The following is a 72,089-nucleotide window of genomic DNA, read 5'->3' on the forward strand; positions in this document are numbered from 1 at the left end:
GACCAAATCCCTTGTGCAATGGGTTTCTCTGCTAAGTTCAACTTAGTCCTACTCAGGGTTAGATCTAGGGATGACATTGCTACTATAAACTTCTATTAGTAACTATGAATTTGCATGGATAACAACTACTAACCTTGGATTGTATAAGGAGATTCAAATTTGAATCTCCCTCTCGTTGCAATGGGTTGCTAGTGGAATGCACGACTCCTTCTCTCTCTTTTTCTTCCTTCTTTCTTTTCTTCTTTTCTTTCTCTCTCTCTTTCTACTCGTGGGCCTTCTACCTCCACGCGACATTACTCCGTCAGGCTTTCGCCCATTGTGGAAAATTCCCCACTACTGCCTCCCGTAGGAGTCTGGGTCGTGTCTCAGTCACAATGTGGCTGATCATTCTCTCGGACGATCATCGCTTAGGTAAGCTATTAACTCACCAACTAGCTGATCAAACGCGAGCCCCACCTCGGGCGGATTCCTCCTTTTGCTCCTCAGCCTCTGGGGTATTAGCAACCATTTCCAGTTGTTGTTCCCCTCCCAAGGGCTTCTCTTCTCTTTTCTTTCTTTTCCTTTCTCTTTCCTTCTTCTCTCCTTGCTGGACAGCACAAGCCTGGGCGAACGAAATCTCTCTTTCTACTGCTGCTCGGCCGAAGTTTGTCTATCTGTCTCTCTCCCTCTTTTCTTTGCTATGCTTTCACGACTGCGAGGAGGGGTTTATTTTTATAGGGATGGGAAGGCTGGAACTCCTATGCGTATTCCCCATGCAAGGCGCTACTTGCGTGATCGTTTTACGCAGCACTTCTTTCCGCGTAAAGAGTCGGTCGCGGGTTTGCGCCTGAAGAAACGATTCTTCTAGTGACTCTGGTGCAAAATCTATTCCGAATGGCCTTCTTGGGAATGGTCAGTTTTGATCCGTGTCCACCATGGACGGTTCAGATAGTCCGGAGTGATGATAATGGTGGGCCAAAGCGTCTCCAAATAGAAGTTGTCTATTAACGTTACGGTGTAGAGATCCTTCCTTTGCTGGGAATCATGTGCACACACGTGTACGGTCTCATGTGAGACTACCTAGGGTTGGGATAGAGGTGGCCCTCGAACTTGATGAATGATTTGGATCACCTCAAGGAACGACTATGATGGGCCATGACACATCTTAAATGGACGTGGTCCGTCCGGTTACAGCTTCCTGAAAGTTTGGCTTTTCGGACGGGAGATTGATTCTTGACTTTCATTGCGAGTGGAGGTACTGATTGGTTTGCCATTCTAGTGGGGCCCACTATGATGTGTTTTTAGAAGATCCACACAGTCTATAGGTTTTCTGGGGTCATGTTAGGCATTGGCACAAAAGATGAAGTAATTTCAAGTCTCTGGTGGGCCCAAGAAACGTGTGATCGAAATCTACTGTGAAAACTTCCTTCCGTCTCACGTCTATTAAGTTTCCATTCACATGACATTGACTTATTTACAAATTTATCCTTTATGTTTGTCTTACTTCCATCACGCATAACATCTTAATATACCATCTGAATGCGTTGTAATTTTTGGGGCATTCGTCGTTTTTCATGCTTTTTTGATGGCTAACTTACTCTGAAATTCACAATAACATTTGTACACCTCTGATTGATGCTTTGGACCTAGACCCTAAGATCTTCATGATGATCGGTTTAACATGATGTTCGGGTGGCCCATTTGGCGGATCCGAACTTGATGGCTGGTCATATGACTTGCTAAAAATAAGGGGACTTGATCTTTAGCACTCTGATCATATATGTGGGTGGATGTATGGTCAGTTTCGTAAATGGATGGACTTAAAGCGGGTTTCTAGAGTAATTAGGGGTAGAACACATATACCGTTAGATTTGAGTGACTTATTCACATATGTAAATTCCTCAGATTTCATTTCTAATAGTGGATTAAGCATATTCATATGGGGTGAACAAGATGAATGGATCGGAATCTTGATCTGATAAGTGTATGGATGGATGTAGAGGTCAAGTAGCTAGTTTACTGTGATCTAAGGGTTGAAATTCAACGTGTACCATTAATTTATGATAATTAGACATGGTATAAAATTTCACATGAAACAAATCATGAGAACCATCTGATTTGGAATTCAGCGGTAAGGTTGATGGCATTTTCATAATTATTGTTGATTTAAGAGCTTTGTCAAATCTAATGGTTCTACATGCTTATATGCCCTTTTCTAAACAATTCTTACAAAAGGACTTATATTTAAATCATTGTAGGTAAAGAGTTATTCACTGATTTAGTCAAAGGAATGTACATATATCAAACTACGTGAGTAACGGTCGGATGACTTGATTTATTGATGAAGATTATTCTTAACGGTTAGATTTGTGTTGGAGAATAAATATAGGGTTAAGATAGTTAGATTGGCATCATACTCATGTACTTATTAAGTTAGATTTCATGGTAACACTCGAGAACTTTCAATACTTGGGTATTGAAAAGTTCGGGGTGTTACACGCACACACTTTGTTAAGCATGTATTCACACACACACACACACATATATATATTGGTTGCGCATATTGATACCACTCGTTGTGGTGGAGTACGAGATATATCAGAACCCTCACATTATTCTTATGAATATCTTAAATTATTGTTAGTCTTAAAGGACAACCATCACTACGAGTAGGGCATTGACTCTCTCCAACCATATAGATGATGCAGGTGATGTACAAATTGAAGATACGGATGACGATCTCCCTATGAAAGATTATTCTAAATAAATGAGGAGATAGCTTTATGTTTAGTTTTATTTATTTTTCACTGTACACTTTGAGTAATGTCTTCAGCTTCCATTGAGAGAGCATTTAAAGATTTATTGAACTCTTTTTACTCTAATGGAATAATAAATACAATTGACGCTATTCGTGTGGATGGTTACCTTCGTGAATGTAACTTAATACGATCTAAATGGGAAAAAAGGTGTGATTTTGAAGCATCCAATTTTTATATTATTAACACTTAGAATTCTCGGGCACCAGTATATACTCGGGCCTCGAAAACTTAGGATGTTACACTTCATTTCCTGGTGGGAAAATCCGTCGAATGGGCAAATCTATGCACAACACCTCTCTTCGGTCGTTGAGGAGCTCCTTGGTTGTGATCGATAGCAGTCGACCACACGATGTGCACAAATGTCAGAGTCGACCTCATATCTCTGACTAGTTCTGTAGCGCCCTGAAATTTGAGGACCGAGTAGCTACTCGACTCTCGAATTCCCGAGTGCCACGTGTGCAATAATGAGTCACAAATGAATGCATTTAGCATGAATCAATAAGCAATGATGAATTAATCTAAGCATATTCGAATTCTAATCAGGTACTTAAGATCCAAGTGCTACTAACCAATTAGTTTCATAAAAAGTTCTCATCCACCATGTTAACTTAATAAATTTAGTTTAACAGTAATCCATGGATTAAACTCAAACACCCATCAATCCCCAAAATGACCTGGGCTCTGGCCCAGTCCGTTGACATCCACTGTGCTAACAAGGATCGCCAAACTCCTAGTAGTATGCCCACTCCTCATCGTCATCAGCATCGACATTGTCCAATGCGTGCTTCTCCAGGGTACCTGCATCTATATCGGGTTCTGGTTGGTGTTTTAGAACACCGTCCCAGAGTGGGAGTGAGTGATCAACTCAGTGGTACCATTAACAATAGGCATCGAATTATCATGCATATAATACATTTAATGAACAACAAACAACATAGATTCCTAAACACTGTTGTTAATGCAAATGCATGGCTATGATATGATGCATGCTCCTCACAAAAAACCCAGCAATCCCTCAAGAGACGACATCTTACGTTCGTAATGAAATAACACTCTCTCAAAAGCGACCTCGACTGCATAATCACCAACAATATAAATGTAATGCCATGGAACATGTTAGCTGGGTTGGTTAGTTAAGTTCATTCGTCCAACAGGTTGGGGAAAGCAGAATACCCTTAGTGAAGTTATTGCCCTAACCTGATTGCATGACTTAAGGGCCATGGTTATGTGGTTCTCGCGATCTGTAACCCTAAATTGGGGTCGTCAATCCCAAACAAAATATAACATGGATGAAATCAAAATTGGAATTTAGATATCCCACACGCGGTCACTGTAGGGAGGTCGTCACCCCAAAACAGGCCGACCGCATAGGTACAGTGTCCCATACCACTGTTCCTGGCTCACGAGTCCAAATGCTCAATGGACACTACAGGGAGGCTCATCACCTTAGCGTAGGCCGACAGCACGGGCATAGTGTCCCATACCACCATCCCCGGCTCATGAGACTTTGTGGGCCATAAATCATATTTTAAAATGGGCGCAATGGTCTTAGGGTACTTCGGGTTCATACATGCGTGATCAAACAAGGTTAATGTACAAGGATGGTCGATTAATAGTCAATGTGCCCCAACAGGCTGAACTATAACTAATTAGCCTGAGAACATGATCTCGTGTAGTCCAACTATGGCTAACAACCTATAATTCAACTGTCGGGCCAGATTCACTTAGGGACAAGGACCGTCAAGAACTTCCAGGTAATCGGCCGATCCGTAAGAGAAATATGCAACAATGCACCACAAACATAGATTTCTTGAATACAATTCAAGTATGGAAGGCAAGATTTTAGTGTGATCATTACAAGGATAACAACATACAATATTCCACCCGAATTCACAGATTCAACATGACATATTTCAGCTTATACGATCACATGGATAGCCATACAACTATATACCGAGATAAATCTCCTATAGGCCAATCATACATCACATTATTCAACCATAACTTGAAAATTCAGACAAGTGACTTATCCAATCGACAACTTACAATGTTTCAAACTTTCACCTAAGTAGGATTAATCATAAAATCATGAAGTCAACCACAAATTCCATTCTACAACAATCCATGTTATCATGTCAAGCATAGTTAACACCAAATTAGGAAAACAAGAATCAACTAGTAGCAAATTTGGGAAAATTTAGATACTTGTACCCTACATGAGCATGCAAATGCACAAGTCACAATTTGGGATATGAGGGCTAAATCCCTTCCCAATAATTTGGTAATTCCTAGTCCATTAACTTATATATGCAGTCTAAATGAAAATTCAGCCACATGCACTAACAATACACCAACCACGTTCATTAAACTTACTCTAGGCGCGATAACCGGCCACCTAAAGGTAATGGTCCTCACCTAAACTTGGTTGGAGGTTGCTAAGATGATTCTATCGACGCCACGTCCGCAAGCTCGAGGTGTCGGGGCCCTACATTGCATTGGATGGACAAGAATTACATGAATGTTGTAGAATCAAGGAAATGAGGTAAAAAAAAATCCTAAATTACCTTAGATGGGTTGGAATTTCTTCTTCTAACGGCGGAGAACGACGAAATTCATCAGTAGAGGAGAGGTGAGGATGCCGAGATCTTCAAAATCCAAGCACCAAGCTCAAATGCACATCAAGGTGGGGCCTTCTCTCTCTTCCCACTCTCTCTCTCAACTGCTGAAAAATGGGTTTGAGAGAGAGGGCTGAGTTTATATATACCTAGAATTATTTCCTTTGACCCTAACATTTAAGAAAATTCCCTAATTAGCCATGTGGGGTCCATTTTATGTTATTAGAGCTGCTCTGATGGACCCCTGGCCCATCTGACACATGAAATAGGTGATTCATTACCCGATGAAGGGTTGGGTAAAGTTTGATCGCAAACGGATGCAGGGTTTTGCTGTAGTGACCGATTCGCAATTAACGGTCAACGTTCCATGATCAACGGCCAGATTTTGTTGGCAAAGGCCGAGAATTATTTCTAACCTTCGGTGTGAATTTAGAAGAGATCTGATGGTTGGAACGTCCAGATTTGCTGACTCAAGCAGCAGGGCTAATTGATTAAATTTTGGGATTTCCTTTCTTAAAGCCTAACGACTCATGGTTTGCAAGTGCCAGCGGGGCAGCACTGTTCGACTATTTTTGGGCATCAACGGGGCCTGACGTCTCCGTGGGACCACAAGCCCAGTGGACCCAAGAATCTAACAAAGTTTTAAAATTTTTGGACCTTCCTCAGGCGATACACAGCCTGTACAGACAGTCGCTTAGTATGACTCAGCCGACTAGCTTTACGGCCTATGCTCGGCCCGATCTTAATTTAATTTAAATTGTACGGAAGGGTGATCTGGGGTTAATTAACCGCGTCTCGAGCGCCAATGCGATGCCTAACTAGGAGATTTGACCTACGCATAATCCCGGCCATAGACTGCATGTTGCAGGAGCCAAAAGATTCCAGGAAAACAAAAAGGAATCTCTATCATGATGATGACATCACCCTAGCCTACCTAGCCTAGGATGAAATCACCCCTATCCACCCATGCTTACAAGTCATGAGTACTAGCATGCCCATGCCTTCTTACAAAGACATGATTACATCTTACACCTCATAATTACTTTCCTATACCCATCTCTCTCCCTCCCATCTTCCTCATTTGCAAGCAAAGAGAGACCCTGGACTGCAAGCAAGGAGAGAAAGAACCCATCACACCAGCACTCTTTTTAGCAAATCCCACCCAATCCAACCATTGAAGCATCATCTCCACCATTAAAGAAGCACCTTAGGAGCTTTGGAATACTAGGGAGCAAGAAGAAGAAGAGGTGGGTGCTTCTTAGGTTAGTTTTCTTCATTTCATGCATGGGACAAGTGCGACCTACCAATTAATGGTAGAGATCCCATCTTGGACCCTAGGTGTGGCTAATGGCCCACCATGATTTACATGCATGTATCCATGATGGGGCCATTATCCATGGACCCCATCATGACCTTTATTGATGTGATATTTGTTTAAGGCATTTATGACCTAATTTGTGTAGTGGGAATAAGGTTTCCCACCTGATTTCCTGATGTATGGCCAACCATGATGAACATCATATCCACACCCTTCACCTGTAATCCTGTTTTTATATTTGGACAACAGGTGTTAAAAATCATATAAAATTAATCATGATAATATTGGGGTTTAAACTTGGGGATATTATGAACCACAATATGATCTAACTCTGGGCCAAATTTCGTAGCCATCCAATGGTCCAATCATCCGTAGCATTAAGTTTACTTGGCTGTTGTCCAGCAGCACATGTAGGATTCTGATTTGTCAACAACAGACCCATTTTTAATTCTTTTAATGAATGCATTAAAAATATATGTTCCATTGGATTTGTAGAAAATCGAACTAGCTTTCCAATGGTATATAATAACCCCCAATCAGAGTTCGAATGGTTGAGATCTTGGCCTTATGCGAAAGATGTATTTGAGAGCTTGTTATGACCATTCTTATGTAGGCCATATCCGAGATTGCAACTGTTAGATGTATTTGATATTTGTTCTTAACTTACTTAAGATAGCAAATAATCATATGTATAGTCCCTATGGTCAGATTCTTTCATGATAAAATTTAGAGAATTCTGGACCGATAAATACTTCAGTAAGGATAAACCTTAAATTGTTTTGTATGATCCAGATGGATCCCAGGTTCTGTATGGTTGGAAACCTATATACAACCTGAATGACATATTCACAAACCATTCATTGGCTCAGATTTTCTAAGATAGAATCTGATCATAGATATTTGATCAAGACATTACATGTGCCACTTGTATATTGTATGTATGTTGACCACAATATTCATCCTCTTATTATGGACCCACTTGTTAATGAGGCCACTTTTGATTTATGTGCTTTATTAGTTCATTTAATCTGGGCAGCCATGCATATGTATGTGTGTCTTATCTATGCTTTGCTAGCATGTGGGTCCCACTTGTCATTGGATCTATTTCATTTCCTTTACACTTTCTGTTTGTTGAAATTTTCTAAGTACTTAACTGGATTGCATGTAGGCCTCTTTGACACCTTGTAGTGGGCCTCACACTCTGTAGTTAAGGGTCCCACTTTGGAGGATGTTTAATCCTTATATAAATGAGCTGGGATGTCCCACCTTTTTGTCAAGAATGATCCCTAAGTGTTTGGAAATTGGGCCCTAAGTTGTGAAAGACCCAATTGCTGAAAATTGTCGGATTATTTGTGTTTTGTACCAACTTTAGGCCTCTGTAGTGGACCACAGGCTGGAGATATGAGTAGGCCACCACTTGGAACCTTTAACCTATACCAATGAATAGATAAATAATATTTTACTCGGGCTAAATCAGACCCCACATGATCAGGGAGTGGATCCCAAAATGTGGTCAGGCATGGTTGTGTAGAAAATCAAAGTACCTATGTTTGACCCCATACCAAATATTACGTGTGCACAACTAGTTGGTCCCAACTTATAGTTTTTGAAGTACATATATAGTACAACCAAGAGAAACTGATGGGACACTGAAAGGTGGTCCCCTGTAATCATGGGATGTACTCAAGATCGGGCCAAAACTAATTCTGTATTGTGTTTCCTGCACATTTCCTCCAAGTAACTATATTTGGGACATCATCGTAAATTGTATACACCAAACCAATGAGGATTGCCCTATATCTTTTAAAGCCCATACATAGAGCTACTAGATGGATCCTTCCTTTCACCAGATGTGGGTCAAACATGATCATAAATTTGAATTGAAGATGGCTAGAAACCAACATTGTACAAAAATTTGTTTGACGTAAAATTTATGTGAGGCCACGTCAATGGGGTCCACCACTTTCCCAAAGCATTTAGTGCAGTATCCAAACTCTGAAAAATAACTCTCACATATTGTTGGGCTTAAAAACCTTAAGTGGGCCATCTAGTATGGGATATCTTGTATGGGTCTTACCTTTCATGTAATGAGGTCCACTCGACATGTTTTGTAAATAGGTGTTGTATAACTTGTAAAATATTTACTGGAGAGATCTTACTGTCTAAATGTTCTCTTAAGATATAGGTGGCCTTAGGCTCATCTAAATGATGCAAACCTAAGGCTCAAGCGGGCCCAACAATTTGAAAAATCGTTTGGGGTATGTGAAACCCACAATGGTAACCTTCCTTGAGCCTGTTGGGCAAACCCATTACCAACTGGGCAACGTGCCTTTCACTGTACCTCTAGTCAAGTGGACCACACTTAGAGAGACCTATTTTACAATGCATAAACTGGATAATTAAGCTTTTTCTTAGTTTATTGTGTATGTGGCTAGTGGGCCCAATATGATATATGACATGAAAGATGTTAGCATGTTATCATTTATGTTTGAGATTGTGCATTATTTCTAGTTGGTGGAATGTGTAGGGGTCCACTTAGTTGTGGAATTAGATCCACATCATTGAAAGTGTTGTGGTTGGACATTTATGCCCTTGGATTGGCCTATTGGTTCACCAAGTGGGACTCACACTTGACCTATACAACCCCGTCAGGCTTCTACCCGTGGGCCTTCTACCTCCACGCGGTATTGCTCCGTCAGGCTTTCGCCCATTGCGAAAAATTCCCCACTGCTGCCTCCCATAGGAGTCTGGGCCGTGTCTTAGTCCCAGTGTGGCTGATCATTCTCTCGGACCAATAACTGATCATCGCCTTAGTAAGCTATTGCCTCACCAACTTGCTAATCAGACGCGAGCCTTTCCTCGAGCGGATTCCTCCTTTTTCTCCTCAGCCTACGGGGTATTAACAGCCATTTCCAGCTGTTGTTCCCCACCCAAGGGCTTCTCTTTTCTTTTCTTTCTTTTCCTTTCTCTTTCCTTCTTCTCTCCTTGTTGGACAATAGCAAGCCTGGGCGAACGGAACCTCTCTTTCTGCTGCCGCTTGGCTGAAGTCTCTCTCTCTCTCTCTCTCTCTCTCTCTCTCTCTCTCTCCCTATCCCTCTTTTCTTTGCTATGCTCTCATGACTGCGAGGAGTGGTTTGTTTTTATAGGCATGGGAAGGTCGGAACTCCCGTGCGTATTCCCCACGCAAGGCGTTACCTGCGCGATCGTTTTATGCAGCTCTTCTTTCCGTGTAAAGAGTCGGTCGAGGGTTTGCACTTGAAGAAACGATTCTTCTAGTGACTCAGGTGCAAAATCTGTTCTAAATGGCCTTCATGGGAGTGGTCAGTTTTGATCTGTGTCCACCATGGACGGTTCAGATAGTCCGGAGTGATGATAATGGTGGTTCAAGTGTCTCCAAACAGACATTGTCTGTTAACATTGCAGCGCAGAGATCCCTCCTTTACTGGGAATCATGTGCACAAATGTGTACGGTCTCATATGAGACTACTTACGGTTGGGACAGAGGTGACCCTGAACTTGATGAACGGTTTGGATCACCTCAAGGAACGACTATGATGGGCCAAGACACGTCTCAAATGGACGTGGTCCGTCTGGTTACAGCTTCCTGAAAGTTTGCCTTTGCAGATGAGAGATTGATTCACAACTTTGATTGCGAGTGGAGGCACTGATTGGTTTGCGATTCTAGTGGGGCCCACTATGATGTGTTTTTAGAAGATCCACATCTTCCATAGGTTTTGTGGGGTCATGTTAGGCATCGGCCCAAAAGATGAAGTAATTCCAAGTCTCTCGTGGGCCACACATTACAAGAAACGTGTGAGTGAAATCTACTGTAAAAACTTCCTTTCGTCTCACATCTGTTGAGTTGCCATTCACATGACATTGACTTATTTATAAATCTATCCTTTATGTTTGTCTTACTTCCATCATGCATAACATCTTAATACACCGTCCGAATGCGTTGTAATTTTTGGGGCATTCATTGTTTTTCATGCTTTTTCAATCACCCCAGTTTGGGTCCTGATCTCTCTAGAATAACCAAGATGTTTTTTCGATGGCTAACTTACTCCGAAATTCACAATAACATTTGTACACCTCTGATTGATAAGTTACTGGGTACTTTAGACCTAGACCCTAAGATCTTCATGATGATCGGTTTACCATGATGTTCGTGTGGCCCGTTTGGCGGATCCGAACATGACGGATGGTCATATGACTTGCCAAAAATAAGGGGAGTTGATCTTTAGCACTCTGATCATATATGTAGGTGGATGCACGGTCAGTTTTGTAAATGGATGGACATAAAGCGAATTTCTAGAGTAATTAGGGGTAGAACATGTATACTGTTAGATTTGAGTGACTTATTCACATATGTAAATTCCTCAGATTTTAGTTCTAATAGTGGATTATGCATATTCATATAGGGTGAACAAGATGAATGGATCGGAATCTTGATCTGATAAGTGTACGGACGGATGTAGAGGTCAAGTAGCTAGTTTACTATGATTTAAGGGTTGAAATTCGATGTGTATTATTAATTTATGATAATTAGGCATGGTATAAAATTTCACATGAAACGGATCATGAGAACCATGCGATTTGGAATTTTTCGGTAAGGTTGATAGCATTTTCGTAATTATTGCTGATTTAAGAGTTTTGTGAAATCTAATAGTTCTACATGCTTGAATGCCCTTTTCTAAATAATTCTTATAAAAAGGACTTACATTTAAATCATTGTAGGTAAAGAGTTATTCACTGATTTAATCAAAGGAAGGTACATATATCAAACTACATGAGCAACGGTCGGATGACTTGATTTATGGATGAAGATCATTCTTAACGGTCAGATTTGTGTTAGAGAATAAATATGGGGTTAAGATAGTTATATTGACATCGTACTCATGTACTTATTAAGTTAGATTTCATGGTAACACTCGAGAACTTTCAATACTTGGGTATTGAAAGTTCGGGGTGTTACACGCACACACTTTGTTAGGCATGCACACACACACACACACACACACACACACACACACACATATATATATATATATATTGGTTGTGCATATTGATACCACTCGTAGTGGTGGAGTACGAGATATATCAGAACTCTCACATTATTCTTATGAATATCTTGAATTATTATTAATCTTAAAGAGTAGGGCATTGACTCTCTCCAACCATATAGATGATGTAGGTGATGTACAAATTAAAGATACGGATGATGATCTCCCTATGGAAGATTATTCTAAATAAGTGAGGAGATAGCTTTATGTTTTGCATTTTCACTGCACACTTTGAATAATGTAATAAGCTTCCATTGAGAGAGAATTTAAATATTTGTTGAACTCTTTTTACTCTAATGGAATAATAAATATAGTCGATGTTATTCTTGTGGATGGTTACCTTCGTGCATGTAACTTGATACGATCTCAATGGAAAAAAAAAGGTGCGATCTTGAAGCATCCAATGTTTATATTATTAACACCTAGAATTCTCGGGCACAAGTATATACTCGGGCCTTGAAAACTCGGGATGTTACACTTCATTTCATAGTGGGAAGATTTGTCGAATGGGCAAATCTTCGCACAATGGAGCACCGCTTTCTAGTCGTTGAGGAGCTCCTTGGTCATGATCGGTAGCAGTTGACCACATGATGTGCACAAATGTCAGAGCCGACCTTATATCTTTGAACAGTTTTGTATTGGCCCAAAATTTGAGGGCTGAGTAGCTACTCGACTCTCGAATTCCCGAGTGCCACGTGTGCAATAATGAGACACAAATGCTTGCATTTAGTAGCTATTAATAAGCAATGATGAATTAATCTAAGCATATATTCGATTTCTAATCAGGTACTTAAGATCCAAGTGCTACTAACCAATTAGTTTCATAAAAAGTTCTCATCCACCATGTTAACTTAATAAATTTAGTTTAATAGTAATCCATGGACTAAACTCAAACACCCATTAATCCCCACAATAACCTAGGCTCTGACCCAGTCCCGCTTACATCCACTGTGCTAACGAGGATCGCCAAACTCCTCGTAGTACGCTCGTTCCTCGTCGTCATCAGCACCAACGTCGTCCAGTGCGTGCTGCTCTAGGGTACCTGCATCTATATCGGGTTCTAGTTGGTGTTTTAGAACAGTCCCAGAGTGGGAGTGAGTGATCAACTCAGTGATACCATTAGCAATAGGTATCGAATTATCATGCATAGAATACATTTAATGAATAGCAAACAACATAGATTCCTAAACACTGTTGTTAATACAAATGCATGGTTATGATATGATGCATGCTCCTCACAAAAAACCTAGCACTCCCTCAAGCGATGACGTCTTTCATTCGCAATGAAACAGCACTCCCTCAAAAGTAACCTCGACTGCATAATCGCCAACAATATAAATGCAATGCCATGGAACATGTTAGCATGGTTAGTTAGTTAAGTTCATTCGTCCAATAGGTTGGGGAAAGCGGAATACCCTAAGCAAAGTTATTGCCCTAATCCAATTACGCGGCTCAAGGGCCGTGATCATGTGGCTCTCGCGATCCTTAGCCCTGAATTGGGGTTGTCAATCCTGAGCAAAATATAAGATGGACGAAATCAAAATTGGAACTTAGATGTCCCATCGCGGTCACTGTAGGGAGGTCGTCATCCTAACACAGGCCGACAACGAGGGTATAGTGTCCCATATCACCGTTCCCGGCTCACGAGTCCAAATGCTCAATGGACACTATGGGGAGGCTCATTACCTCAGCATAGGCCGACAACATGGGCATAGTATTCCATACCTCCATCCTCAGCTCATGAGACTTTGTGGGCCGAAAATCATATTTTAAAATGGGCGCAATGGTCTTAGGGTACTTCGGGTTCATATAGGCATGATCAAATAAGGTTAACGTACAAGGATGGTCGACTAATAATCAATGTGCCCCGATAGGCTGAACTATAACAGATCGGCCTGAGAACATGATCTCGTGTAGTCCAACTATGGCTAACAACCTACGGTTCAATTGTCGAGCCAGATTCACCTAGGGACAAAGACTGCCCAAGAACTTCCAGGTAATCGGTCGATCCGTAAGGGAAATATGCAACAATGCACCGCAAACATAGATTTCTTAAATATAATTCAAGTATGGAAGGCAAGATTTTAGTGTGATCATTACAAGGACCACAACATACAACATTCCACCCAAATTTACAGATTCAACTTGACATATTTCAGCTTATACGATCACATGGATAGCCATACAACTATATACCGAGATAAATCTCCTATAGGCCAATCATACATCACATTATTCAGCCATAACTTGAAAATTCAGACAAGTGACTCATCCAATCAGCAACTTACAATGTTTCAAGCTTTCACCCAAGTAGGATTAATCATAAAATCAGGAAGTCAACCACAAATTACCATTCTACAACAATCCATGTCATCATGTTAAGCATCGTTAACACTAAACCAGGAATACAAGAATCAACTACCAACAAATTTGGGGAAATTTAGATACTTGTACCCTTCATGAGCATGCAAATGCACAAGTCGCAATTTGGGATATTAGGGCCAAATCCCTTCCCAATAATTTGGTATTCCTAGTCCATTAACCTATATATGCAGTCTAAATGAAAATTCAGCCACATACACTAACAATACACCAACCACGTTCATTAAACCTACTCTAGGTGCGATAACCAGCCACCTAAAGGTAATGGTCCTCACCTAAACTTGGTTGGAGGTTGCTGAGATGATTCTATCGATGCTGGGTCCGCAAGCTTGAGGTGTCGGCCCTGCATTGCATTGGATGGACAAGAATTACATGAATGTTGTAAAATCAGGGAAATGAGGTGAAAAAATCCTAAATTACCTTAGATGGGTTGGAATTTCTTCTTCCAAGAGGTGAGGATGCCAGGATCTTCAAAATCCAAGCACCAAGCTCACATGCACATCAAGGTGGGGCCTTCTCCCTCTTTCCACTCTCTCTCTCTCTCTCTCAGTTGTTGAAAAATGGGTTTGAGAGAGAGTGCTGAGTTTATATATGCCCAAAATTATTTCCTTTGACCCTAACATTTGAGGAAATTCCCTAATTAGCCATGTGGGGCCCATTTTATGTTATTAGAGCTGCTCTGATGGACCCCTGGCCCAGCTGACACATGAGATAGGTGCTTCATGACCCGATGAAGGTTGGCTGAAGTTTGATCGCAAAGGGATGCGGGGTTTTGATGTAGCGGCCTGATTCACGATCAATGGTCACCGTTCCATGATCAACGACCGGATTTTGTATGCAAAGGCTGGAACACTCGAATTTGTTGACTCAATCAGCAGGGCTAATTGATTAAATTTCAGGATTTCCTTTCTTAAGGCCTAGCGACTCGCCGTTTGCAAGTGCCAGCGGGGCAGCGCTGTTTGACTATTTCTGGGCATCAACGGGCTGGCGTCCCCGTGGGACCACAAGCCCAGTGGGCCTAAGAATCTAACAAAGTTTCAAAATTTGAACTAGCTTTCCAACATTATATAATAAGCCCCAATCGGAGTTCGGACGACTGAGGTCATGGCCTTATACGAAAGATGTATTTGGGAGCTTGTTATGACTATTCTTGTGTGGGCCATATCTGGGATTGCAACAGTCAAATGTATTTGATATTTGTTCTCAACTTACTTGAGATAGAAAATAATCATATGTATGGTCTCTATGGTCAGATTCTTTCATGATAAAATATAAAGAAATCAGGACTGATAGATACTTCAGTAAGGCTAAACCTTAAATTGTTTTATATGGTCCAGACGGATCCCATGTTCTGTATGGTTGGAAACCTATATACAACCTGAATGACATATTCCCAAACCATCCATTGGCTTGGATTTTACAACATAGAATTTGATCATAGATATTTGATCAAGACATTACATGTGTCACTTGTATGTTGTATGTATGTTGACCACAACATTCATCCTCTTATTATGGACCCACTTGTTAATGAGGCCACTTTTGATTTATGTGCTTTATTAGTTCATTTAATTTGGACATCCATGTGTAATGATATGTGTCTCTTATCTATGCTTTGCTAGCATGTGGGTCCCACTTATCATTGGATATATTTCATTTCATTTACACTTTCTGTTTGCTGAAATTTTCTAAGTACTTAACTGGATTGCATGTAGGCCTCTTTGACACCTTGTAATGGGCCCCACACTCTGTAGTTAAGGGTCCCACTTTGGGGGATGTTTAATCCTTATATCAATGAGCTGGGATGTCCCACCTTTTTGTTAGGAATGATCCCTAAGTGTTTGGAAATTGGGCCCTAAGTTGTGACAGACCCAATTGCTGAAAATTGTCTGATTATTTGTGTTTTGTACCAACTTTGGGCCTCTGTAGTGGACCACGTGTTGGAGATCTGAGTAGGCCACCACTTGGAACTTTTAACCTTTACCAATAAATACATAAATAATATTTTACTCGGGCTAAATCAGACCCCACATGATCAGGGAGTGGATCCCAAAATGTGGTCACGCATGGTTGTGCAGAAAATCAAAGTACCTATGTTAGGCCCTATACCAAATATTACGTGTGCACAACTAGTTGGTCCTAACTTATAGTTTTTGAAGTACATGTATAGTACAACCAAGAGTACCTGATGGGACACTGAAAGGTGGTCCCCTGTAATCATGGGATGTACTCAAGATCAAGCCAAAACTAATTCTGCATTGTGTTTCCTGCAGATTTCCTCCAAGTACCTATATTTGGGACATCACCGTAAATTGTATACACCAAACTAATGAGGATTGCCTTATACCTTTTAAAGCCCATACATAGAGCTACCAGATGTATCCTTCCTTTCACCAGATGTGGGTCCCACATGATCATAAATCTAAATTGAAGATGGCCAGAAACTAACATTGCACTAAAATCTGTTTGATGTAAAATTTATGTGGGGCCACGTTAGTGGGGTCCACCACTTTTCCAAAGCATTTAGTGCAATATCTAAACTCTGAAAAATAACTCTCACATATTGTTGGGCTTAAAAACCTTAAGTGGGCCATCTAGTATGGGATATCTTGTATGGGTCTTACCTTTCATGTAATGAGGTCCACTTAACCTGTTTTGTAAATATGTGTTGTATAACTTGTAAAATATTTAATAGATAGATCTTGTTGTCCAAATGTTCTCTTAAGATATAGGTGACCTTGGGCCCATCTAAATGATGCAAACCTAAGGCCCAAGCGGGCCCAACAGTAAGAGAAATCGTTGGGGGAATGAGAACCATATAATGGTAAGCTTCCTAGAGCCTGTTAGGCAAGCCCATTGCCTACTAGGCAACGTGCCTTTCACACTACATCTAGTCAAGTGGACCACGCTCAAAGAGACCTATTTTACAATGCATAAACTGGATAATTGAGTTTTTCTTAGTTTGTCGTGTATGTGGCTAGTAGGCCCAATATGATATATGACATGAAAGATGTTAGCATGTTATCGTTTATGTTTGAGATTGTGCATTATTTATAGTTGGTGGAATGTGTGGGGGTCTATTTAGTTGTGGAATTAGATCCATACCATTGAAAGCATTGTGGTTGGACATTTATGCTCTTGGGTTGGCCTATTGGTTCACCAAGTGGGACTCACACTTGATTTATATGACCCCATGCCTTGCATGTAGTTCAAGTCCAGTGTAGAAGTCGTACTAGGTAGGACGCACCTAGTGATGGGTGAGATGATAATACATGTATGGTAACGTGATAATAATGATTGTGAGTTGTTGGTTGAAATGATATGTATGATTTAATGGATGATGAATTATAGAATATGCATTGATGATGGATGAGTAATTATTTATAGTACTTATGACATTGTTTATGTTAATCATGAAGTAAAAATGATCCTCATGGTAATGATGATGATATTATATATATATATGCATGATGACAAAACATACTTAGTATAACATCATGATACATGCTCATACACATCATTGGTATGCCTATTATGAGGGATGATTGATTATAGCATATGCCATTGGGTTGAGATGTTTATGGGACTCCTTGTGAGATGGAGTGGTCCCACATGATCGCATGGTACGCGCAGGTTTGATGCATGACTGGATGATATGACTTATGCATCTCGCATTTTGTGACATGAACATTTGGTGCTCTAGTGACATCAAGGCTGTGACATCCATAGGCTTATCATGGATGGTCAGATGGGACACCGAAAATGTTTGGAATTCAGCATATAGGCACTTTGAATGTCCGTGGTAATAATGATGATATTATATATATATATATGCATGATGACAAAACATGTTTAGTATAACATCATGATACATGCTCATACGCATCATTGTTATGCCTATTATGAGGGATGATTGATTATAGCATATGCTATTGGGTTGAGATGTTTATGGGACTCCTTGTGAGACGGAGTGGCCCCACATGATCTTACGGTACACATAAGTTTGATGCATGACTGGATGATATGACTCATGCATCTCACATTTTGTGACATGATCATTTGGTGCCCTAGCGACATCAGGGCTGTGGCATCCACAGGCTTATCGTGGATGATCAGATGGGACATCAGAAATGTTTGAGATTCAGTATATGGGCACTTTGGATGTTTTTGGGTGAAAGTCCCTAAACCCCTGTTGCTAGGGGATGCTCCAACGTCTATACTGAGTGGATACATGAGCGCCCAAGTGCTGAATACTAGTAGGCCACGTCTCCCACTGTGTCGAGGTCAGTTGAAAGGGGATGTGGCCTTATCTGCCCGAGGGAAGGGGGCAAGCTAGGCTGAGTTTGACCGGCTTGAAAATGGGTCCGCTATTGACAAGCCATGTAGATATTGGTAGACTACTGGCTAGGCGGATAGTGAGGTCTTTTCTACTCACTCGCCTGCGGGGCTGGGAGGGGTGACAGCCAGTTTAGAGTGTACTAGACCCCGCTGATAATCCCAGAGATGTACGGTACTGATATGTGGACTTACTGAGCAAGAATTGCGTAGTTAGCATTTGACTCATTCATTCATTATCCACTCGGGCTGGTGGTGCGCAACCACATCATTATGTGTACCTTCGCAATGGCTAGGATTTCGGTTGGGTGTGTGACCAACCTGAGATCAAGAGTTTACCACATTAAGTCTAGTTATCCAAATTTAGGTATGGGACTGGTTTGGATAAAAGTCTATTGTGATGAACCCCACAGCTTACAATACCACGTACTATCATCCCGACTACATACTCAAGCTTTGTCATTTCTTTTGCATTGCATATTGCCTTGCACCCTCAGCATATGACATTTGGTTTACTATGTTTCTGCATTGCATGGGCTAGATACAATTGACGGTATTCGTGGACTTGTCAGGATTTGCATATTGTATTGCATCCTCAGTATATGACATTTGGCTTACTATGTCTTCGCATTGCATAGCCAATCTACATTGCTTCCTCAGTATATGACATTGGCTTATTATGTCTTTGCATCGCATAGCCTGGATAAGGCTGATGGTATTTATGGACTTGCTAGTATTTTCGCTTACTCTGATATCTATTTGCTTGGCACATGCATTGCACACACATACACCACCCTCTAAGCTTCTTATAGGCTTATACACGACAGTTGCATGCAGGTGATATTAGGTCACGGTAGATTTGAAGCAGGAACGTGTGCTAGAGCTTTGGAGTTTTTGTTTCATATATGTATTTCCCTTTCAGCATTGTACTCAAATGATTTTATTAGTGGATATGGGGTAATGTTGTTGTTATAATTGGGTTATGCTTCTTTACGAAAAAAATTCATACTGAAAATCCTCTTTGTAGGATCCCATGATCGGAATCTGGCATGTGGGTGTCGAGAGTCGAGAATGGGATACTACGAAGGCTGTCAGCGCTGAATTCGGCAATCGAGAATTTTGTGAGCCTAGTTTCCGAGTTTGGGGGGTGACAGGCTGAATAGGCGACCGATCTTATTCAATCTCAGTGATCTTATTCGATTTTATCACATACTACATATCTACCTATCTTGGTGCTTGAGACATTGTTGTTTGGTTTGAATAGAGTCGCACATTCAATTCTAGGATGCTCACATTTATCACATGGTCAAATCTATAAATCGAACCACACCAAGCTAGTTTTTATGTTTTCCTTTCATCTAACTCAATGGACCTCGTGGATACATTAGATGGAAAATAAATATCAGGGTGTAACTTAGGAAGATTTCAAACGTAGGCATCCTTACACTACCAGAAAAAGGGGCAAAGGCTATGGATAAAATCTGTAGCCTTAGACCTATGGCTACGGTTATAGTCCGTAGCTAGTCCATAGCATGACCGTAGTCGTAAGTGCAGTAACAATAGGTCTGGAACCTATAGCTACAGATTTAATCCGTAGCTATAGGTTACAACAGCTACGGATATAATCCGTAGCAATTATATCTGTAGCGATAAGTATAAACAGCTACGGATATTATCTGTAGCTAAATGTCCGTAGCAATGTGCTAAATTTAATAATGGCTACAGCTGTTGAATTACCGGCTATGGTCAATATTCGTAGCTATTTTGTACATTAAATATATATATATATATATATAAAATCATTTGTTTATTCAATTACCACCTGCATAATCATTCATTCATTCATTCCATTACAAACAATTACAATCATTCATTCATTCAATTACAATCAGTTATAATCCTTCATTCAATCAATTATAATTACAATTACAATAGTACTGAAAATACAAATCTTTGGCTTCATTAGAGAAATTTGCTCGACTGAAATTTCAATGTTAAAGAATTGAAAGAGAAGATATATTTTGACGGTATGATATTTTTTTAGAAGTAAATAGGCCTTTTTCAGTCATCACCCACCTGAAGAATAAAAAACCGATTGTTATCCAAGTCCACTCCTTTTCATTTCAATTTCTTAGTGACCTTTGTAAAATTACTTCCACGGTTATTTATGTAGTACTTTGAAGAGTTGTCTCGAAATGCAACTCTAATAATGACAAAGTCACTTCCTGCAACAGCTTCGTATATTCCATCATCCTACAAATAGTCATGGCATTCATAAATCAGAATGACCATTGGGGGAAAGAAAAACAAAGTGAAAGAAGTGCATCATGTATAACCATTTTTTTCTTAATGAATTAATAAAAACTCAAAGAGGAATGAAATCGACATAAAAGGAATGGTCTCACCATATGGTTTGTAGGGCCAAAATAAACGTCTGGACGATTTCCGCAAGGAGGACCATTGGTAGCCACAAGTACCCACTTCCCAAGGAATGGTCTCACCATATGGTTTAGGTTATAAGTTTATGTTAATGTCGTAGGTTATAGGTTTAGGTTTAGGTTTAGGTTTAGGGATTTGAGAATACATTTACATTTTAGGTTTAGGTTTAGGTTTTACGTTTAGGTTAAGGTTACAGGTTTAGGTTTAGGTTATAAGTGTAGGTTATAGGTTTAGGTTTAGGTTAGGTTATATGTTAAGGTTTAGGGAATTGAGTTTAGGTTATAGGTTAAGGTTTAGGTTATAGGTTAAGGTTTAGGTTTAGGTTATAAGTTTAGGTTTAAGTTATAGTTTTGGGATTTGAGAATAGGTTTAGGTTATAAGTATAGGTTTAGGTTAATGTTGTAGGTTATAGGTTTAGGTTATAAGTTTATGTTAATGTTGTAGGTTATAGGTTTAAGTTTAGGTTTAGGGATTTGAGAATACATTTAGGTTTTAGGTTTAGGTTTAGGTTAAGGTTATAGGTTTAGGTTTAGGTTATAGGTTTAGGTTATAGGTTATAGCTTTAGGGAATTGAGAATAAGTTAAGGTTTAGGTTTAGGAAATCGGGTTCGAGTTCGGGATCGGGTTTAGGTTTGGGTTTTCAAGTTTAGGTTTAGGTTTAGGTTAGGGAGTTGAGATTAGGATTAGGTGTAGGTTTAGGTTTAGGGATTTGAGAATACATTTAGGTTTTAGGTTTAGGTTTAGGTTATAGGTTTAGGTTTAGGTTAATGTTAGGTTATAGGTTATAAGTTTAGGTTATAGGTTAAGGTTTAGGTTATAGGTTTTGGTTTAGGTTAAGGTTATAGGTTTATGTTTAGGTTAAGGTTTATGTTTAGGTTAAGGTTTAGGTTTAGGTTATAGGTTATATGTTATAGGTTATAGCTTTTGGGAATTGAGAATAGGTTAAGGTTTAGGTTTAGGAAATCGGGTTTGGGTTTAAGTTTGGGTTTTCAAGTTTAGGTTTAGGTTTAGGTTAGGGAGTTGAGATTAGGATTAGGTGTAGGTTTAGGTTTAGGGATTTGAGAATACATTTAGGTTTTAGGTTTAGGTTATAGGTTTAGGTTTAGGTTAAGGTTTGGTTGTAGGTTATAAGTTTAGGTTATAGGTTATAGGTTATAGGTTATATGTTAAGGTTTAGGTTATAGGTTTTGGTTTAGGTTAAGGTTATAGGTTTAGGTTTAGGTTTAGGTTTAGGTTATAGGTTTAGGTTAGGTTTAGGTTTAGGTTATAGGTTATAGGTTATATGTTTAGGTTAAGGTTTAGGGATTCAGGCTCGGGTTCGGGTTTGTGTTCGGGTTTAAGTTATAGGTTTTGGTTTAGGTTATAGGTTATAGGTTTAGGTTGTGGGTTTTGGGATTTGAGAATAGGATTAGGTTATAAGTATAGGTTTAGGTTGGGTTATAGGTTAAGGTTTAGATTTAGGCTATGGGTTTTGGGATTTGAGAATAGGTTTAGGTTATAAGTATAGGTTTGGGTTGGGTTATAGGTTAAGGTTTAGGTTTAGGTTTAGGTTATAGGTTTTCGGATTTGAGAATAGGTTTAGGTTATAAGTTTAGGTTTAGGTTGGGTTGTAGGTTAAGGTATAGGTTTAGGTTATAGGTTTTGGGATTTGAGAATAGGTTTAGGTTATAAGTTTAGGTTTAAGTTGGGTTATAGGTTAAGGTTTAGGTTTAGGTTATAGGTTTTGGGATTTGAGAATAGGTTTAGGTTATAAGTTTAGGTTTAGGTTTAGGTTATAGGTTATAGGTTATAGGTTTAAGTTTAAGTTATAGGTTTAGGTTTAGGTTTAGGTTTTAGGTTTAAGTATAGGCTTAGGTTATAACTTATAGGTTATATGTTTAGGTTAAGGTTTAGGGATTTGGGTTCGGGTTTGGATTTGGGTTCGGGTTTAAGTTATAGGTTTTGGTTTAGGTTGGGTTATAGGTTAAGGTTTAGGTTTAGGTTATAGGTTATAAGTATAGGTTTATGTTTAGGTTAAGGTCTAGGTTTAGGTTATAGGTATAGGTTTTGGGATTTGCGAAAAGGTTTAGGTTAAGGTTATAAGTATAGGTTATAGGTTAAGGTTTAGGTTTAGGAAATCGTGTTCTGGTTCGGGATCGGGTTTAGGTTTGGGTTTAAGTTTTAGGTTATAGGTTATAGGTTTAGTTTATAGGTTAAGGTTTAGGTTATAGGTTAAGGTTAAGGTTTGGGTTATAGGTTATAGGTTATAAGTATAGGTTTAGGTTTAGGTTAAGGTCTAGGTATAGGTTATAGGGTTCGGGTTCGGGATCGGGTTTAGGTTTGGGTTTAGGTTTTAGGTTATAGGTTATAGGTTTAGGTTTGGGTTATAGGTTAAGGTTTAGGTTAGGTTTTAGGTTAAGGTTATAAGTATAGGTTATAGGTTTAGGTTTAGGTTATAGGTTATAAGTATAGGTTTTAGTTTAGGTTAAGGTCTAGGTTTAGGTTATAGGTATAGGTTTTGGGATTTGAGAATAAGTTTAGGTTATAGGTTAAGGTTTAGGTTTAGGAAATCGGGTTTGGGTTCGGGATCAGGTTTAGGTTTGGGTTTAGGTTTTAGGTTATAGGTTTAGGTTTGGGTTATAGGTTAAGGTTAAGTATAGGTTTAGGTTATAGGTTATCGATTATAGGTTTAGTTTATAGGTTAAGGTTTGAGTTATAGATTAAGGTTTAGGTTATAGGTTATAGGTTATAAGTATAGGTTTAGGTTTAGGTTAAGGTCTAGGTTTAGGTTAGAAGTATAGGTTTTGGGATTTGAGAATAGATTTAGGTTAAGGTTATAAGTTTAGGTTAGGGTTATAAGTTTAGGTTATATGTTAAGGTTTTAGTTTAGGTTAAGGTTATAAGTATTGGTTATAGGTTTAGGTTTAGGTTTTGGTTTAGGGTTAGGTTTAGGTTATAGGTTATAGCTTTAGGGAATTGAGAATAGGTTTAGGTTATAGGTTAAGGGTGTAGTTTAGGTTAAGGGTGTGGTACCTGCAAATACAGATATAAACATGGCCTGTCCAAATGGCCAGGCCCCTCTAATGCTGTCCATAGGAAATAGACAGCTTCATCATGGTCATAACAGCGGTTCCCACCTTCCAGGGACCCCTGCTCATTCGGATAGGTCCGATGCACATTCAGGTCTACTCCATTACTTTCGAGTAAATACATAAACACGGCCGATCCAAATGGCCAGGCCCCTCCAATGCTGTCCATAGAAAATAAACAGTTTTATCATGGTCATAACAGCGGTTCCCACCTTCTAGGGACCCTCGCTCAACATCCGTATAGCTCCGATGCACATCCGGGTCTGCTCCATCAATTTTTACGGAATTATGCATGTCCTGCTCATGAGCATACCTAATATTGCCAATGCATGGGATTCAGCATAAATGCATGAGATTCAACACAAATACCTTTTCATGATTTAAAGAAGGGAACTCGAAGGTTTTCCTTACCTTCCATTGTATGCTTCCAAGGTGCAGATGGCCCCTAAAACTCACATACATCCTGGGAATCGCTTCTCAAAATCGTAGATTGTTTTGTTTTGAAACTCGTTCATCTCACCTGAAAACCTATCACATAATGAATAACTATAACCACAATGATAACTATTGTGAATGCACTATAATGAACAAATTATTATTATTATAGATAATTGTAATTACAACATAGTTATCATGCACACGATATCACATAATGTATTATTTGATGAACTACACATGTGCATTCTTGACAAGAGACGTACCATCCTTGTCTAGTTTGAGGGAATGACTGCTTCCAAATGATGCAAGATTTAGAGAAACACGTGGTTTTGCCTGGCACATTACTACATAGAGTCAGATGTTATCTAAAATGCCTCAGAAAACCTTTCTAGTCATTGTAATGAACAAGAATGGTGAGAGCATGGAAGAACCATAAAATATCTTACTTGAGAGCCTGTTGTAACAATTAAAGCATATGAGGAGCTTACCTGCTTAGGTAAACATTTGTTTCATCCAGCCTCCTGTCCCATCCATTAGGGGCATATCAGATCAGTGGTCTGTATCATCAAACCATGGGCCCTGGACCCAAGTAAAATGCATATCCTCATGTAGAAGATCATGACGTTCAAATTGGAAGGGGTTTTGTTTATTTGTATGAGAGATTCAATGCATACGTCTACAAGTTACCGCCAGTAAACATGTTCTCATAAGTAGTAATTGACAGAGGGCCAATGATAGAATGGAACTAGTTTCTATTAAGAGCTTAGCATGGCTTGCCTTTTTGTTTACCATGTCATGATACGGACTGTTCATCTAAAGGTACCACTGTAAATGGCCCAACATGGCAAAAATATCAAGAATCAGGGATCCAACCTCCATTAGAAGGTGAACTAGAAACTACCTTTCTGGAGCATCATTTCTAACAGAGTATGGACAATGTCATCTCTGCTGAGTAAGTTTTTTACGCAGCTTATCCACGGTGGAACCTAGATGAACAGTCTAGTTAATCATGTGGTGAGGTGGAATGTGCAAGCCTTCTGGCAATTTCTATTTTATAAGGCCATGTAGTTGAGAATGGATAATATATAGAGGAATTCTAGGATCCTCAAATTACAGAATTTACAATAAACTCACGTTTTCAGCATGTAGAAGTGGGTCCCATGGATTATTGATCCAGACCATCTGTGTGTTGGGCCCCACTGGAAAGAAAATGTCCTAAAATTCCTCGATAAGACAATCCTAAACTTTCAATTTCTGGCCTAAAAATGGACAGCTAAGAAGAGAAATATATCAACGGTCCACATTTGGCTCAGAAAATGCAAAAACTGATGGCTAAGATCTTACAATTCAGGCCTTCATGGTGGGGCTGAGCAGAGCAATTGTCCAAATAATTGAACCATGGGCTCAGAAAATGCAAAAACTGATGGCACATGCTTTGACTGCTATATACACCTGTCCTTTGTAGTATGTATAAGCAAAAGCAGAAAATATTGGTATTTTTATTAATCAGAGTGAGTGTAAACAATGGCTCCCTAAATAAAATGGAATATGTTATTTAAGGTATCAAAGACATTCCTCACATGTATAGACATGTATGGAAAATGGAGGTTGATAAAGTAGAAATCTAGAATGACAATGTAAAAACAAAGACAACAGAAGGCTGAACATAAAAGAAATAAAAATTTACATGTTATAGGCACCTAACAGATAGGAACAACCTATGAGAGGAAATTACCAACTCGAAGGATAAAAAAAGACTGTTCAACATCACATCTTCCTCTTGATATTACGTGCTTAAAGTTATAGTCAAGAAGAATTTCTGATCCTTGACCTGAAAATTTGTACAAGTGGGGCTATTTGGTAATCAGGAATGTTTATTCGAGGGATGTTATGAGGGCTAGTGTTATGGTTAAGAGGAAGGAGTATGCCATCATCTTAGCATTCGATGTCAAAGTAACACCTGAGGCTCGGGAGCTTGCAGATGAGACTGGTGTGAAGATATTCATTGCCGATATTATCTATCACTTGTTTGATCAGTTCAAGGCTTATATTGACAATCTTAAGGAAGAAAAGAAGAAGGAAGTTGCAGAAGATGCAGTCTTCCCCTGTGTTCTAAAGATTATGCCGAACTGCATTTTCAACAAAAAAGATCCAATTGTCTTGGGTGTTGATGTCCTTGAAGGGATTGTAAAGGTCGGCACTCCAATCTGTATTCCTTCGAGGGATTTTATCGATATTGGACGAATAGCTTCCATTGAGATTAACCACAAATAGGTTGATATAACAAAGAAAGGCCAAAAGGTGGCCATAAAGATTGCTAGCACCAACGCCGAAGAACAACAGAAGATGTATGGTAGGCATTTTGAGATTAATGATGAGCTTGTTAGCCACATCTCGAGGAAACCTATCGATACACTTAAATCAAATTATTGGGACGACTTGTCTATTGAAGAGTGGAAGCTGGTAGTGAAACTGAAGACTCTCTTCAAGATACAGTAAGCTAGAAAAGAAAAGAAAAAGAAAAAAGAAAAAGCAAGAAAAGGAAAGGAAAAAAAGTAGAAAGCAGAGTGAAGAATAATTACAATCTGAAGTATTGATGAATAGGACTTGTACAAGAAACAATATATTAAGCAATATAAGGAAAATAGAAGATATAACTTTGAAATGAGACCAAGAGACTAGTTAGGAATCACTGGTTCAAAGGAAAGCAGACACAACTCATCAACACGACCAAGAATTGAGGCCATAGTCGGGGAAACTCAACCTTTGAAGTGCATAAATTAAGAGATGATATGTGAATGTTGTTACAATATGCACCTCTACCATGGCCAATTCCAATGCCAGGTAAATAAGAGAGCATGTGGTTTGGTCAGCAGACATATCATAGGACTTCTGCCAACCATTTAGAAGCACAACCCAAATTGCTACAAGAAAGATTAAGATAATGATGATAGTTTAAATGGAAAGCCAACATTGAAGGTTAATACCAATACAAAAGCGACACTTGCTGGAATGTTTTCTTCACAGTACAAGAAAATATGCATGCAAGATCTTGCATGAGTCCTATCACATTTTGTTAATGTATATCACACCATTCAGTCTCTAAATGTAGAAACTGCAGAACAGAACTTTCAGCAAATGCATAACAATATGTAGCTAAAACATTAGAAAAGAAAGTGTGGCAGAAAAATTAGTCTGAAAAGCTCAAAGATATTTTGATATGTAACAACCACCATATACAGGCATATGATTGTGAACAGAAATTTAGAGGACTCCAGGCTCAATAAAATGGACCATCTTTAACATAGTCTGCTAGCTTCTACACACAGCTACTACATGGGTAATCAGTCACTAACCATTAGTGTGACTCACACCAAGAGCAAGAAGCCCTTCCAGGTTTGTTGGGCCTGCTTCATGTGCCCGCATCATTGATGCAATAGCCTGCAATACAAACAGATTTCTTAAGATGAATGCTTCCAAAACAATATCCTTGCTGAATGACAACAACATCAAAACTTCTTTTTTAATATTTCGTTTTATGAGAAGATAATAAAGAATGGAGAATACAAAAGTCTCCAAGGATTTCATTTCACCATTCCTATAAAGATGACCATGAATAATACACGCAACTATGAACAACTTTATGAATCTATAACCTATTTCATGACGGGAGGGCTTACAACTGCAAAAGACAAAAGAAGCATCTCAATAGACAATAGTTGCTCTTTTACTAAAATTCCTATAATTCTAGGACCACTGATAGTCTAAGAAAAACAACAACACAAGGGAAGGCAAAATAGGTAGACAAAAAAATGCACCCATTAGCAACTTTGAAGAATTAGAGGCTAGTTTAGTTCAACAAATCTGTGTCCCCGAATCAGACGCTAGTTTGGTCCATGCAGCCAGAGAATCAAATAACTCAGCTTTTTTACAAATCGATCCCAAATGGCAATGATGCCAAAACGGATCTTCTTTTTTTTTTTTCCTTCTTTCTTTTCCTTTTATTTATTTATATATTTTTATTGGTAGTATAAGCATCTCATTAGCACCAAACAAAAAGGAATTACACCACAAAGTATAACAAGAAAGGGATGCCCCTTCTTGAAATTAATAAACAACACAACTTGACCCCAATCTAGGAATTGAAAGTTAACAAGAAAATACAAAGGTAGACCACATTCAGTTGAAAAGAATCTAAAGTGTTAGTTGGGATCCTCTAATCTTAGAGGATCTCTAAATTTGTGCTAGCTAACTATTTGATTTTTCTTCCTGCCTTAGCCTCTGCTAATTTTCCCTTCCAGACCTTATTAAGACCTTTGTATTCATACCTTCTATCTCGGAAACTGAAATTACATAGCACAGTAAACCATACAATGTTTGATATGAACAACGAGTATCCAATCAAGTTTCTAGCCAACTTGGAGCAGTCCCCTTATCAGGTTTAAATTGGGGTTTAACCATAATCCTTCGCAAACTAAATGAACATAGTTGGATAAATGGTATGAAGATGACTGAAATAGTAAAACTTTTTGCTTTATATATTTTTTAAATCCTGTAAATATGCCGACTGAAAAGAACACCAACCTTCATGCTGGATCCATTTTCACTTGAAGGTGGGGTCATTTCTACACTTGTCCCATTAACAATACTTTTTGATGATTGGCTGGCAATAAGGGAATTGATGAGTGTGGAGCTGTGGCAATGAAAGGGGGAAAGTTTGTCATATTTCAATAAATGTGCATTCACACACCATGGACACAATATGTATTTATTCAGAGATTAACAATGCAATTAGATGCAATACCAAATTGAATTTAATTTATCAGTTCAATAAATTAGATATGACTTTTCTAATTGTTAGTGATTGGAGTTGAGTAGAATGTAATTGCAATTTGAAGGAATTACAATACCTTATATTGTAGGAAATCTATGAAAGAATAATACCTTCTATTTACTTTATAAATATAAAATGCAATCCACATCCATAAACAATATAACCCTGACAGTAGTTTTTTTAAAGGAAAATTAAACTAGCCAATAATAGCAAAATATGTGAAAGGAAAATCAAATAGTTCTCCTCTTGGATGCATTCCCACAGAGCATCATAGTTCGACTTCAGAACTTTCTCCATGCTCTGGCTGAAGGCCACCTCTACTATGCTACCTTCTTTGTTAATAGGAACAGCCACCAGAGCCGTCATTTGCTTCTGTATTTCCTTTTGAATTTTTTGTAGATATTTCTTTGTAGTATATCAGAAGATTTCATATTCTTAAAAAAAAAAAAAACCTAGCGCAAATTTCCACATGCTTCACAATAGAAAACTTGCTTTTAATCATCTCAGAAATGAATCACTCATTCAGACCAAGAGAAATGGACAAAATTTACAAATCCTCACAAGATCATGAAAAGAGAGCAGATAAATTCAGCAAAAACCTCATAAGATCAGAGACGAATCACAAGTGGAATTCAGAATCAGATCCCAAAATTTAAAATTCAAAAAACCAGAAAAAAAAGAAGAATGAAAAGTAGATGTTCAAACTCATAAGTCCCTTGCTCTCATAGTAATCGTTCAATGCCCATTGATACTTGGATTGATTCAAAACGAACCAGTCGGCCAAATACTCATCCACACTCGAATGCACTGCCGAAACCACATCAGAGCAAGGTCAAACCCCTAGAAACCTCCTCTGCCCAAAAACCTAACTAGCTATTATGCGGCTAGTGGAGAAGCCGAGGCGGTGACGAGGGTAGGATGAAAGGGTTTCGAAAACCCTAACACAGGGTGTGATCATAGATCAACGACGAGTTTGCAGCGAAAGGGGGTTTTGAAAACCCTAGAGAGAGAGAGAGAGAGAGAGAGAGAGAGAGAGAGATAGAGAGAGAGAGAGAGAGGTTAGGAAATAGAGGGGCCTTGGGTTTTAGGAGAGGCACGGGCGCGAGAGAGAGAGGGTTTGGGTTTTGGGAGAGGCGCGGGCGCGAGAAAGAGAGGTTTGGGTTTTGGGAGAGGAGCGGGCGTGCGAGGGAGATGTGAGGGATTTGGGTTGGGAGATGGGCGCGCGCGGGATTCTTTTGGGGGGAGGCGGGTGACGAACGACACTTTTATGTGCGTGGTTTTAGGTCTTGTGGGGCCCACCGTGATGTATGTTACTTATCTACTCCGTCCATTCATTTTAAAAGATCATTTTAAGGGTTGATCCAAAAAATGAGTTAGATTGAAGCTGTAAGTGGACCACATAAAATATTAACGATACAAATTTATTTTTAATTATTTCTTATGGTGTGGTCCACTTAGACCTTAAATCTACCTACTTTTTGGGCTCATCCAATGAAATTATATATCAAAATTTATGGACGGCTTAGATAAAACACATATATTCCAATGGGCCCTATGGAGCCCCTCAAACACCACCAACCTCTAATAAGATCAGGGTGGAAGGTACGTTTTAAGTACAACTTAAGGAGGTTTTAGCTACGGATTATATCCGTAGTAAATTAGCTACGGTTTATATCCGTAGCTAAAAGCTTCCATAGTCCGTAGCCATTACTCGATTTTTTGGTAGTGATTATCACCACTGTCCGCATGGTGCGGTCCACTTGAGCCTTGGATTAGCCCCCTGACAATGGGCCCACCTTGATGTATGTGTTGTATATTGTTGCCATCCATTTATTATTCCCCTCATTTTAGGCATGGGGCCAAAAATGAAGCAAGCCAAATATCAGGTGGTGCACCATTGAAAACAATCAGGTGATTGACTTAAAAACTCCATATGGGCTGCAAAAGTTTTGGATGAAGCTGATATCTATGTTTCCCTTCATCCACGTACGTGTGACCTTATCAACAGGTTGAATGGCAAATAAACATTACGGTGGGCCCTATGAAGTTTTTAATGGTGGGTTTTGGATCACTATTGTTTCCTATGGTGTGGTCCACCTGATATTTGGATCTGCTTCTTGTTTTGGTTGTTTCTTATGGCGTACTCCACCAATATTTGGATCTGCTTCATTTGTGGGCTGTCCAAAATTGAGCTACAATAACCGCTGAACCACGTGGACAAACAAGATGGGACGCGGATTGCGTCCAACCCCTGCCTGGACGGTAATCCGTCCGGGTGGGGCTCTGATAGGCCCAACGTCCACCATTAAAAACATCTTGGGAGCTGGAGAAGTTTCAGATCAAGCTGATATTTGTGTTTTCACTTCATCCACGTCTACATGATCTTATGTATAGGTTGGATGGTAAAAGAACAACACGGTGGCCCTTAGAAAGGTTTCAACGGTGGGTGTCATTATCACTGCAGCTTCCTTTGGTGTGGTCCACTGGAGCAGTGGACCTCTTTTAATTTTAGGATTATATCTTTAAATGATCTGAGAAAATTGATGAACGGCGTGGATAAAACACTTACATCACGGTGGACCCCTCAGAGCCCTGCCCGCTACAAGACGTACATGAAGATAGGCCAACGTTTAACGGACTCATCCAGCAAGTTGTTATCCCGAACTCACCTAATCCGCGCCGTGTGAAGAGATTCACATTTTATTTGAGAGCTGGTTTTTACTTAAAAAAAAGAAAAAAAAAAAAAAAACTGTTTAACCTTACCTCATTGTCGCGTTCATCGTCCATGCGCAAAATGTTATTTTCCACGTATTCTACTGCCACATATACATCATCTGTTTTGGAATCTTCCTTTCGGATTCCACCGATCCAAATAATCATAATAAGTACATTTGATGTTCGTTTTACTTTTGGCTTAACTCACGGTTCTCGTGAGATCTGGTGGTTATCGCTGCTCATAAGAGCTCACATGTTGAGTGGTCTTACGATCAGATCCGTGCATGCTGTGACTTTATGCTAAAATCCGCTGAAACAATGATTATGACCATCCCTGCTGTGTTCTGATGAATTCAGAATATAAAAATCACAATTTTCAATGGCTTGCATACAACTCTAAAACTCAAAGGATAGGATCATTTTTTACGCATGAGCATGGCATTCTTCACTGTTCAATCAAATAATCAAATATGAGACCGTTAACCCTTAACAAAGGCACGTATTTAGTCAAACGCGTGTGCTTAATATACTTTAGGGTTACAGAGTCGTATTCAACTAGAGAGCGATTGAACGCTGATGACCCTAAGTACTGAGATGGACCAATTATGACCGGATGTATGAAATCGGATATCTTCCTAGCCATTGATTACTATAGCGATTTAGGAGAACTAGAAGGGAAGGGGTTAATCTCCCAGAATAAGTACATTTTGTCTTACACTAAGAACTTTTCTTTCAACCATGATTGCAAGCCTTGTATTTCTCAATGATGCAATAATGGATGAGAAATATTAAAACCAAAGGCCAATAATACTAATTTTATTGATTTGTATTTGAAGCTAAATACAATCAACAAATAAATGAAATAAATAGATAAATAAATAAAAGTTAAATAAAAGATAAATAGCTATGATCACCTATAAGAACAAACAATCGAGGAAGACGGGTAGCAGGATGTGACTGTGTGTGATCTCCCAAATAAGGACTCAATTGATTGGGGATCCAACAACAATAAGTTGTAGATATTTATACTACTAGATATACTGCAATGATAATACTAGACAATAATGTGAAACTAACCTAAGCTCCATACGTTATGCAACATGGCTAGATTGAAATGGAGGACTCTAAAGCTAGACTATAATAAGAAGCTTTGGTCTGTGTAGAGAGATTGTGTTTGGTGTGAGCCTTGAGCTTTTCATCGCATGCTCCTTATATAGCTCGAGATATGGCAAATCCTTTTGGGTTTCCTAGCTAGTCGAGGATCCTTGGAGATTACCGGATCCTTGAAGGTTATGGTACGAAACCATTTTTCAATTTTTCCAGCCTGGCCAAAGAGATCTTCGAAGGTTATGAGATCAAATCATTTTAAAATCTCATTACTAGCATGACTGTAGAGATTCGTGGACATGTCACGCCTCAAATTTCAAGGATTGAGCACACGCTCGATCCCAATATCTCAGGTGTTAACTTTAGATTTGTGGAAGCATGATTTTTTCTTTTACAGTTATAATGGGATCAAATCAATCATAAAATCTAAACTAAATAGTGTATAAAAGTTTAAATATAAGTATAGTCAAGTTAGTAATTAAAAAATGTATAAATCCCTGCAATATACATGTACAAAAAAAATAATGTACAAAAAGAAGAATAATGTCATGTCACGATACAAAAACTCCAACAACAGAACCGCAGTGAAGCACTCTGCCTTCTCCTACCCGCCCGAGATATGAAGATCTGATACCCCATCTACAAGGTATAGATAAGTCTTTATAGTACCTGCATCGAGAACATCATCTAGTTCGTGTTTTAAAATACTTTCCCAGGTGGGAGTGAGTGATTAACTCAGGGTAGCATTTTTCTAAGTTACCCATATTATCAATACAATCAAGCACAGTTAATGATAACATATCAAAACAAATAATTTTGTAATATATTTCATTAAGTGCATGTATGGCATGATATGCAAATGCATGTCCCGGGAATAGCCATAATGGTAATACTTCTCCTCAACACCTCATTCACAAAAAATAAAATAAAATAAATAAATAAATAAAACTATCCTATTGTAATGTGGCCTGTCACCACCATTTCCAATAGATGCCATGTGCAGACACCCCACCTTAGGCCAATAAACTGATTAAGATTGGACAAAATCCTAATTCATACTGTAAACCCTAATCTAAACCCTGAACCCTACACCCTAACCCAAAATAAGCCTTGAACCCTAGAAACCATAAACCCTAAAATCCTAGGAATCAACCATAAACCCAATCAACCCAATCACATAAACCTGATAGAAACCTAACACTAAAAACCATGCCGTTGGAAAAAACACAACCCACTTACTCAACCCACTAAGTCAGCCCACATATCCTACCCAATTAACTCGCCTTGTCAAATTAGATCCAAAACCCATTTAGTCCAAGCCTACTTTCAATGCCTAATCAAAAGTACATAGGGAAAGAGCAAAACAGCCTTGCTTGTCCAAGCCTCCCCACGAGTGAGAGAACCAACCCCCTGAAGCTGAAGCTAGGGCCAAGGATGAGCAACCCTCAGGTGTCGCTCACTATGTGGCACTTTCCATACTTGTACAAGTTGTCCGTATGTGTGCAGCCTATTCCCTTACAAAATCTAAGCATATGCAAAAAGTTTGAAATTGCTCCGATACTCCTCTCTTGAGCAAAAATTACACCTTATGCCCTTGATCTAACACGAGATATTGGTACATGGAAATCTTAAATCTCAACCATCCACACCATTTTTAACCTCAAAATTCATAAGAATTACCAGAAAATTAGGTTGGGGAGCTATAAATACCCCCATTCCCTTCACATTTCATCCATCCACTCCCATTTCAAGCCTTCCTCACTCGCCCTTAAGCCTTAGCTTAGCCACTCCATCCCTCCACTAAGGAGAGGAAAGAGTCATGGGAAAGAGTCTAGCATAGGTTAAGCTTGGTCTAATCTAATTAGAGTAACCAAATCCATTTAGATCTCAATCTAAGCCTCTCAATCCAACTGTTGCAACACTATCGTCCATACAATTATTTAACCTTCAATAAAGCTTTGTCTAGTCCAATCATTTGTATTGTGCAGCACTAATCTCATTCATTCAATACATCTTTGCACCAAATCGGCTCGGGAGTATTATTTACAGCTTACCAATATAATCGGATCCTGCCCCCATCAGAAACCCTGCCAATTAATTCAAAAGCATAACATTTCATATACATCATGAACCATTTGCATATGAGAACTGTTTACAACCCCAAGTGTAGGGTCGCGATATAGTAATAATCTCGGTAAGACCGAGGTCGAATCCACAGGGACTGAACTTGTATGTTTCGAAAATTAAGTAGAACTAGAACTAGAAGAAGATGTGAATCTAATTTTGAAGTAATTGAGAGAGTAATTGTGATTAAAGTAATTAAAACTTGTAAATTTAAAGTTGGGAACTAGGGTTTCCAAGGATCCACTTGTAGTAATCAGGGTGATACTATGCTTGATTCAAGGACAATTAGAATCGGAGTCCTATCTTATCCAGTTTGAAGAAGAGACGGTCAGATCTCTGAACTTCTCATGAATCTAGTCATCAAAGAAGGAGAATTGGGAAGATTGGAAGGGATTCTGTCACCTAACCATGCCCATGGGATGATGACAAATAACAGGATTTACCAATCCATCAACTCAAAATAGGAAAGGACGATATTCAAAGCTATCACAGATCTATTGTAATTTGTCACAACAAACCATTAAAAACTGAAAATATTCCTTATAATCAAATTAGAATAAAAGAGAGTTCAACATAAACATGAATCAAAGAAATAGAAACATCCCATCACGCTACAAACTTCACCTCTTAGCCCTAGCTAAGAGGTTTAGCCAACCATAGACATGATTGAACCAATGTCTCTTAAATAAAACATGAAAACAATGGAGGAAGAAGAAAAACTCTTAGCGACGGCTTCTCCACCCTTTTGCTCCACTCCTCAAACCCTAGATGATTCCTAAGAACATCCTAGGGACTCCTATTTATAGTTTTGTAAATCCAACTTTCGCACGGATTTGAAAAAATTCAGAAACCACCTCAAATTTACACAGTCCGCGTAACATCTGTGTAACCCTCAACTATGCGAGGACAACCTTGTAAATGCTTATAGTTAAAGTTTGTCAAATTTCATAATCTGGTTACAATCACAAGCTCGACTAAAGATAAGCTATCAATTCGATTAAGTACCTGGAAAGATTCAACATGTCAATGCAAGATCATTCATGATTCGAAGTTCAACACAATTCATATGAGCCAATCTACAGGTGGTATAAACCTAGGTGGACCATAGGTTAGGTGTATTTCACTCATGCATATTTTGAATCACATTTTATGTTAAATACACACTAATTAGGCCAGCTCGATGTTTAGTTTGGCCAGCCTAACTGTAACGCCCTGAAATTTGGGGGTCGAGCAACACTTGACTTCCAAGTTCTCGAGTGTCACTTATATCCTAATTGTAGTGACTTGCATGTAATTCAATTTAACTAAGCAAAATGGAATCGACTGGAACATAAACCACAACCACCACTAATTTACTGAGATAAAGGTGGTTAAGATATACAAGTCTACAAGAAATATCAAATAGGTCGCACAAGGTGTCGCCCGACAAAATGCATGCATAAAATGTCCAAAAGAATAGTGCGTTAAATCCCCTACTCAACGGTCCATAGTCAGCCCGCTCATTCTACGGTGACCCGCCCATCAGCTGGAAGTAGGAAATCCTCTTCCTCGTTTATGCTCACCCTGCTCGGCTCGTCGACCTCCACCTCACCTGCATCTAATGAAGTGTCTGGTTGGTGTTTTAAAACACTGTCCCAGAGTGGGAGTGAGTGATCAACTCAGTGGGTGCCATTAGCCATAAGTTACATCAAATATCAATTCTATGATGAATTTAATGAAAATCATACATTCACACATCTTTAATTAATCTTGTTAATGCATAAGCATGAATTATGACATGATGTATGACCTCACAACAACACTCCCTCAAGTGAGTTCATCTAACGTTCGCGCATGACCAACACTCCCTCATCGTGACCTCAACTGTCGAGTCACCAATCTAAGTAATGTGATGTAATCATGAACGTGTCAGCCAAGTTTTTAATTAATTCGTTCATCCAACAGATTGGAAAAACTGGTACACCCCGATGAAATCAATGCCCTTATCCTTTTTACGAGGCCACGATTCTTCTACGTGTGAGGCCAGGGCCCCGCTATCTTTGATCCCATCGGGTTCCTCACCCCCGATTGCAAGCATGTGAGGAGTGCTGGAAAGCAGGATCACTCGCCAATCACTATGGGGAGGCTCATCACCCCAGCGTAGGCCGACAACTTAGACATAGTGTCACATTCTACCATGCCCGGCTCGCAAGACTGTGGATCAATTTTTAGCTGCTATCAGTGGGCGTCAGTAAGCGGGGGTGTTCCAGGTTCCAAACTGGCGGAGCAAACATGGTTAACAAACATGGTTGGTCAGTCGGGGGACTATACCTGCTTAGATTTAGGCGAGCGCGTAACGCACGACATTGGGTGTAAGTAACCCATGTAGTCCTACTACTATCACCCATTTACGTACACCCAAATCAGTTAGTCGAGTCACAGGACGGCCCAACCAATGGGACCACCCTCAGTAATCTCAGTTTCCTGACCAACCCAGAGAATGGGATATATTTAATAACACTTCTAAGCAGCTAAGAGTTCATCTTCAAGTACGGATGGAATTAAACATACAACACATCAAGCATAAAATTTCAGGATATAGAAATGAATGCAACTACTCTTAATAGCATAAGTTAGATGTGTGTGCATGTGGTACCGGATTACCTAAGAAACAAAAGACGACACTCATCTATGGTACAGGAAAATATAATCATGCATGCAACAGGGAAGAATATGCAAAAATTAGATTCAGGAATGAACATGCAGCAAAAATTTCATGCCCAAACGATTTGAAGACCAATCAAACATCATTTTATCATCGCATGCATGTTGGGTAGACTTATCATGTAGGTTTCTATCTAGTTTTTCTCTAAATTATGCATGCACATCAATGTGACATCCACAATCATTAAATTTATGCTAAAATTGGTAGTTGGCCACTTAAGGATAATGGTCCGTACCTGTGGATCATTGAGAGCTTGCAAAATTGACCTAGGGGTACCGAACTCGCGGGTCAATTTGTTGAGGTCCTGAGTCAAATGCATCTGTATGTTAGGGCATATGCTAGGGTCTAGCCTAATAAAATAATTTTTCTAGAGAAAATGGGTGATTACCTCCTAATCAGGTGGAATTTGCCTTTGTGGATGTGGATGTGAGATCCTTTGGGGATGAGGAAGGAGATTCTCCAAGGTTCCATGTCTCTTGGGCCCCAACTCCTACTACACTCTCCTTCTCTCTCTTCTTCCTCTCTTCATTTTCTCTTCTCTCTCTTCTCTCTCTTTTGTTGCTAGAACTTGCCGTGGGAATGAGTGAGAGAGAGAGAGTTAGAGGGTTTTATTCCCTGGATTTGGGCCAAATGGCCTTGAGTTATATTATTTCCCCTCAAATGGCCCTGTGGGGACCAATTTTGACTATTGGGGCAGCCCTGATGGCCCTCTGGCCATGAAATTTGTAGGATAGGTGCCCCATGACCCGATGAAGGGCTGTGTAAAGTTTGAAGGCAAATAGATGAGGAGTTTTATCGTACAGGTCGAACCTTCAAATGGCCCTGTAGGGTCCATTTTTGGCTGTTGGGGTTGCCCTAATGGCCCCCTGGTCATGAAATTTATAGGATAGGTGCCTTATGACCCGATGAAGGGCTATGCAAAGTTTGAAGGCAAATAGATGTGGAGTTTTATCGCAAGGGGCCGATTTGTGATCAACGGTTACCGTTCCACGATTAGGGTTTAGATTTTGTGGATGGGCACAGAGAAATGTTTTAAGCCTTCAGTGTAAATTTAGAAGAGATCCGATGGCTGAAATGCCACATTTCTTTGTTTGAAGCAAAAGGGCCATTGATTTAAAATTTAGACTTTAGGCTAAGGCTGGGACGAGTCGCACTTGGTAAGTGCCGACTAGGCGGTGCGGATATTTCATTTTCAGGCGTCCTCTGAGTCCGTAGTCTGTGACAGACCACAAGCCTAGTGAGGCCCACGACCTCCCCAAGTTTTAGATTTTTTTGCCCATTCTTGGGCATTGCATGGCCCGTACAGGCAGTTGCCAAGTACAATTAGGCGAACCAGCTTTATGGCCCGCACTTGGTCCAAACATAATCAAACTCAACCATATTAATGGGATAACCTGGGTTAATTCATTGGTGGTATCCCTCACATGAGTAGTTTGATCGAGCAGTCCTGTGGCAGTTCCCACGTGAACGCCCCATGACACTATTATGGTTGGGCTAGGTGTTACAATCTACCCCCCTTATAAATAAATTTCATCCTCAAAATTTGTACATGTTCATATTGCTGGAGCAGGTTTGGGTAATGCTTGCGGACTTCTGCTTCCATCTCTCAAGTGGCCTCCTCTTCATCGTGGTGTGTCCACAACACCTAACTAACGAGATGACTTTGTTCAGAGCACTTGTTCCTTCCTGTCAAGTATTTGAGTGGGTCGGAGGATACATGTGGCATTTTCCTTGAGCTCCACATGTTCCCACTTGATGATATGTGTAGGGTTGGGCGCTTACTTCTTTAACATTGAGACATGAAATACGTTGTGTACTCTGGCGAGCGGCGTAGGTAGAGTCAAACGATAAGCAACTGGGCCCACACGGTCTAGGATTTGAAAGGGCCTAATGAATTGTGGCGTGAGCTTTCCCTTCTTGCCGAAGTACACAACTCTCTTCATTGGCGAAATCTTGAGAAATACGTAGTCCCCTGCTTCAAATTTTAAGTCTCTCCGCCTCGTGTCGGCATAGCTTTTCTGTCTGCTTTGGGCCTTTAAGAGGCAGCGTCGAACAATCTCAATCTTCACAGTCATCATTTGTACTAGGTCCGGCCCTAGCAAGCTTTTCTCGCTAATTTCTACCCAACAATGTGGAGCTCGACACGGGCACCCATACAAAGCTTCATAAGGCGTCATGCCGATGCTAGCCTGGAAGCTATTATTATAGGTAAATTTGGCGTAGGGGAGGTAGTCTTCCCAGCTCTCCTGAAAATCCAACACACAAGCCCGCAATATATCTTCCAATATTTGGTTTACCCATTCGGTTTGCCCATCTACCTGTGGGTGGAAGGCGATACTAAATTTTAGCTTCACTCCCATGGCTTCTTGATGCGAGTTCAGAAAATCAACGTGAATCGGGTGTCTCGGTCAGATACAATTTCTAACGAGACGCCATGAAGTCATATTATCTCCTTGTGTATAACCTGGCCAAGTCATCGGTGGAGCTAGAGGCCCATATTGGAAGGAAGTGGGCTAATTTCGTTAACTGGTCCACAATCACCCATATTGAGTCAAATCCCTTCCTTGTCTTAGGTAATCCGGAGATAAAATCCATGCATATGAAATCCCACTTCCATTCGGCCAAGGGCATAGGTTGCAAAAGGTTAGCAGTTGGCGGTGTTCTGCCTTGACCTGTTGACAAGTGAGATATTGAGATGCATAATCCGCTATTTTCCCCTTCATGTTGTCCCAACTATAGTTTAGTTTTAGGTCCCGGTACATCTTAGTGCTTCCCGGGTGCATCGCTAGTTTGGAGTTGTAGGCGGCATTCAGGACTTCTTCTCGTAGTCCATGAAGATTTGGGACACAAAGACGGCCTCAATACCATAACCCTCCATCAGATCCGACTCTCCACTCGGATTCTGCATCATTTCCCACTTCGCCTTTCATCCTTTTTACCAACTCATCGCCTTCATCGGCTTCGATGATTTTATTATCAACTAGCGATTGAACCTGAATGTGGGCTATGGTCTCATATGGTTCTTCCATTGTTAGTGTCATGTCGAAGTCCAGTACAAATTCCACCATGTTCCATTCCTTCACCATCAATGGGGCTGCGAACTCAAGCGCTCTCTTGTGGCTCAAGGCGTCCGCCACCAAGTTGGCCTTACCTAGGTGGTAAGAGACCTTAAACTTAAAGTCCTTCAATGTCTCCATTTAGTGACGTTGTTTCATGTTCAGATCCCTTTGAGTGAAGATGTACTTGAGGCTCTTATGATCACAGAAGAGCTCAAACTCATCTCCATAAAGATAGTGTCTCCATATCTTCAAAGTAAAGACAACCGTTGCTGGTTTAAGGTCATGGGTAGGATAGTTTTCCTCATGCTTCCTTAGTTTTCGAGAGGCATATGCAATTGCTTATCCTTCTACATGAGTACATAACCCAAGCCCACTCGGGATGCGTTAGTATAAACGGTGTACTTGACTCCTTGCTCGGGTAACATGAGTATCGGTGATGATGTCAGTTTAACCTTCAACTCTTGGAAAGCCGCCTCTGCCTTCTTATTTCATGCGAACTTAAAGTCCTTTCGCGTAAGTTGGGCTAACAGCCAGACTATTTTTGAAAAGTCCTTAATGAACCTCCGATAGTAGCCTGTAAGGCCGAGAAAACTTCATGCTTCTGTAACCGAACCCGGTTGCTTCGAATCTTGTATGGTTGCTACCTTGGCCAGGTCCATGGATATGCCTTCTTTAGACACCACATGACCCAGAAATTTGACCTCTTCCTTTCAAAAGTCGCACTTTCGAAATTGCGTATACAATTAATTCTTCTTAAGGGTTTCGAGGACTGCTCGTAAGTGTTCTTCGTGTTTTTTGCGACTCTTCGAGTACACTAATATGTCATCAATGAATACGATGATGAATCTGTACATGAAAGGCCTGAAGACTCTGTTCATGAGATCCATGAATACCACTGGATCATTAGTGAGTCCAAATGGCATGACTAGGAACTCATAGTGCCTGAAGCAGATTCTAAAGGCCGTTTTTTACACATCCTCCTTCCTGACTCACAACTGGTGGTACCCCAATTATAAATTGACCTTTGAGAAGTATTGAGCACCTCTCAGCTAGTCCAACAAGTCGTTGATTCTAGGCAACGGGTATTTATTCTAGACCGTCACCTGGTTTAGCCTCCAGTAGTCTATGCACAATCGCAAAGTGTCATCCTTCTTCACAAATAGGACCGGGCTCCCCAAGGTGAGACACTGGGTCGGATAAAACCTAACTTTAATAAATTATAAATCTGAGTCCTAAGCACCTCCATCTCACACGAGGGCATGCGGTAAGTTGGCAAGGAGATGGGTGTGGCCCCCGAAGTCAGGTTGATTGTGAAATCTATCTCCCTTCAAGGAGGAAGTCCAAGTATAGGTTTGAACACCTCCACAAAGTCTTAGACCACGGGGGTGGATGTTAGCGAGGGTCCATCGTAACCCTCTTCCAATGAAGTGTAACATAAAACTCTATGTGAGTAGCTGACCTGGACCGAAAACATGAAGGTTGCGCCTTCACTCTCGTGTATCATTACCAATCGTGTATCACAATCGATCTATGCCTTTATTTCAACTAACCAATCCATGCCCAAGATAACATTGTAGAGGAAGACCTTTGTCGCAATTAGGTCTACGTTCACCGCCTTACCTCCCAAATCTATGGGGCATCCATGACAAATCTTTGTTGCCTCTGAGATGGTCCCTGCCACCGTAATGATTTTTACTCCTATAATGGGGGTGGTATGCAGCTCTAGACACTTGACAATTGCATTTGATATGAGAGGCATAGTGGATTCGGTGTCTATCAAGAGAAATATGGCGGTACCTTGTATCTGGGTGGTCACTTCAAAAGCTATGGGGACGGGAGCGACTGCTTCCAGGGCCTCTGTCGTTAAGGCATGGACCCGAGCTTGCTACGGGTGATTTGTTCGCTACATGGGCCGCTGTGGTGGCCTATTGATACGTTGAGGGGGCATGAAACTGTGGTCCCTCATTCTTCAAAAGCAAAATGGCTCGGAGTGGCCTACCCTCTTGCAGTAGCCGCATACATGGTTAGACTGTGTAAAAGGAGTCGGAGGGACTGCAAGCCTAGGAGGAGAGTTCGGCATGGCCTTTTCCCGGTGAAGGATGAGGATTGTCCTTCCGTCCTATTCTGCGAGCCTAGCTATAAACGAGCTCGTGAGACTCACTCTTCATCTTGTTTTGACCGAAGAGACATTTCTACAAGTTTAGCATATGACCTGATATTTGCGCAACACATCTTGGAGCGGATGCTGCTCATTAGGCCCTCAGTAAAACGCTACATCTTGGTCTCGGCCACTATCCGGGGAGCGTAGTGTGACAACTCAGTGAAACGGTTTTCATACTACGCCATGGACTTCCCTCCATGTTGGAAGTGAAGGAACTCATTCTCTCTCTCATTACGGTACATCTATGGGAAGTATTTCTGGTAAATGCGGGTCTCAAATGCTTCCCATGTCCATACGTAATCTGCAGGGATGATCCTAAGAATGCTCTCCCACCATGAATCGACCTCCTTTTCGAAGAGGTAAGAGATCAACTCAACTTTCTCAGCTTCAGGGTAATGGAGAGGCCTAAGTGTCATTGATTTCATGTTCATGTGCATGATAAGGTACATATTATCTATGCTAGTCTAGCTTATTGTAGTCTAACCCCCCTTAAAACTTTTTCACCCTGATGGTTTACTATAATTTTTATACATATATATTTGTAAGATTTGGATCTATGACAACGGTTCCCCTCTATCTAGTATTAAAATATATGTTTTCAATGTTTAGCCAACACGGAGAGACAATTGTAGTGGACTTTGAACTCGATACATCGATCATCTACCTGACCAGGGTAGAAGGCTCCTTATATGGGGGATGAATAAGACATTATAAAATTTTTATGATGATTTAAAATCTTATTATCATAACCCTGATTTAACAAACTCCTATCATGATATCCCCAATTTAACTTTAATGGCTTCCAAGCCAAATAGAGGATCCAATCATAAGACTGCCAAGTATTTGAACAGTATGTAGTCTTAACCTATGATGAATAATTGATACGACTATATGTGTGTGTGTCGAATGTGATTCTTATCAGTTCTAAATAATCATGTTAGCATGCTTTATGAAAATATTCAAAGAAAACATATAAGAGTAATGCGCAAATAACAATCCCAAACATAGTCATTTTATAGTGGTTCGGCTACGTGCCTACTCCACTTTCGGCAGACGCACTTAACCCTTGAGTGTACCGGATCTCACTAACGGAGGTTTTAAATCAGGTTCACCTCTAACTTTCACAACCTACACAAGGTTGACTCTAGGACTTACACAAGGAATCTAGACATATCTCCACGAGATACAAGTTTAGGCCCCACACAGGAGCAAGGGTCAGCACACAACACTCGGGTTTTGTGCTTTACACACGAGTAGAGAATCCATAGAAGGAACTTAGGGTTTTAGGCCACACAAGCTAAGGATCCACACAAGGAACCTAAAGTTTATGCCCTACATAAGAGCAAAGGTCTACATAACACCTAGAGTTTTAAGCCACACAAGCTAAGGACCTACACTAAGGACCTAAGTTTATGCTCACTAAGAGAAAAGCTCAACACACAACACTCACACGTATTCTCCCATTGGATGTCTCCTATGAGGACTTGAAAGGGGTGAGAATCACCTGTGATCCAATCCTACACAAAGGAATGATCAGCAGGGTCTCTGGACTCTAATGACTTACAGATAAGTACATGAGCCCCATTAAGCACGTTGATGAAGATCTCCTTCTTTGATGATAAAGAATCTTCAGCTCCCTTGATCCGTAACACTTTTGATGCTCCAATGTAAGGTGACAGGTTGGGTCAAAGTTATATTGGAATCCTACTCTATTAAATGTTTTCCTAGTTTAGAGATAGTGATTCTAAGTATTTAAGCATTTAAGGTATCCTAACTCAATGATTTGCCATTAAGGTGGTAGCTGGATGATCCTTGAATGCGAAAGTTCATTCCCTAATCCACTCAATTGAATATCAATGATAAGGGTGGATTGGAGGATGAACTCCCATGAGAAAAAGAGCTTAGGGTAAATATTATGCAGGATTCTCTCAAGTCTCTCTCTATTTTTCTCACTGCAACAACCAATAGCAAGCTCTCCTTAAATAGGCAAAGAGATCCAATGATAATAAAATAGTCAGATTTTTGACAGAGTTCGATATCATCGATCCATCTTCGATAGCATCGAACCTATACTTTCAAAGACATCAAGGGATAGATCGATGATATGAACTCTACTGACAATCACGGTTGAATCTCTTATACACAGCTCGATCATATTGAACATGCTTCGATGTCATCGGATTTCGAACTCCGATTTCATTGAACCACGGTTTGATTCCTCGACAATGAAGAACAAGAGAGCACGCTAAATATTAGACAACTGACTTCGATATTATCGATCCTCCCATGATGTCATCAGATTTCAAATGTTGATTATATCGATACTGAGTTCGATTCATCGATCTTATATAGAAGATTTTCCTATAAGCTTGTTGGATATTCCATTGTCCAAATTCGATGATATCGACCTAGATTCGATATGAACGATATTTGAATATCGATTTTATTGAAGGAGTCTTGATTCTTCAAATCATTTACAGAGGATTTTCCTATAAAGCTTGTTGGACAAATTTGGTCCGAAATCGATAACATCGAATCGATATCATCGGAGTTTGAATTCCGAGGATATCAAGGATTCCTTTCAGTCATTGATAAAATTATGATTTGCCTTAGAAGCTTGCTGGACACAAATAGACCACAATTTGATTATATCGAGCCATGATCTCGGAATTTGAATGTTGTTGATATTGATTGTTCTATCGATTCATCGATAATGTTGTCCAGAGATAAAGTTGGTTGCTAGACACAAGTGGTCCTCAATTCGATGATATCGATTACATTTTGAGGACATCGATAACTGGTGTCCGATCTCATCAAGCTTCTCTCGATATATCCACAAGAGCTGAAAACTTAGAAATTTTCCTGTTTTGCAAAATAGTTTTCATACTTTAACCCTGTGTTGTTCTATCCATTTTTTAAGGGTTTATATACTTGGGTGTTTTGGGACATGGGATGTAAGGCTAAGTTTACCTTTGATGAGCTAGGGGCACACATCCAGCTGAGGTAGACGCTTGAATGATCTTCCTATGAGGCTCCTTTGACTTGCTGACTCAACACTCACGTTAATTGACAAACTAGGGCACTTTTAATCTCCCCCTTTGTCAATTACGTGACAAAACACCTGAAATCCTAAACAACACCTAGACCAACACCTTAAATTGTGTGTACAAGAACTTTACACAATTTTACAAATACTCTATTTGAGTTCACACACAAGATTGTAACATTCAGCAGTAGTTGCTTCCCCTATCTTCTTGCAACTGCTCTCCCTAACACCTGCACCACCATACATACATAGATACACACAATTTTCTCCATGGTAGGATTTGTTCTCCCCCTTTTTGACAGTCATTGGCGAAGGGTAGTGTATCAATATTAGTTGACTGAAGTTGATGCAAAAAGACATGGGATAATCAAGGTTAAAGGAGAGCTGTGATTTTGTAAAAAAAAAAAAAAGAAAAAAGAAAAAAGAAAAAGAAGATAACAACATTATTAGAAATCACAATTTAGTTCACAACAGCTATGGACAGAGAATGATTTGTAGAAGAACAAACATCATTATCAAAAAATGTTGTAAACATTCTAACTTAGCAGAAGATAGGCATCAAATATGTGTGTGTGTGTGTGTGTGTGTGTGTGTGTGTCTATGTGTGTGTGTGTGTATTATCGATCAGCCATAAAAAAATCCAAAAAAAAAAAACTGCCCAAGCTTGGCAGTATTTCAACATCCATCCCAAACCAACCTAACCAAATATCTAGCCCAACCATGGGCATATCAAAATACAAGTATTTTCATCATTTAGAGGATATCCATAAACCACAACAACTAACAAAAAAAAAACTTCTTAGACTTTTCATGTTAGCTAGCCACCACATACACACACAAGAACATAGGGCATTCAAAAAGATACCTATGCCCATACTTGCAAATGAGTAATCGGTGTATGTGGTGGTAGGAGAGTTATCGACTCTATGGCGTTGGTGCCGATGAGGATAGCTTCGTGTCATCTCGACGGCACATCAACAGATCAACAAGCTGCTAGACCATGTGCTGCACTCCAGACACCATTTTCTCCAATGCCAAGAACCGCTCATCATGCTTTTCAAGCTTGTCCTCTATTTAAGCCAATTCATGCTGTGTCGCCCTGACCATATCTTGATGAAATTTGAATTGTTGGGTTTGAGCAGAATCATTCAGAGTTGAAACTGGCTGAGGCTCTTGTGGATCTTTGCATGTTGGCATTGCTCCTTCTCCCATCTCCCCTTCTCTTTGAATTTCTTCCAAAGGTTGGCTTTTCGTATATGGATGAAACTTAAGGTCCAGCTTTCGAACATTGACGCTGTTGAAATGCTGTAGTGGACGCTCAGGATCGTTTATCGTAGGAAGATCGAGTGTATCGCATATCACATGAATGATGTAATGAAAAGGTAGAAAGACTTCTCTGGAGGTGTGGATGACACTCGCCAACTAGTGAAGAATCAATGTGGGCAAACACAACTTGATACCAGTTGCAACACAGTACATAACCATGACCATACACCCGATAAAATCGGATCTATTCGTTCCTTTAAGGTATGCATTTATGAAGAATATTCCATGCAAGACTCGGTACTTAGGGCTCATATATTTGGCTTTTAATGCATTCCCTTGGTACCACGGAATGTCTCTGTCCTGGCATAGGAATTTTGTGATCTTGGAGCGAGTGATTGGGTTCTCAAGATTAAGATCAGACAAGCCAACTGGGGACAAGGTAAAACTGAAAATACTGGCAATGGATTCCATAGTAGTGTGAACGCTATCCTCCCCGACTGTGACAGTAATGGTTGGTGGATCTAAGACCAGAGAATGACACTATGCAAGAAAACGGTAGGTCCACTCATTATGACATGGACCCCCGAAATCAAGAAGGGGCAGCCAGTCGATCGCATCCAATAAAGGTTCAAGATTGTAGGGTTTGATGCACTCCCTGTCAATCCTGCGTTCGTACACCAGGTGCCTCCCTGTGTATTTTTTAAGAATATGAGGAGGAGGCCCTACAACAGCATGTGGGGATGCTAGTGTAGCAGCATGAGCCTCACCATGTGTCCTTTGTCTACTTCGTTGGCGTGTTGAGGGCTTCTAAACCGGTGCCCTAGCCCTATTCTTTGGGGCTAAAGTTTTCTTCTTGGTGGGTCTGGAGGATTCCCTAACAACAGGTGCTTTCCCTTTGTCTTTACTCATTTGGACAACTGATAATAAAAAAAGAAATGACAGAGGGAAGTATTTTGACAAAAGATTGAAAGCTATGAGCACCAAACAAGGGATTTCTCAACAGAAATCTGACAACCAATCTAGAATGACCCAAACTATTATCATTGACCTTGAAGGACTAAGAGGATTTGCAAGAAATTACCTGATTTGAACCACCCTAGATGGCTTGCGGTTGACAAAAGAGGGAAAATGGCCAAAGAAAATGAACAGTTAAGAGAGAAGAAGAAAAATAGATTTTTCCTGCTTGCCCACTTTTTATCAGGCTGTGACCTTCGATATCATCGAGTATTGTTTTGATGATATCGATATGCCTCATTCAATGTTATTGAAATAGGAGTTTGTTCATAGATCATTTAGTTCGACGTTTCTAATTCTGAGAAGCTGCCGATGATATCGATGTGTGGTCGATGATATTGACGGGTCATTCAATTTGACAACTCATTTAGCAAGAGAAGAATATGACATTTTATCTCCAAATTTCGATAGTCAGACATGCATATCACACAGTATATTCTTATCAGCTTATATACCTAGTAAAATTTGTACAAAAAGTTGTGACACCAAAACTATAAACAACAGTCATGCTTATACACGAAAAGAGTTTTTGAGGTGTAGGACCCTCAGATATATCATGATAATTATCAGGGATGCATCATTTCACACATCCATCTAGGTATAGATGCCATGACCTGGACTTGTTTTCCATGCTCAATTGTTACTAAGCATATGGATCAACCTTTTCATTATCTTTGATGACATAACAGTGGTCACTGGTGCGAAGACCCTCCATAACTGGTTTTCCTGATAAGTCCAGGATCTTGCACTTTAGCTTGTCAAAAGTAACCACATGCTTGTTGTCACATATTTGAGAGATGCTTAAAAGATTGTGAGTCAGTCCTTTTATGTAAAAAACATTCTCATTTTTTAGCATCTCCATTCCTTCTATGGTTCCACGCCCTACTACCTCAGTGGTGCTTCCATCACCATAAGTGACTATCCCATTATCAAGATTTGAGTAATTTGAGAGAAGAGATTTGTCACCCGTGACATTTCTTGAGCACCCGCTGTCTAGGTACCATTTAGTACTATTGCCTGTTATATGATTTGATTGAGTAACAAGACAATTTTTCTTTTCTTTCACTACCCATGTTGTGACAGATTTCCTTGAGGATGTTCCTTTTACATTGTCAGGAACTTATCTGGGTACATTAGGTAACTGAATCATTTTTCCTTGTTTAATTAGATCATTTGTTTTTTGATTTAGTTTATCCAATCGATTCAATAGCTCCTCAATTCTCTTGGTCATTCTGGGTGGAGATGGATGTGTTTTACCTCTTGCCACATTGTTTAGTGGACTCTTGTCATTTTGTACTATTTTTCCGGTTTGTCTATATTTACCAATATGATTCGGACTGGAATTAGATTGAGTCCACCTAGGAGCAATACATTCAAATTTAAAATGGCCTAAGTCTCCACATGAATGGCAGATAGAAGTAGCTTTTGTTTTACTTCTTGATGCAGCTAATTTCTCAATCACTGGTGCTGTATTTTTGGAACTTGATTTGAATTTTTCATATCCCAATTCACTCTTGTCTTTCCCAGGTCTTCCCATCCCTAAGAGTTTTTCTATTTTTTCACTACTCTGGGAGAATTTGTAATTTAGTTCAACAAACTTCCTAGATTGTTCTGCATCAATCCAAAGTGTGTTGTTCTCATTCTTAAGATGCATATTTTCATCTTCCAATAGTTCAATCTGTTTGGCTAGTTTTAAGGATTTAGATTTGAGGGATAAATTGATTCTTTCCAGCTTATCATTTTCAGAATGGTATTGCTGAAGATCATTGATCAGGTGTGTATTGATTTCTTAAGTTTTATCTAGATCTATTTGCAACAATTTATTTTTAGTTTCATTCATCCCAAGTCTTTTAAGGATATGGATGCTATGTGTATAGAGTTGATTATAGGCATCCTGTAATTCATCCTTCTCTTCCTCTTCTTCTTCTTTGTTATCATCTGATGGAAATGTTTCTTCGATCCGAGGTTCATTAATTTCCTCAAGTATTACTGGAATATTTGTAGATGTGGAGGCCATGAGTATTTTCAAGGACTTTTGGTCTCCATCACTTTTTGAATCACTGGATCATAATTTGAATCTTTAGTGTCATCCCAGGTGGCGGCCATGGCCTTTCCTTTGGTTTTTCTGTTAGGGCATTCAGTGGACAAATGTCCAAAATTTCTACAGCTGTAACACTGAGGTTCTCTGGACTTTTTGGAAGGTTTTCCTATATTGTGCTTGTTGTCCATCTGTTTGCCTCTATATGGCCGGCCACGACTCTTGTTGAAGAATCTTTTGAACCTTTGAGCCAAGAGAGCTACTTTGTCATCTTCATTATCCTTTTCACTTTCTTCTTCCTCATTAGTCGTGTGTTTTGAAGTTTTAAGGACAGTATTCTTAGGTTTAGGAGTTTGTTTGAAGTGTAGTTTAAATGTTTATAGGGAACTTACTATTTTTTCTACTTTCATTTCATCCATGTTTCTACATTCTTCAATGGTTGTAACTTTCGAGTTGAACCGTTCTAGTAATGCTCTCAGAATTTTCCTACAGATTTTTGGAACCAGAACTTTTTCTCCTAATCCACCCATGGAGTTGTAGATGATGTTCAGTTTTGTGAAAAACTCTATGAAGCTCTTATGCTCTTCCGTTCTGAGACTTTCAAACTGTGATGTTAAGAGTTGCAGTTTAGATCTTTTCATTGTGTTGTTCCCTCATGAGTTGTTTCCAACAAGTCCCATGCTTCTTTAGCTGTTCCACACATATTGATCTGATTAAAGACTTCCTGGGACACAACACAGTAAATGACGTTCATTGCTTTTGCCTCTATAGTATGTTTTTCTTTGTCATGAGTAGACCACAACTCTTTGGATTTTGGTTTGGATATGGTTATCCCATCATCACGTACCACCTAATCGGTTGGGGGCACATATCCATTTTCAACAATGTCCCAAACATCATGATCCAAAGATCTTATAAAGTAATACATCCTAGCCTTCCAGTAAGCATAATTTGATCCATCAAATATAGGAGGTCTAGTTATAGATGAGCCATCTCCTTTGGCCATATTACCAACTTCAGTCAACATCACTCTCTAGGGGATGAAGCCCTTAAGAAAGATCCTCTCTGATACAAAGTGAAATTGCGGTAAAGACTGCTTTAGTAGAAGTGGGAATACTTCAAAGTGTCCTAGAGAGGGGTGAATAGGAATTTATAAAAAATTTATGATGATTTAAAATCCTATCATAACCCTGATTTAACAAACTCCTATCATGATATCCCCAATTTAACTCTAATGGCTTCCAAGCCAAATAGAGGATCCAATCATAAGACTGCCAAGTATTTGAACAATATGTAGTCTTAGCCTATGATGAATAAATGATACGACTGTGTGTGTGTGTGGGATGTGATTCTTATCAGTTCTAAATAATCATGTTGGCATGCTTTATGAAAACATTCAAAGAAAACATATAAGAGTAATGCGCAAATAACAATCCCAAACATAGTTGTTTTATAGTAGTTCGGCTACGTGCATACTCCACTTTCGGTGGACGCACTCAACCCTTGAGTGTACTGGATCTCACTAACGGAGGTTTTAAATCAGGTTCACCTCTAACCTTCACAACCTACACAAGGTTGACTCTAGGACCTACACAAGGAACCTAGACGTGTCTCCACAAGACACAAGTTTATGCCCCACTGTGAGACCCGACCCGAGTTCGCATGTGTGCATGTGTGTGTGTGAGTATGCATTCCGTCCATCTTGATCCCGCGGTCCTACCGGTCGAATCCCGGCGACCCGTGACCCTTGGATAGTGTTTGCGGTCATCCGTAGCCCAGTCATGAAGACCCGACTCGGATCGAGTTGAGACCTATACCATTGTGACCGCATCGTCGTTGCGATTCCAACGACGCGTCTTGTGCATTCATCCGACTTATAGATCAAAAGTTGTGAGCATTTCATCATGTGGCCCACTTTTTGTACAAAAGCATATGGACCACTCTCAGGCACAAGTTCCCATGCACACCACCCACACACACTACAATTCCCATGGAATAAACACTACCCATCCTAAACACTACCCACACCTAACCTACCCTAGCAAGCATTGTTTGTATCACCATAGGTCATGATTTCTTTCTCTAACCAAGGAGGGAGAGTAATGATGACTCCCCTACAACCTTCCCTTCCTCTCTCTCCTCCTTCATTCTCTCATTTTCCTCTTCCATGGAAGAATTTCCAGCCCTCCCTCTCCCAATTTCCAGCAACTTCCCCTTCCTTTCTTCCTCCATCTAGCCACCACAAATTCATCTTGACCATTGAACCTTTAAGCTTGGAGCTTGGAGTACCTAGTGTTGGTGGTAGCTTGAAGATTCAAGGTGGGTGATTATAATTGTTGATCTTATTTTCTACCCTTTGATCTTTTTTTTCTTTCTAGATGGATCATATGGGACCCACCAATCCATGGTGGGGATCCCATTTGATCCCATGGATGTGGCCCTTTGGCCCATCCCACATGCATGTCATGATCCATGATGGGGCCATTCTCCATGGACCCCATCATGATGTATTTTATAATCCACTCCATCTTAAGGTCATCTAGACCCTAAGGATCATGTTGGGATGGCATCCCAACCATCCATAACAATTACATATCATGCATGTAGTGATTTTATGTTGCATGTAAAATCAATATAGTTGTATGGGTATGATTCACTCTTGGGAGGGCCCACTAGTGGCGGGGCCCTACCCCCATGGCCGGATTACTCTCTTTCCTTCTTTTCTTTCTCTGATGTATGGATGATAGTGTGTGTGTGGCCCATTTATAGTGGGCCTTGGATGTCCCAAAATAAATGAAAATAAAAATCCAGCAAGGTGGGATGCTCTTATCACCTAACTCTATGATCATCGGACACCTTAATCAAATGCATGCAAGTGTCCTAGTTCTAGTATGTGATCTGGACTTATGTGGGGCCCACTGAGGAAGGCCACACACCCTTTTTATGGCTGGGATTATTGAGATATAGGCTGATGTGTCCAGCCATGTATTGCTGTCCAAAAAACTTGGACTGTTGCATGGATTGTCATGTTCAATCTTTGGCATGGATTTTTGGATCATGATTGTCATTATTTTCTTTATAAGTATGGAGTGTAATGAGAAGGTGTGGACCCCACCATGAGGTGTGCTTGGTCATACCTCAGATGGTCCATGATATGGTACCCAAAAAGGAGGCCCATAGGGGTGGGCGGTCCACCTTGTTGGGCTGTCCAACCCACATGTATGGAGGGAAAACATACACTTCAGCTTGGTTTCTCTGAAGGATGGGCCACTTTTATGGACCCCGCCTTACTTTATTTTATGAAGAAAATACTAAACCTCCATTTTTCCCCTCTTGGATGAAGGTTGGGCCCACCTTATTGGGTAAACAATGCATGGACAGCAACATCCCTTCCTGGACAGATTGAAATTTCTAATTTAATTAAAATATTTATGAGTATCCAAAAATCATAAAATTTTACAAAGAGGTGGTTCACTTATGGTAGGACCCACCTACAAAATTTTGGGGCCAATGGACACCTGTACACACCATGGTGGTGGCTGGACTGGCCCATTACAATACGGTGTCCAGATCAGTCCGATTTTTAGGACAGATTGATTTCTTTAAATAAATTAAAATATTTATATATGTCTAAAAATTCTGAAATTTTGTGGAGATATGTTCCACCCATTCTAGGACCCACTTACCAAATTTCAGGGCCAATGGACCTCTGTGTACAACGTGGCAAGGGCCGGATTGGCCCACCACGTTGGGACGTCCAGGTCAGTCCGATTTTCTGGACAGTCTATTTTATTTAAATAAATTAAAATATTTCTAAGTGTCCAAAAATCTTGAAATTTTGTGGGGGTGTAGGTCACCTATGGAAGTATCACTCTGTAAAATTTCAGATCCAAAATACATTTGAGTTGCCCGTGGTATGGCTGGAAGTGGTCTGCTAGGCAGGGACGCCCAGGCTGGGGCATCTAGCCTGCTTCGTGGGCCCACCTCGATGTGTTGAATGTCCCACCACCCATCTATGCAGGGTCCTTAGGGGATTGATCATACTTGCTCCCTTTTTATTCAATTAGAACACATTAGGTGGATTTTTGGGCCATATACCCCAGGCCCATAGGACTGCCTACACATGGGACATCCCTGCCTTAGGCTACTGCTGGGCTTGCATTCTAACAGTCTGGCCCATTTCATATATGTATTGTATATCCTCTCTCATCTGGTGGGGCCCACAGTGATGTGTGTGAGCCATCCAGAATTAATTATACTAAGAAATACTTCTAATGCTGAACTCCAACCAACCCAGAAATTTGGGTGGGCTGGAATTTGGCATTGAGCCCAATAATTGTTGCCTATAGATGTTCTTTGGGGCAATATGGCCCACTAGATTTGAGGAGGATTTATGTCAGTATCTTATCATCTTAATTTTTATTTTTTTGGGCTTAATTAGTGTATGATTAAAGGCCCATCCCAAATAGGATTCTTCTTGGGCTAGTCTCTTAGTTAAGTAAGGGCCTTATAGCCTTGGTTGGGCTGGAACTTTTGATAGGCCCATGAACCCTTGGGTCCTATATTTATCATGTCATTGTGATGGGCCTTATGGGCCAAATACTCAAGTAGTTGGGCCCTTGTTTGCCCACTATAATAAATCCATACTTGGGCCGAGATGTGAGGCCCAACTTACATGTGTTAAAAATTTAAGAATTTTCCATATGTTGGGATGATGGGCTACCCATTAGGCCTACCACAATGAATGAACCTATGACCCTTATGGTTGGGCCCTAACCTTGCTTAAGGGCCCACTAGGTTGCCTTTGTTTTTGGGCTTAGTGTATGGCCCACTAGGCCATGGGTTGATTGTGCCTTGGACCTTTCTTTGCATATATAGTAGGCTACCTTTTGGGACCCAGTTGAGGTTGGATGTCCTCCTTGGTGGCCCTAAGGTAGGCCCATAGAGGCCCTTATAGGTGGTTAAAGGCCCACCTTGGGCCTGGCTAGGACTGTTCCTCCTTAGGATTTTGACTCTCTTAGTTTGTGGGTCATCCCAAAGTACTGGGCTCCCACTAGAGGACTTCTCTTCTTCTTATAATACCTGTCGATGTGCCTAGATCTTGACCCTCCTTGGGACAGACGATTTCATATTCCTCAGGTAGCACACTTACATTGTTGCAACCCATATGCATCATCTGTATGAATTGATTGCATTGTATAGTGGTCATTCAGGGATGGAGTTTCTTCCCTTTTGCACATTGAGTGCCTGAAACTTATGCATGATTTGTGTGTGCGACTCATGCATTGGCATCGCATTTCATGAGGATACCGCCCTTGCTTCATCAGGGCCTTGCCTCCACAGGGACATTTGTGAATGGCCGCATGTGTGGACACCGGAAATATTACTTGAGCATACTGGGTGCGTAGGATGCCCATGGGTGAGATTCCCAAAACTTCCATGGTACCAAGGATCTGCTCCAACGCCGTGACCGGGTGGAATACATGAGCGCACGAGGGCCTTATACCGTTAGGCCGCGACTCCCACTGTCGTGTAGTCGGTTGGATAGGGGTGTGGCCTTACCTGCCTGGTGTGAGGAGGCATTGCTAGGCTGAGTCTGACCAGCTCGTAAATGGGTCCGCTACCTTCAGGCCTTGTTGGTGATTGGTTGTCCACAGGCGGGTAGTGAGGTCTCTTACGCTCGTTTGACTGTGCAGGTCTGTAGGCAGTCATTCAGCAGTGTAATGGACCCCGGTGATTTCCTTATGATTGAAAATGTACTTGACTTATGGTTTGGATATGAGCACTGACATTACTTACATCGCATTAGCATTGGCTGTACCAGCCCCCTTTCATACATTGCCTTAGTATGGCACTCATTACTTATTGCATCGCATTCATGGTAAGCCTTGGTAAGACTAGTGATATGTTCATTGATTATGCTTCTCTCCTTATACCTCCTACTATTCTTCTGTGCACCATTATCACACACTTACACCACCCTCTAAGCTTCTATAAGCTTATGCACGATTGATACGTGCAGGAGACTCTAGGTAGGCGCTGTAGCAGCAGAGCGTGGAGTAGAGTTGAGCAGTGAGGACTCCAGTATTGCTGATTTCTCTCTCTTTTCCTTTTTATCCTCATGTAAGTCCTTTTGGACCTTTTGGATGATTGTAAAAGTTTAAATTTTTAGTGGATTTTGTGATGTGTGCCTTTGTTATTCTCAGATGTACTTGCTGTGATCTTGGGTATGCTCGCATTGGAAGTGATTATATTGTTATGAAAATCCTCCTTGTAGGATCCCAGGATCGGAACTTACCTCAGGAGCCGAGAATGGGGTACTACGGAGGCTGTTACGGCCAGAACGGGCCATCGGGTTCCTTGTGAGTCCGGTTACCGAGTTTGGGGCGTGACAGAAGTTGGTATCAGGGCATAACAAGTAATTCTAGAATGACTAAGGATAACATTGCAGGTCTGCCAAGAACATGGGACAAGTAGTGTCCCAAGACTCTTCCTTTCGCTCCATATTGAGCCAGTAATTGTCCTGATTCCTTACGTCGTTATTATTTTGTAGACAATGCCGCGTGGACGTGGCACCTGTGGTCGTGGCACTATTGATCGTGGCACCCGTGGTCGTGGTGCCCGTGGACAAGGCACCCGAGTTACCCATCCTACTCGAGCACATCCTACTCCCATTGTTGAGGATCAGGTTCCTGAGGTCCTGATCCGGCCTGTTCCTCCAGTTGAGCCTGTAGTGCCCGTACCTCCAGTTGCTCCGGTTCCCCCACCTATTCCCCCTCCTCAGACTGTTGTTCCAGTTTCAGAGGCTCCTGCTCCGCCGGTCGCACTCGTGCCTCCACCTAAGGTGAGTGCCGCCCGCCTTTCCGACAGTACCTATAGGAGCCGAGCATTTCCAGCAGTGATGCAACTTGTTGCCACCGCATTGCAGACCCGTCTCTACTGCCGAGGTTTCTGGGAGTCTGACTTACCGCGTGCTAGTGCGATAGCTCGAGAGTTCCGACACATGATCCCCGAGGTTTAGTGGTGACCCTGACCCTCCTGCCGCCGAGACGTGGCGCACCAAGGTTGCGAGGATTTTTGACATTATTCAGTGTCCTGCGGGTCTGAGAGTAGCCCTTGCGACATATCTTCTTCAGGGTGAGGCCCGTCACTGGTGGTCATCCGTATCTAGGATGGTCGGGCCTCGGTTTGCTTGGACATGGGAGGAGTTCGTGGTCCGTTTCGACCAAAAGTTCTTCCCGGCGTTCAGATCCAGAGGGCGATCGAGTTTGAGACCCTAGTACAGGGTGATATGACGTATCTCAGTATGAGGCCCGTTTCTTAGCCTTATCTAGATTTGCTCCTCATCTCACCGATGAGAAGATGAGGGTTCGTCGTTTTGTGACTGGTTTACTCCTGCCCTTCGCAATCGTGTGGTATTGTTTAGAGACGTTTGACCAGGTCATTCATCGGGCACTGGTTTATGAGGAGGACTGGGCTATAACCCAGAGGTCGAGAGAGCAGAGTTCCTGTGGAGACCGGAAGAGGAGGGCACCAGCCAGAAGCTCCAGGCAGATCCATCAGCAGAGGAGGAGGGGCAGATCAGGATTTCAGCAGTCCGCGGTTCAGTTAGTAGCTTCTTTATCATCATCAGCACCGTTAGCCGCTTCATCTTCTGGCCCCTTTTCTGGTGTATGCTTCGACTGTGGACAGTCGGGCATCGGAGGCGTGAGTGCCCTCTCCCCATTCGGCAGCAGAGGCCACCGCAATTGCCTCCTCCTCGTCCTCCTCGGCAGCAGCAGAGAGCTTCCACCCGCTGCTCCTAGGGCTCCTCCTCGGCAGAGCGCCAGCAGACCTCCTCGGCGGCGCAGAGAGAGCAGCAGAGCAGAGAAGGCAGACGACGAGCGGCAGACCAGCAGAGGGGATATCCGCATGTCCGGTCCTTGGGTCCGTATGTATCGCGGCCGAGCATGCATCAGACCATCGCCTTCGGGTTGCTTCCCCTACCGGCTCGGGCCGCTTCTATTCTCACGCGTCGCCAGCCAGACGATCATCGACCGGTGGAGTAGTCGAGGTATTCTTCTTGTTTCTTCTGCATTGCTCATGTTTTATTTGATTTCGGTGCCTCCCATTCTTTTATGGATGAGCGGTTTTGTCGATTGACCGGTATTCCATCGAGTCCATGTCCGAAGCTTTGACCGTTTCGCTCCCATGGGAAAGTCTATTATGTTGACCCGTCGCTTTCTTGCCCGGTGTTAGTAGGCGAGATATTCCTTCTGCCGATCTGTTCGTGATGCCGATGTCGAGTTTTGATGTTATTTTGGGTATGGAGTGGCTTGCAGAGTATGGCGTCGCTTAAACTGTGCCGCGAGGAAGGTTACGTTTCACATTCCGAGCTTGCTAGTATTCCATTGCCGAGCCCAGAGAAGAGCCATTATCTAGTTTCTTGGCCTCGGTCATTGAGGATTCGTGGCGAGAGTATTGAGCATGCCATTGTTTGTGAGTACCGGATGTGTTTCGAGATACGGGTCTACCGCGCGTCGGCAGTGGAGTTCCAGTTGATTTGGTGCCGTCTGCGCCCATCTTGAAGGCCCCCTACCGGATGGCACCATTGGAGTTGAGGGAACTGCAGGAGCAGTTGGATGAGCTCCGGGAGTTAGGTTTCATTCGTCCTAGTAGTTCACCTTGGGGAGCCCCGGTATTGTTTGTGAAGAAGAAGGATGGTTCATTGCGACTCTGTGTAGATTATCGTGAGCTCAATAGAGTCACCATTAAGAACCGATACCCGCTTCCCCGTATTGATGACTTGTTCGATCAGTTGCAGGGTGCACAGTATTTTTCTAAGATAGACTTGCGTTCTGGTTACCATCAGATTCGGGTCCGAGAGGAGGACATTCCGAAGACGACTTTCCGGACACGTTATGGTCACTTCGAGTTCCTGGTCATGTCATTTGGACTGACCAATGCGCCCGCTATCTTCATGCAGCTGATGAATGAGGTTTTTCGACCGTTCCTTGATCAGTTCGTGGTGGGATTCATTGATGATATTCTTGTATATTCGAGGACTCGAGAGGACCATGATAAGCACCTGCGGATTGTGCTTGAGACCCTCCGTGCCCACCAGCTGTATGCGAAGCTGGAGAAGTGTGAGTTTTGGCAGGAGGAGATGAAGTTCCTCGGTCACGTGGTGACGAGGGAGGGTGTCGCTGTGGACCCCTCTAAGGTTGATGCAGTGCGTCGGTGGGGCCAGCCCACGAACGCGTCCGAGATTCGTAGCTTCCTTGGTCTAGCGGGATATTACCGACGGTTTATCGAGAGTTTCTCCCGTATTGCAGCACCGCTAACCCGGTTGACGCGAAAGGGCGTCGAGTTCATCTGGAGTGACGCTTGCGAGAAGGCATTTACAGAGTTGAAGGACCGCCTCACGTCCGCTCCTGTTCTCACTATTCCTGATGGGAGTGAGGGTTTTGTTGTTTTTACTGATGCCTCCAGAGTTGGCTTGGTGTTGTCCTGATGCGGCATGGGAAGCCGGTGGCGTATGCCTCATGCCTTAAGGTCCATGAGTGAACTACCCCACTCATGATTTGGAGCTTGCGCAGTCGTCTTCGCACCGAAGGTGTGGAGGCATTATCTATATGGGGCTAGGTTCGAGCTCTTCTCGGATCATAAGAGCTTGAAGTATCTATTTTCTCAGTCCGATTGAACCTGCGACAGAGGCGATGGATGGAGTTCTTTGAAAGATTATGATTTTGACCTTCGATACCACCCGGGCAAGGCAAATGTGGTGGCGACGCGCTCGGCCGTCACCACGAGGCTGGTGGCACGGATGATGGTGCGTGATTGGCGGATGCTCGAGGATGTATTAGAGTTTGACTTTGAGTTCGATCTGCAGTCTTCCATTGTTCGACTTTCGAGCTTGACGATTCAACCCTCTTTAGTGGCTAGGGTGATCGAGGCTCGTGACGGACGAGTCACTTGGAGTATCGAGCGAAGCCACATCCGTGGAGCGATCGGGCAAATTGGTTCCGATGGTGGATTACGCTTTAGAGGCAGGTTGTGTGTACCAGATATGACAGAGTTGCGTAATGATTTGATGACCGAGGCACACCGATCGATACTTTCTATCCACCAGTGCTCCACGAAGATGTATCGTGATATGAGGAGGCGGTACTTCAGGGATGAAGCACCACATTGCGAGTTTTGTGGCCGAGTGTGACACATGCCAACGTGTTAAGGCCGATCATCGAGAGACCCCTGGTCCCTTGCAGCCGTTGCGTTCCACAGTGGAAGTGGGAGCATGTATCGATGGACTTCATCGTAGGTTTACCGAGGACTCGCGCGGTCACGATACCATCCGGGTTATCGTCGATCGTCTGACGAAGTCGGCCCATTTCATTCCAAGATGCGTGCTTCCTGGTCTATGGACCGGTTAGCGAGGATATTCATTGAGGAGATAGTGAGACCGCACGGCATCCCACTTTCGATCGTTTCACGAGACTCCAGATTTATGTCTCGATTTTGGAGGAGTTTTCAACAGGCATTGGGGTCACTTTGCATCTCAGCGCACCGCTTATCATCCGCAGACGATGGGCAGACCGAAAGGGTCAACCAGATCCTTGAGGATATGCTCGGGCTTGTGTGATCGACTTTGCGGGCGGTTGGGACGAGCATATGCGCCTCGCCGAGTTCGCATACAACTCAGCTATCAGGCGACTATCGGCATGGCTCCTTTTGAAGCACTTTATGGCAGACCGTGCAGATCTCCTAGTTGTTGGACCGAGGTTGGAGAGCGTCGTCTCTTAGGTCCCGAGCTTGTGCTGCAGACGTCAGAGGTTATTGATGTTATCAGGCAGAGGATGCGCACAGCCCAGAGCCGGCAGAAGAGTTTTGCTGATCGTCGGCGTCGACCCCTCGAGTTCGCAGTCAGGGACATGGCGTATATCAAAGTCTCGCCTATGAAGGGCGTGGTTCGCTTTGGTGTGAAGGGCAAGCTTGCCCCGAGATTCATCGGACCTTTTGAGATTACCGAGCGCGTGGGCGCTGTGGCCTATAGGCTTGCCTTACCTCCTGAGTTGTCTGCAATCCACGACGTGTTTCATGTTTCTATGTTGCGGAGATGTGGGTCGGAAACTATTCCTGTGATTGATTGGCAGCCACTTGAGGTCCGTGAGGATGCTTCTTATATTGAGCAGCCGATTCGTATCCTTGATCGGAAGGAGCAGGTCCTAAGGACCAAGGTCATTCCCGTAGTGAAGGTGCAATGGGGTCATCATTCAGAGGCCGAGGCGTCTTGGGAACGTGAGGCCGAGATTAGAGAGCGTTATCCCCATTTGTTTGATGATTGATTGATATATGATTGTTTGTATTGCCTTCCTTATATGATGATTGCTATATGATGGTGGTGTTTTGTCTTTTATTTTGTCTAAGATTGTTTAATTTCGAGGACGAAATTTCTTTGTTGGTGGGGAGGGTTGTGAGACCCGACCCGAGTTCGCATGTGTGCATGTGTGTGTGTGAGTATGCATTCCGTCCATCTTGATCCCGCGGTCCTACCGGTCGAATCCTAGCGACCCGTGACCCTTGAATAGTGTTTGCGGTCATCCGTGAGCCCAGTCATGAAGACCCGACTCGGATCGAGTTGAGACCTATACCATTGTGACCGCATCGTCGTTGCGATTCCAACGACGCGTCTTGTGCATTCATCCGACTTATAGATCAAAAGTTGTGAGCATTTCATCATGTGGCCCACTTTTTGTACAAAAGCATATGGACCACTCTCAGGCACAAGTTCCCATGCACACCACCCACACACACTACAATTCCCATGGAATAAACACTACCCATCCTAAACACTACCCACACCTAACCTACCCTAGCAAGCATTGTTTGTATCACCATAGGTCATGATTTCTTTCTCTAACCAAGGAGGGAGAGTAATGATGACTCCCCTACAACCTTCCCTTCCTCTCTCTCCTCCTTCATTCTCTCATTTTCCTCTTCCATGGAAGAATTTCCAGCCCTCCCTCTCCCAATTTCCAGCAACTTCCCCTTCCTTTCTTCCTCCATCTAGCCACCACAAATTCATCTTGACCATTGAACCTTTAAGCTTGGAGCTTGGAGTACCTAGTGTTGGTGGTAGCTTGAAGATTCAAGGTGGGTGATTATAATTGTTGATCTTATTTTCTACCCTTTGATCTTTTTTTCTTTCTAGATGGATCATATAGGACCCACCAATCCATGGTGGGGATCCCATTTGATCCCATGGATGTGGCCCTTTGGCCCATCCCACATGCATGTCATGATCCATGATGGGGCCATTCTCCATGGACCCCATCATGATGTATTTTATAATCCACTCCATCTTAAGGTCATCTAGACCCTAAGGATCATGTTGGGATGGCATCCCAACCATCCATAACAATTACATATCATGCATGTAGTGATTTTATGTTGCATGTAAAATCAATATAGTTGTATGGGTATGATTCACTCTTGGGAGGGCCCACTAGTGGCGGGGCCCTACCCCCATGGCCGGATTACTCTCTTTCCTTCTTTTCTTTCTCTGATGTATGGATGATAGTGTGTGTGTGGCCCATTTATAGTGGGCCTTGGATGTCCCAAAATAAATGAAAATAAAAATCCAGCAAGGTGGGATGCTCTTATCACCTAACTCTATGATCATCGGACACCTTAATCAAATGCATGAAAGTATCCTAGTTCTAGTATGTGATCTGGACTTATGTGGGGCCCACTGAGGAAGGCCACACACCCTTTTTATGGCTGGGATTATTGAGATATAGGCTGATGTGTCCAGCCATGTATTGCTGTCCAAAAAACTTGGACTGTTGCATGGATTGTCATGTTCAATCTTTGGCATGGATTTTTGGATCATGATTGTCATTATTTTCTTTATAAGTATGGAGTGTAATGAGAAGGTGTGGACCCCACCATGAGGTGTGCTTGGTCATACCTCAGATGGTCCATGATATGGTACCCAAAAAGGAGGCCCATAGGGGTGGGCGGTCCACCTTGTTGGGCTGTCCAACCCACATGTATGGAGGGAAAACATACACTTCAGCTTGGTTTCTCTGAAGGATGGGCCACTTTTATGGACCCCGCCTTACTTTATTTTATGAAGAAAATACTAAACCTCCATTTTTCCCCTCTTGGATGAAGGTTGGGCCCACCTTATTGGGTAAACAATGCATGGACAGCAACATCCCTTCCTGGACAGATTGAAATTTCTAATTTAATTAAAATATTTATGAGTATCAAAAAATCATAAAATTTTACAGAGAGGTGGTTCACTTATGGTAGGACCCACCTACAAAATTTTGGGGCCAATGGACACCTGTACACACCATGGTGGTGGCTGGACTGGCCCATTACAATACGGTGTCCAGATCAGTCCGATTTTTAGGACAGATTGATTTCTTTAAATAAATTAAAATATTTACATATGTCTAAAAATTCTGAAATTTTGTGGAGATATGTTACACCTATTCTAGGACCCACTTACCAAATTTCAGGGCCAATGGACCTCTGTGTACACCGTGGCAAGGGCCGGATTGGCCCACCACGTTGGGACGTCCAGGTCAGTCCGATTTTCTGGACAGTCTATTTTATTTAAATAAATTAAAATATTTCTAAGTGTCCAAAAATCTTGAAATTTTGTGGGGGTGTAGGTCACCTATGGAAGTATCACTCTGTAAAATTTCAGATCCAAAATACATTTTAGTTGCCCGTGGTATGGCTGGAAGTGGTCTGCTAGGCAGGGACGCCCAGGCTGGGGCATCTAGCCTGCTTCGTGGGCCCACCTCGATGTGTTGAATGTCCCACCACCCATCCATGTAGGGTCCTTAGGGGATTGATCATACTTGCCCCCTTTTTATTCAATTAGAACACATTAGGTGGATTTTTGGGCCATATACCCCAGGCCCATAGGACTGCCTACACATGGGACATCCCTGCCTTAGGCTACTGCTGGCCTTGCATTCTAACACTCTGGCCCATTTCATATATGTATTGTATATCCTCTCTCATCTGGTGGGGCCCACAGTGATGTGTGTGAGCCATCCAGAATTAATTATACTAAGAAATACTTCTAATGTTGAACTCCAACCAACCCAGAAATTTGGGTGGGCTGGAATTTGGCATTGAGCCCAATAATTGTTGCCTATAGATGTTCTTTGGGGCAATATGGCCCGCTAGATTTGAGGAGGATTTATGTCAGTATCTTATCATCTTAATATTTTTTTTTGGGCTTAATTAGTGTATGATTAAAGGCCCATCCCAAATAGGATTCTTCTTGGGCTAGTCTCTTAGTTAAGTAAGGGCCTTATAGCCTTGGTTGGGCTGGAACTTTTGATAGGCCCATTGAACCCTTGGGTCCTATATTTATCATGTCATTGTGATGGGCCTTATGGGCCAAATACTCAAGTAGTTGGGCCCTTGTTTGCCCACTATAATAAATCCATACTTGGGCCGAGATGTGAGGCCCAACTTACATGTGTTAAAAATTTAAGAATTTCCCATATGTTGGGATAATGGGCTACCCATTAGGCCTACCACAATGAATGAACCTATGACCCTTATGGTTAGGCCCTAACCTTGCTTAAGGGCCCACTAGGTTGCCTTTGTTTTTGGGCTTAGTGTATGGCCCACTAGGCCATGGGTTGATTGTGCCTTGGACCTTTCTTTGCATATATAGTAGGCTACCTTTTGGGACCCAGTTGAGGTTGGATGTCCTCCTTGGTGGCCCTAAGGTAGGCCCATAGAGGCCCTTATAGGTGGTTAAAGGCCCACCTTGGGCCTGGCTAGGACTGTTCCTCCTTAGGATTTTGACTCTCTTAGTTTGTGGGTCATCCCAAAGTACTGGGCTCCCACTAGAGGACTTCTCTTCTTCTTATAATACCTGTCGATGTGCCTAGATCTTGACCCTCCTTGGGACAGACGATTTCATATTCCTCAGGTAGCACACTTACATCGTTGTAACCTATATGCATCATCTGTATGAATTGATTGCATTGTATAGTGGTCATTCAGGGATGGAGTTTCTTCCCTTTTGCACATTGAGTGCCTGAAACTTATGCATGATTTGTGTGTGCGACTCATGCATTGGCATCGCATTTCATGAGGATACCGCCCTTGCTTCATCAGGGCCTTGCCTCCACAGGGACATTTGTGGATGGCCGCATGTGTGGACACCGAAAATATTAGTTGAGCATACTAGGTGCATAGGATGCTCATGGGTGAAATTTTTAAAACTTCCATGGTACCAAGGATCTGCTCCAACGCCGTGACCGGGTGGAATACATGAGCACACGAGGGCCTTATACCGTTAGGCTGCGACTCCTACTGTCGTGTAGTCGGTTGGATAGGGGTGTGGCCTTACCTGCCTCGTGTAAGGAGACATTGGTAGGCTGAGTCTGACCAGCTCGTAAATGGGTCCGCTACCTTCAGGCCTTGTTGGTGATTGGTTGTCCACAGGCGGGTAGTGAGGTCTCTTACGCTCGTTTGACTGTGCGGGGTCTGCAGAGCGGCAGTCATTCAGCAGTGTAATGGACCCCGGTGATTTCCTTATGATTGAAAATGTACTTGACTTATGGTTTGGATATGAGCACTGACATTACTTACATCGCATTAGCATTGGCTGTACCAGCCCCCTTTCATACATTGCCTTAGTATGGCACTCATTACTTATTGCATCGCATTCATGGTAAGCCTTGGTAAGACTAGTGATATGTTCATTGATTATGCTTCTCTCCTTATACCTCCTACTATTCTTCTGTGCACCATTATCACACACTTACACCACCCTCTAAGCTTCTATAAGCTTATGCACGATTGATACGTGCAGGAGACTCTAGGTAGGCGCTGTAGCAGCAGAGCGTGGAGTAGAGTTGAGCAGTGATGACTCCAGTGTTGCTGATTTCTCTCTCTTTTCCTTTTTATCCTCATGTAAGTCCTTTTGGACCTTTTGGATGATTGTAAAAGTTTAAATTTTTAGTGGATTTTGTGATGTGTGCCTTTGTTATTCTCAGATGTACTTGCTGTGATCTTGGGTATGCTCACATTGGAAGTGATTATATTGTTATGAAAATCCTCCTTGTAGGATCCCAGGATCGGAACCTACCTCAGGAGCCGAGAATGGGGTACTACGGAGGCTGTTGCGGCCAGAACCGGCCATCGAGTTCCTTGTGAGTCCGGTTACCGAGTCTAGGGCGTGACACCCACACAGGAGCAAGAGTTAGCACACAACACCCGTGTTTTGTGCTCTACACACGAGTAGAGGATTCACATAAGGAACCTAGGGTTTTAGGCCACACAGGCCAAGGATCCACACAAGGAACCTTAAGTTTATGCCGTACACAAGAACAAAGGTTAACACACAACACCTAGGGTTTTAGGCCATACAGGCGAAGGACTTACACTAAGGACCTAAGTTTATGCTCATTAAGAGCAAGGGTCAACACATAGCATCCACACGTATTCTCTCGTCGGAGGCCTCCTATGATGACTTGAAAGGGGTGAGAATCACCTGTGACCTAATCCTACACAAAGGAATGATCAGCAGGGTCTTTGGACTCTAACGACTTACATATAAGTACATGAGCACCATTAAGCATGTTGACGAAGATCTCCTCCTTTGATGATGAAGAATCTTCAGCTCCCTTGATCCGCAACACTTATGATGCTCCAATGTAAGGCGACAGGTTGGGTCAAAGTTATGTTGGAATCCTACTCTATTAAATGTTTTCCTAGTTCAGAGACAATGATTCCAAGCATTTAAACATTCAAGGTATTCTAGCTTAATGATTTGCCTTAAGGTGGTAGCTGGATGATCCTTGAATGCGGAAGTTCATTCCCCAATCTACTCAAATGAATATCAATGATGAGGGTGGATTGGAGGATGAACTTAAATAGTATGTAGGACTTCCTTACGACTCTCTCTATTTTTCTCACTGCAACAACTAATAATAAGCTCTCCTTAAATACGCAAAGAGATCCAATGGTAATAAAATAGTCAGATTTTTGACAGAGTTCAATATCATCGTTCTATCTTCGATATCATTGAACGTATACTTTCGAAGACATCGAGGGACAAATCGATGATATGAACTTTATTGACAATCATGGTTGAATCTCTTATACACAACTCGATCATATTGAACATGCTTCAATGTCATCGGATCTCGACAATGAAGAACAAGAGAGTAGGTTAAATATGAGATAGTTGGCTTAGATATTATCGATCCTCCCACGATGTCATCGGATTTCAAATGTCAATTATATCGATACCGAGTTCAATTCATCGATCTTATATAAAAGATTTTCTTATAAGCTTGCTGGACATTCCATTGTCCAAATTTGATGATATCGATCGAGATTCGATATGATAGATATTTGAATATCAATATTATCGAGGGAGTGTCGCTTCCTCGAATCATTTACAAAGGATTTTCCTATAAAGCTTTGTAAGTGCTATAGTTTATATCCCTATCTGTTGTCAAATTTGTGGTGCCAAAATCACTGTTATGTTATATATAACTTGTATAAGTGAAGCTCTCTCAAGGATCAACATTCATGAACAAGCTAAGCTCACAACAAGCAAATCTCACAAGACAAGACTCAAGCTGAAGAGTTCAAGGCAGTTTGTACATTTTTAAGATTGAGCTACATCAAAATTTCAAGATTGATCTACATCAAGACTTCAAGGCTCATACTTCAAGGTCACTTGTTCCTAATGTTTCAATGTCCATACTTCATGGTTAAGGTTTGACTGACCATAGGTTGACCTTAGAAGTAGGTCATTTCGGATACATAAACCGAATGTTTATTTTACATGTGATTGGTCTGTTCTTCGACTAGTCCTAGGCCTTCTTCGACTAGTCTTAGAGTTGCTTCGACCAGTCTAAGAAATTCCTCGATCAGTCATGAGTTTGTTACAAATTCCGGATGAAATTTGTTAGGCTTCGACTAGTCCAGGAATTTGTTCGACCAGTCGTAGGAATAGTGTCGACTGCATCTACGACCAGTCGAAAATCTTCGACTCGAAATCCAGCGAAGCTTTTCAGGACCTACGACCAGTCGAAGGAGACCTATGACCAGCGTAGGTGACCTACGACCAGTCGTAGGAGACCTTCGACCAGTCGTAGAACAGTCAAAGCATATCCCGCCGGATTTTTCAAATATCTGTTATTGCTTCTACTAGTCGAAGAGCTCTCTAGACCAGTCGAAGACACGATCTTCTCACCTATAAATAGAGCACGAATCTCAGAAGAAATTATCGAATTAATTAATCCATTCAAGCCAATCTTCATCGAACTTCTGAGAGATAATTCTTTGCTCCATCTAAGCTAAGTGTGCTTATTGAATATTCTCTTTCCTTAGCTTTATTTAATTGATTTTGTTTCTGCTATTCCAATTTGATTTGATAAGAGGAATTGTTATTCCCTTTCTTTGGAATCAAAATCAATTAAGGCAAGCCCTATTTGGTTTAATTTAAAATCTATTAGAATTAAAACCATTGTAATTGAGTACTGGACATTGAACTTGGACATTCAATCATCTACTTTGATTTGGTTCTACCAGGCTGCTACAACGAAGGAGATAATCAGGTATTTTACATTTAATTGTAAATTCCCTTTTGTTTTGGTTTCTTTCAAGATTTGCCAGAAAAATCGTGTTGTATTGGTTATCTGAGGAGAGCAGGAAAACTCAGAAGTGGGGTTTTTTAAATTGTGTAAGCCCACATACAAAGACACAATTGTAAAGGTTTTGGGTGAACCTGGGAAAACCTATTTTTAGTGAACGCTAATATCCCCTGTGTGAGGATATTAGGAGTGGAGTAGCATTTTGTGTGGCTGTTGTTTAACAGTTGGTGAACACATAGGCGAACCACTATAAACCCTTGTGTTGTGGTTGAATGATTTATTTTTCTAATCTTTAATTATTTTGTGGGATGTATGTATGGTGGTGAATGTTGTAATCATTTAATTCAAGCATTGTGAGAATGTTGTAATAGTTTAGAATTTATTTTCTGCTATTCCTTTATCAGTTTTATATTTAATTTCTTTTGAAAGTTGTTCCAGCAAGGTTGCCCTGCCATTTTTATGGTGTATGGCTGTCCCTAGAACAATATATTTTTTATTACAATTTATTTCAATTCAGTTTGTATTTGTTTCTGTATTCCTCTTCGATTTGAGATTTGATATAAAGATCTTTCTAGAAATAAGGTTGTCCTACCATAAACTCTGATTTTTGGTGTAAGGTTGTCCTTAGAATAACATTTGTATCAACCTCTCAAGATCTGAATTTTGAGGTTATTTTACTTTCCTGCATTGTCCTTTACTTTGGCTATCATATTCTTTTTAATTCCGCTGTTTTAAGTTTTATTTAGCATTTGTCCTATTCACCCCCCCTTTAGGACGGATAGCTTGGCCTTTTCAAGTGGTATCAGAGCCTAATAGCTCTTTTTTTATTCCTGGATTTAATTCCTGAGCTAACGATTTAAGCTATTTAAGATGTCAAATTTTGATAGCCTTTTAGTCACAAGGCCTCCACCCTTTGATGGCTCCAACTATGCCTATTGGAAAGCCAGAATGAGGATCTTCCTCAAATCAATGGATGAAAATGTGTGGCAAGCCACAGTGACTGAATGGAATCCTCCTATCATGGAAGTTACTGGGGTTGATGGTTCAAAATCTATGAAAGTCACACCATATTACCAATGGACCATTCTTCAGAAAAGTGAGAGTAGTGCAAATGCTAAAGCACTAAATGCAATTACTTGCGCACTATCACCGGATGAGTTCAAAAGAATCATTTCCTGTGATACTGCAAAGTAAGCTTGGGATATATTAGAAATGACACACGAGGGTACTACAATTGTCAAAAAATCTAAAGTCCAACTCCTCACAACTAGATTTGAAGAAATTCATATGGAGGAAAATGAAATGTTTATGGACTTTTACACTAGATTAAATGACATTGTAAACTCAATGTGGGGTCTTGGCGATAAAATCCCAGAAAGTAAAGTGTGTGCAAAAATATTACGCTCACTTCCTGAACGGTTCAATTCTAAAGTAACCGCGATCCAGGAACTTCGTGATACAGATAATATGAGGGTAAAAGAACTAGTTGGTTCTCTACAAACCTACGAGTTAAACTTTAAAGCTCCTAAAGGTAAATCTATCGCACTAAAATCTTCTAAATGTAATTCAGAAGAAAATTCTGATTCAGAAGATGATATAGCTCTCTTAGCTAAAAAATTTTACAAGATTTTTAAAAGCAAGAAAAGGGTTGATTTTCAAAAATCAAATGATAAAAAGAAGTTTAGACTCAAATCTCGAAAATCTTTGGAAGATAGTCAATGTTACAACTGTCAAGAATATGAGCACTTAGCAAATAGATGTCCTGAAAGGGACAAACCTAAGAAGAAGGGTATGTTGGCTACATGGGATGAATCATCTGATTCTGAATCAGAAGATTCTGAAACTGAGTCGGGCAATGAGGTTAAAGCTCTTATGACTTTAGCCAAATTCATATTTTCAGATAATGACTCAACAAGTGAAGAAAATTTGAGTAGTGAATGTGAAAATGAAGATGATCTTCAAGATGCTTACAATGCCCTATATAAGGAAAGTTGTAAAATTGCTGTCAAACTTAAACTTCAAAAAGAAAAGTTTTCTAAACTCAAAAATTGTTTTGAATCACTTGTCTTAGAAAAATCACAAATTTCAGATTGTTTTAAAAAATCAAAATGCGATTTGGAATTCAAAAACTCCCTAATTATTGATTTAAAATCTGAAATTGAGAAACTTAAAACTGGAGTATCTTCTCTTTTGAGTCTAAAGGACACATGGAAATATGCCCAAGGTGATCCAAAGTTAGAGAAACTTTTATCCGGATCAAGAAAAAGTGGCGATCTATCCGGGTTGGGCTATGATAAAAATCTACCTCCTAAACAAAAGTATACTCCTCCTATGTTTGTTAAAGGATAGTCCTCAAACTCAAAAGGGAAAAGTACTTTTCAAGATTTTTCTAGAAATTCAAAAACTTTTCAAAAACCTAGAAGCAGCCATGTCAACTTTAATCAGAAATGAAATTCACTAACTGAAAAGATAGTTGATTTACTCAAGGAGCTCTTAAAATCTAACTCTATAGGTCATTCCTACAAATATACACAAAAGAAGACCAACTATGTTCCTAAACCCAAAACAGTTATGAAATGGGTTCCTAAAGACACCTGCTTGGTTGCTCACACTGCCTTCAAAGCAACAAGTCATTCAAAGTAGTACCTAGACAGTGGATGCTCCAGGCATATGACAGGTGACAAAGCTTTATTCACGGATCTAAAAGATATGACTGATGGTTCAGTCACATTTGGTGATGGAAGCAACTGTAAGATTTTAGGCCAAGGTACGGTTCAACTTTTTAATCTTCCTGTGTTTAAAAATGTTTTATACGTTGAAGGCTTAAAACATAACTTGCTTAGTATATCTCAAATATGTGATAATAACCATAATGTTTGGTTTTCTAATCAAAGCTGTGAGATAATGAATAATAAGGGTTCTGTAATATT

The 72,089-nt window shown here is 41.1% G+C and overlaps 1 pseudogene; it reads left to right on the forward strand.

Moving 5' to 3' along the window:
• Window positions 1-26,344: 26,344 nt before the first annotated feature.
• LOC131222376 (uncharacterized) lies at window positions 26,345-27,362 on the forward strand (annotated as a pseudogene).
• Window positions 27,363-72,089: the final 44,727 nt, after the last annotated feature.

Source organism: Magnolia sinica, chromosome 13 (genome assembly GCF_029962835.1).
Source record: "Magnolia sinica isolate HGM2019 chromosome 13, MsV1, whole genome shotgun sequence".
NCBI classification, from domain to species: domain Eukaryota; kingdom Viridiplantae; phylum Streptophyta; class Magnoliopsida; order Magnoliales; family Magnoliaceae; genus Magnolia; species Magnolia sinica.